This window comes from Ornithodoros turicata, chromosome 6, assembly GCF_037126465.1.
Source record: "Ornithodoros turicata isolate Travis chromosome 6, ASM3712646v1, whole genome shotgun sequence".
In the NCBI taxonomy this organism is placed as follows: domain Eukaryota; kingdom Metazoa; phylum Arthropoda; class Arachnida; order Ixodida; family Argasidae; genus Ornithodoros; species Ornithodoros turicata.
Window position 1 is genome coordinate 5,298,589 of NC_088206.1, and position 72,089 is coordinate 5,370,677.

The window sequence follows — 72,089 nt, forward strand, 5'->3', positions numbered from 1 at the left end:
TTTGCAGTTGCACTAATAGAGATATCGTTCTCCGTGAATGATACTACTCTAACTTTGGCGCTACGGAGTTCCTGCTTCACCAGGAGCGATGTCAGCGTTATTTTTCTATCATGACCCACAGCTGTGTATACCACGCTGCATATGCAAGACTTTAGCAGTTATCGTCTGCGCACAGCTATCCTCATGTGATACTTTTTGTCATTGCAGGTGAGTGATCCCCCGTTCTTGTGCTCGCGGACGCTGTGATCAAGGAACGCCGCACTCGAAGACGTCATGTGACCACGCCAGACGTCATTTCACCACTTCAGTGCAAAATCCACGAAGCTGTTGTACATAGTGGCAGGAACAGGCTGGCCCTAGGGCATCCAGTTTCTCTTGCAACCTTAGCACCAACAAACAGGTCATACACTATAAGAGCGAAAAAAACAACAAAAAAACATGTAAGCATGTATAAGCAGCAGAGCTGCAACCACGGACGCTTTGCCGCTTATCAACGCATGGTGGAATGTCATCTTGTTATCGCCGCGTCTTGTGCTGCACGCCGGTCCGGCCATAAATTGTTCTAGCTTCATGGGGGCAGGAGCATGTCCTCCTCTCCGCGCATCTTTGCGACTGATTTGGTGCGCCGTTGAATACCCGTGACTTTGAAACCTCAATTTCGGGACTTTTTTGGGGCAGTTCCATTTACAATATCGAGCGGATTTTTTGTTGGATCTGACTAAGTTCGCTACGAGCTCTCTAATTCTGTAAAAAAACAAAAAACAAAAAAAACAAAACACACGTTAGGTTGACTTGGGAAATTTTAGAGTTCAATTAAAAAGATCAATTTCTTTTAATTAAAATCAAATGAAAATATTTTTGCAAGGTGACAAATTTAGTATATTCATAAATGGACGAGCCCCTAGTGCCTATTGTGCAATCAACGCGTATCGTCCGCTTTTGTAAGAACATTTTTTTCGAAATACAGCGTTCCCAAACAAACGCCGACTGCAGCGTTTATTCTCCATTGATCCAGTAATACCTTCCGAACCGTCGCTTCTAGGCTCAAACACGTAGCAGGCCCGGACGAACAGCCCTCCGAAGGAACGAAGCGATGCTACAATAATGATTTCATGGGGCGGCGTTCATGCTTGGGAGTGGGATGTGATGTGATGGTACCAAACACACAGAACGGTTCGCTTCTTCGATGCGGGTCAATGGAGGTACTTCCGATACAGGAACCTTTCCTATATCGTCGCTAATCAACGTGCCGTGCGCACACTGTTCGTTTATTTTGCCGTCATCATAAATTAGGCGCCTATCGGTCAGACCGAGCTGCTCTGGAAGCTGTTGTCCGGCGTTTACTGGGACATGATTTGGCTTGGATGTTGCTTGGATACGACGTGGTAACCCGGCCTTGTTTTTTTGACGTCAAGTTGGAATGAGTTGGCAGCTGATGGTGACTTTAGCTGAGTTTTTGTTTGCGTTTATGTATTTTCTTCCTGTGGTATATTGTGCACGGAATGTAATGTGGAACGATCTCGCGGTGATTGTAATGTCAGCACCGGCCGTTGCTTATATTTGCACGGTATTCCTCGGATGCCGTGTTTCTGGTGCGTCGGTAATAATTGGCTAAGAGATAAACTGATGTTCTGAGGCTGGAACAACATAGAAGGGACAGATACAAACAAAGCCTCAAATTGCCTAAGAAATCAACGACGAAAGTCACTGAAAAGGTTAGCCCGCTGTAGGGATCGAACCCACATCTTCTGGATTGCCGGTCCAGGGCTCTACCAATCCAGAAGATGTGGGTTCGATCCCTACAGCTGGCTAAAATTTCAGTGACTTTCATCTTTCATCGTTAATAATTGGCTCTTCGTCAATGTGACAATTTCTTTATATACGCTATATGAACGACATTATGAGTGTGGCGGATTTATTGCGTTATTCACTTTCAATGTTGTTTCTAACCTCGATGGCTGAGTCAAGAAAAGAACGAGTGAATTTCAACCTCAAACTAAATCGACCGAGTTGAAGCGGTTAGGAAGTTAAGCGCTTCTAAATCATAAAGGTATCAGCGTGAAGAGTGCCCTAACACGACGAGGAATTCGGATTCAGTGTTAGGTTAAGGCAAAATGTCAACGGCCCTGTTACAGTGAGATAATATGGACTATGGCAAAGTTTGATGCTCGGTAATGTTACTTTTTGCGAGCGTACTATAGAAACCATGGGTACCTTCTACACGTATACGTACACTCTTAAAAATGAACTTCACCACATAGCACGCTCCTAGCCAACCATCATCCCGAATGACAACGTTCTCGCCCTTGATTTGTTGAAAACGGGAGGAGGAGCCTATTTTGTGCAGTGCATAATGGGCACAAAATAGGCTCCTCCTCCCGTTTTCCACAAATCAGGGGCGAGAACGTTGTCATTCGGGATGATGGTTGGCTAGGAGCGTGCTATGTGGTGAAGTTCATTTCTAAGAGTGTAGGGTTCCTCGTTTTCGGGTTTTATGATTTTTAAAATTCGGGAGGGAAAAATCTGATGGCTATTTACGCACGAGAATTCAGGGAGAAATCGGGCGATACGACCTCCGTTTCATGTGTCACCGGGGAATTTTCGGGTGAAACGAAAGGCATGTGAAACAAGCCACTGCTGTGACACTGGGGGGGCGAGAAGCAAGAATCTTTATATTTCCGCTCGGAACTGGGGCACACCGCAGTATTTAAACACTTGCCCGAGCTCCACAAGAGCTCTTCTTTGACTTCTGCAGGAGGGGATCATAAATTACGAACAAATATTACGATATTACGATGCTGATACAGGAACATGCACTCGTGTATAGGAACATACTTTTTAAATGGGTCCAAATTATATTATACCCACGCTTTATTTTTGACTCGACGCTCTTGGAAATGAACTTCACCGCATAGCACGCTCCTAGCCAACCATTACTGTTGTTTACATACTTGTTTTTTTTTAAAGGAGTAGCAAGCCGGCACTTGCCTGGGTGACATCTCCTTTTGTGTGAATAAACATATACCCCCCCCCCCCCCAACCATCATCTCGAATGATATCGTTATCTGTCCTGGGCTTCGCTTGCACGCGTTACGAGTTAACGCGGGGCGGGGCACTCGTCGAGAAGGGCACGTGATAAAACACGTGCACGGCTGCTCTTCGCGCGATACGTGAAGGGCGTGGTGTACGTCACGCGCAATGTGTCACGTCCCCATCTTTTTTAATTTCTCGCTCGCCCTTTTGAATTTCCCGCCACTCGTTAGCTCGTACCGACCGTACCGACGACGAAGCGATCACAATCGACGATTTGTTGAAAGGCGTATGCCTTTTTTGTGACAATTAGGAACAGCATATGCGTCATAAAAAAGGCGTACACCTCCCGTTTTCCACAAATCGGGGCACATAACGATATCACTCAGATGATGGTTGACTAGGAGCGTGCTATGCGGTGAAGTTCATTTTTAAGAGTGTACCAGTAGAAACACTCAAAGGAAGAACGAAAAAAAAAAATCTTAAGAATTTAAAGGAGTTAAAAGTATCAAAATAGATTGTAGACACCCCTGTCCGTCTTTCTTTCTCTGTCCCCCCCCCCCCCCCACCCACTAGCCCACAGACAAACCAAACCTGAACTAAGCTCACTTGACCTACCCTAAACTACACTCTTAAAAATGAACTTCACCGCATAGCACGCTCCTAGCCAATCATAATCTCGAATGATATCGTTATCTGCCCTGATTTGTTGAAAACGGTAGGCGTACGCCTTTTTTGTGACAATTATGAACAGCATAAGTGTCACAAAAAAGGCGGACGCCTCCCGTTTTCAACAAATCAGGGCAGATAACGATATCATTCGAGATTATGGTTGGCTAGGAGCGTGCTATGCGGTGAAGTTCATTTTTAAGAGTGTAAGCCAACGCTTCTCCGCTTCTCCGCAAGATGGCGACCTTCACTTCTGTTCGGTTACGCTTGGCAACGCTGTGTGTTTGCTGCAGCAGAAGCGCTAACTATGCTGTTGCACAAATGCATAAAAAAGAAAAAAGAAAAAGATCAGAGGCCACGCAAGTATACAATTCTTCTTCGGAAAGATAGTCACGAGCGTAAGAAACCTTACGCCTTGTCGCGCAGGCGTTTTGTCATGAACTGGACAATCTTCGTCCGCTTGTCGCGAGACATTGCTTACTTTAACGGAAAACCTTTCATAGTCCTCGAAGTCATGCTGAAAGGATTTAGAGCAAAATCGAGAAAAGAAAAAAAAAAGAAAAAAAGTATGTGCGCAAAATGTCCTTTAAGAAAGGACTACATCCGTGAGCACAGTATAAGGAACCCTGCCCATCGGCAGGAGAGAGACTGAAAGCTTCCGAGCGGGTGTTTTCGCTTCTCTGGAAAATCTTTTCGCAATCAGACTTCCGTCCGAAGGAGCTTAGAGGAGCGACGCGGAGCTCTCAGCATTTTCGTTCTGTTGAAAAAGAAGCAGTGAATCATTCCTCTTTACTTCACAGAGGCTTTCAATATCCGCAAAGTTAAGCACGCTCTTCCCGCGGAATGCTGGTGGAGTACCGAAATAGGACTGTGATCCTGCTGATAGTTAGGTTGATGATATATACGATGTTCGAGGAACATTCGTCGTGAGCCATTAATCTCGCAAATGATCAGGGCCAAAACTTTTTTAAATAACTACAGTGCAGCTCCGAAGTAATTTTCTCTTGAGACGACCGATTCGCAGAACGCACACAGGCGCCTCTATTTAAAAAAAAAATAAGAGGAGATGGAATCTTCGCAGACGCTTAATTATTTACAGTGCATGCCGTGATCGCATCAAGATAAAACGACTCCTTTGTTTTGCAATAGAAATTGAAGTACACACTTTATCGGTTACTTTGAGTGGTCGTTGAGTTCTACTATCACCATTATGGCTTTCCAGTACAAGGTTGTCCTCCACTGTATTATTATCCTCGTCCAGTAATCTATCGAAGCCTCATCATTTTCACATTCTCACGAAGAAAGACCTCCGGCGAAATTCGAATCCATCGTGTGTACTCATCCTTTTATTCCCTTCGTACTCTTTTACTCTTCCGCTCTTTTACTCTCCCTGATTTTTCTTTACAGTTTCTCCGACACTAAATATTAATGCCATGAACAGAGCCCCGAGGGCTTCAATGATGTAGTCCAAGTACGACGCAATATGCTTTGTTATCTCAACGACCTCCCGACATTCGGAAGGCATTGCAGCGACTCCGCTTTTTTCCCCCCCTTTATCATCGAACACCCCCTTTGTATTCTCGCTTTTGTGACCCTGCATTGATAGCATAGAGCATTGATAGTCTCTTTCTATGTTTGTTTATTACGCTTTACTTTATATCTGAGATTCTCCTTTTACAAGAATTTCTTCCTGGAGATATCCTCCCCTGTATAGTTAATCATGCGACGATTGCCATATTCCTATCACGTTTCTTACCGTCTTCCATACGGAATAGTGCGAGTAGGTTGCTCTTACGTGTTCGGAAAGGGTTTTAGTGAGCCGTAAATTATGTATAACCTCCCTGCTGTTTAGTTTTCGACTCATGCGCCAACCTAAAGAATTTCGCCCATCCCAACCAACCCTCTCCTTCCGGTTCGTCTTATTCTTCACTGCTGCTGCTTTTGCGTTGTGAAAGAACGCTAAAAGCGATAAAACCCCGGTGCAGGGGACACAGAGAGACAAAAACAGACGAAGCACTGGAAGCACTTTTTTGTCTCTCTGTGTCCACTGCACCGGGGTTTTATCGCTTTTAGGATGTACCCCCAAACAGCCCGGTTTTTATCGCTTTTTAAAGAACGCTACAGAATGACAGACAACCACACGGAGATGACACCGTTCTATACAGGTTGTTTCACCTAAAATGATAAAAAAAAAATTCAAACTGGCTACGTACTCGCCGGAGGATTGTCGGACTTTAGGCAATTACCTTCTGGAAAGTTTTGCTACCATTGAGGAAGGCTTTGGACAATTTTTTTAATTGCGGGAAATTTATTTATTTTTCAGTTGAACTTTAAAAATTGCCAAGCCAACCTCACTTTTTTTTAACAGAAATATGAAGTCCTCCACGGATAACCCCACACACCCAATCGAAGCTATGCGCAGTATCGCAACAGAAATAAAATTCTAAAAAAATTAGTAAAAATTAGGCTTCCGGGAGTCCGCGGATACGGGAGTCCGCGCTTCGCAGACGGGAGCAGTGCTGACGGACGCATTGAAACGTAACAGTGCGGACCTGGCTTTAGAAGTCTGCCCAAGACGCACATTCCCCCAGAGCGTTAGTCGTGACGGTGCCCACCTCTGAAGGCCGTCAACGACGAACTCTTTCACTAACAGCACCACCAAATAAACTGCCACGGCGACTAAGCTTAACGACATAACGGAATTTAGAAACTTATAATTTCATCAGACACGTTAACTCGTCTTCGTCACTCGATGGCGATAGACGATTTTACAAAGATGTGCGCGCCACCAAGCGAGCAGCGCAAAGCAGCATGGGAACTTTGAGGGACACTGCTCCGTCGTCTGCTTCGGTTATGGTTTAACCCGCCTGAAGCACACCAGGAATGTTGTTGTTCATCATCTACCTCCGCCTCCGGTCGTCTCGTACTACTCTAAGGCGCTATAAATTCCCATGAGCCCTTGCGTGCCACAGGTGGCGCTTGCTTTTCTAAAATGGGCTATTGATGTTCTGAGGCTTGAACACATAGAAAGGACGAATACATAATAATGGTAATGGCACTGTGATGATGCACGTAAGGTTTGTCATACATACAAAGCCTCAAGTGCCTAAGAAATTCGTCCTCGTCTTTCGCATTGTATACATTGCACGTAGTACTATACATCTTGATGCGGTGAAACAAGGTTCATAGGATGCCAGTGCAATACAGAATTGCACTTTGCCATGGGTCCCTCACGTTTCTGTAAATAACTAAATGGCTAAAATAACGTTCACATAAACCCCTCCACACTCTAACGAAGCAGCCATTCACTCCGGCCGTAGAAGCCCGTACGGAACCTTTCTTCCCTCCGGGCTGTTGACCCACAATTCGCACGAACCTTTAAACACGTCAAACCTAACCCTTTAAATACCATGCCAATGATGAGGACGGTGCCCAGAAGAAGAACAGTCTCTGTTCGAAATATCGGCGGCTTCTGTCCTGAGGCAACTCCCTTCCTACATGGCTGATGAGACTTGTGCAGCTGTTCACCCACGCATCACTCTGTTTGTATGCCACAGCAGATATGTTTGTCCTCGTTACATACAATGTGGCCAACGCGATAGTCACGTAACAATCTATTTTCTTTTCTGTCTTTTGTTGCGCAAGCCAGAAAGGAAAATAAACTACGCTAATATTGTCAGCGCTATACCTTGTCGGCAGCTGGAGGAATTCGTAACTTCTTCATAACTTCGTAACTGAATAAATTTCGCTTCCGCGTGGAAGAATGAATTGGAATCCGAGAATGCGAACGACGGATGCTGTTACATAACGTGCCTTGGGGAAATGCAGTTTGGGGCTTCTTTAAATAGATAGCTGCATATAGGACCCACTAACGTCGACAGCTGCGTCCCGTCCGTCCATAACAATTGTGGCGAGAGAAGAATCTCGAGGATCGGAAGATGGCCCTGTAAAGAAATAACATTTCAGTGCGTTTGACACAATGCTCAAAGATGCAGCCAGTTCCGTTTTATTGTTTTTTTTATTTATTCCGTTGTCATCTCCCGTGTACGGTTGTGAATCTCTCTAATCGTGACACTTTTTTTTTTTCTGTCTCTCTTCAAGCCCTATAGTACCATCGGCAAGAAAAGGAAGGACATTTCTGTCAACGTCATGTTCCCGTTTTATTTATCTGCTTAGCGCATTGCTCACAAGGCTATGAGTATGGGCATAGACGTTGGCAGCGAACCAGACAGAAATCAATCAGCCATTCAGGTTTTCTGTAGACGTTTGCAACAGAACCGTTATTTTACCTCCACCCCATGCCCTGTCGGGCACGTTTGCGAATGTTTGCCAGTAATTTATCTTTTGTTTTTAGTATTGTTGTATTTTTAGCGCTTCCGTCCCCTCAACACCCTATGTACCCCTACAGGGAGCACCCCGCAGGGGGGTGGCTTCCAATCGCGTTACTGGATAAACTGTTAAACTCCTAAAACACTGCTGGTTGATGATTCTGTGTTGCTTCAGCATAATATAACGTGCAAATTAAGATGCGAAATGCTTCAGATTGTCCCCGTAAACAAGAGTTGTTCCAAAATCGCTGCCTTTGGACGCGACTGGGCAGGGATGCAGGCAGTTAACCAAATCGTATATCTATATAGCAAAGAGCACGGAAGGTTGCAGAAGCTCACTTACTCACTCAGTGAGGCCTAATGCTTGTATCAACGAACCTAGTCCCGAAATGGACTAAATAACTTTCTCTTAAAGTTTAGCAATTACTACTACCTTAGTAGTTAATACCAGTCAATATAAATACAGTGAACCCTCGTTAATATGACCCCCGATAATCGGACATACGCGCTTTACGACCATATACTCCTGGGGAACAATTTAGTGAAACCTCTGCAAATATCCCCCGTTAATAGGACAATTCCGCATTATGACCAAAATTTTTGGGAACGACCATGGTCATAATAACGAGGGTTCACTGTATGCATATGTGCAACAGCGCGTTTCTGTACAAGCGTTTCTCCAGGTATAGTTAATGCGGGTGAGCAAAAGTTATCCAAAAATATCCTAATTCGCAGTAGCCTGAGCAGAGCATTCAATAGACAAATCTGGTTCAATCGATCCAGTGCTTTTAAACCTTAGTGTGACCTTACGTGTAAATCAACTCCGATTACCTTAGTGCGGTTCACCCGCGAGTGCTCGGTCCCTAAATAGTGCACGGCGAAACTTTCCTTATCCACCATCACCAGGCTGCTTGCCGAACGCGGTAAGACTTTTACCATCTCCATATATAATCCCGAATAATCCTTGCAAATCCCACGGTGTCACTTAGTCCTGCCGTCCCAGCTGTTTATACACTGTTTTATCCGTGAGGGTGAAGGGCCGCTAATCCCGTTGCTGAAAACGGCGTCGACAATTGCAACAACGATCTTGCGCGCAGAAAAATCACACACTTGTCATCGCAGCCCCTATTACAGTAGGGTATGTAAGTTTTAACTGTTTGGAAAACGTTAAAGTACTTGCCCTTTAGAACGTGTCCATATTTTAAGCCTGCCAACGAAGGATTTCCTTGAAAGATGTGCCTTCGAGGCACAAAAATTTGTGCGCTGTCCCGGTTGGGTACTTGAGTACCTGGTGGGGAAAGTACCACAAATTTCATATTTAAGTAGAAAGCATACAATTGGAAATGTCATTGAAGGTCTAAAAAATGTACTTAAAAGTAGTACTTGGCTGTTCAAGTTACTCCCAGTCGCTGTCTGTCGCTAGACATCGCCTGACGAGCCTGTTGTAAGCCGGGAGTACCCACTTCCGCCGATAGGTTGTAGAGGAGATGTTGTTCCGCTCGCATGAGTCCTGATCGGCGATAGAACCGGATGTATTGGGGAGCTTCTCAACTGGAGACTTCACTCCAGGAGGTTGCCGACGTAACTCACTCAGAGTATTTATACACCGGGCCGTCCCGCTTACGCAACAGGACATTTTGACAGCTTTCTCGTCTACATCAAACCAAAGATGCGCTAGTACATACGTAACGCATAATAATCAAAGAAATCGCGACTGCACTTCTAATCATGGTACCAGAGCTTTAAAGGGATCGGGCTCCAGAAATTTATAGCTGCTTGCATAAGGGACAAGGACAACACCACGTCCCTTCAGATGACGCACCCCGAAAGTCGCTGGAGAGGCGTGTTAGCTTAGCTCAATTGGTAGAGCCCTGGACCGGTAATCCAGAAGATGTGGGTTCGATCCCTACAGACTGGCTAACCTTTTCAGTGACTTTCATCTTTCACCACGCAGTAGTCAGTTTTCTTTTTTACTTCCTTTAGAGAGGCAGTAAAGTGCAAAAGATTCATCCTCACAGAATAAAAGATGCCGTGCAGTTACCTCGTCAGCAACGCACAAGGAACGTCGTCTGCGAAGAAAATCACAATTTGCAGCTTCTCTACGTCCTTCATGGCAACGCGTGGATTCATGCGGGATTAATGAATTCATTAAACGTATGCATCCCGTTCCGTTTGAGCGAAGACAAACGGAATTCGTCTTGCGTGCGAACTGGCAGCTGAACTTCCATCTGTGTTACAGCTATTCAAATATTTCCTGCTGATGTGTGCATTATCGAACGGGAGCATCGTCCGTTGATGTAATTTCCCGTTCCAGTCTGCAGTAATTCTGTAATACTTTTCGCCCTCCGTCAGTTTCAATTACCGAAGACAAGAGAGGAGGTAATTTGGTAACGAAGGGAACCGGGAATGAATAAAGTACAAGCGAGAAACAGGATGGGAAGAAAGGCTAGGTTCAGCAGTACCGCCGCAGAAGATGAATGGGTACAGAAAAAGTATGTGGGGGATCAAACGTAATAATTCACAACCAAGCTTATTACGATGGCTTTGATTAAACTATTCTGCCGTGTGAGTGAGACAACGATTAAAGCACCTGCAGAAGTGGTTTCACATATTACTTAGTTGGTCACTAGCGTTGTGCAGCTCAAACTTAATACAGCAGCGCTAGAAAGAGCAAGAAAACCTTACATTCATTGCAACTCTAATCTCAAAGCAACTATTCGCGACTCCAGCGAACTATAGGTGGCGCGCGCCGAACCTGGACTCGAGGGTTGACACTTCCACCACTAGGTGGCTACGGCTTCGCTGGAGTCGCGAATACCACGGCCGTGACATTATGGGGATAGCCAATCGCGAGGCACGATCTTCACTGAGAGTTTGACTGTTCACAATTAAAAAAAAAAAGCATTTCGTTTTCAGGGCCATGCACTATCCCTTTCATCTATAACTCATTTGGCACAAATGCATTTTGTGCAAGACACAGAACGTTTACCAACTTACCACTACCTTGTGACAGTGTGTCTCCGCTCGTGAGAGGAGGAAAAGTGTACAGAAACCACGTGATGAAGCGTCCGTCCAATCACAGGGCAGCAGGAAAGGGGTTCCTCGCAGGTCTCGCTTCAAGCAGCCCTTCACAGGAAAGTCGACATGCATCTCACGTTGGGCCGTTATCCCCTTATTTGGGAGAAAGACCAATAAGCTCACTTTCCGGCCACGCGATGAAAGAGGGAAACTGCAGAGCTGCGCAGACAGTTGACCCACTTGCGTAGCGTAGGAAGGGAGTTGCCTCAGGACAGAAGCCGCCGATATTTCGAACAGAGACTGTTCTTCTTCCTTTCTGCAGGTACGAGTAGCACCGTATATTTTGTCCAGCATTTTGACACGATACAACCTGCTGTGGTGCTCATGCGTTCTGTGTTGCTGTCAATGATGTGCAACTTCACCAGACATTGGGAGAGATTCTGTCGCTAGGCATTTTCTGTAGATCTTCATTGGATGACGTGGAATCACAGGCGTAGGTATACTTATTTTGGCTTGACAGTGGTCTTTCACGATGTGCATTCGTTGTCAAAGGAATGCGATAAGAGGGCTTCGAATAAGTCGAAACTTGAAAGAAAGCAACGGTGGGCGCACCCTGTTTCATGTCTAAGCGAATCAATGCAAAATCAATCAATGCACGTAATGTAATCAATCAATGCACGCGAAGGTGGTGCCACACCGCGACACGTTTGAAGAGGAATGCCTTCTTATGATCCCCTTTTTCACCACGATACATTCCATTCACAATTGTCTCGATCCACATTTGTGTACACTCTTAAAAAACGGGTGTACTTTAACTCCTTTTTTTTTGCCACATATATAACACCCTTTTGGAGAGTACAATTACGCTCAAAAGGGTGTCTCCTCACTCCCTCAAGGGAGTAGCATAACACCTTTCTCCCTACTGGAGAGTAATATTACTCCCCGGCAGGGAGAAGGTGTTATGCTACTCCCTTGAGGGAGTGAGGAGACACCCTTTTGAGCGTAATTGTACTCTCCAAAAGGGTGTTATATATGTGGCAAGGAAAGGAGTTAAAGTACACCCTTTTTTTTAAGAGTGTAGTCAGTAGAACGCGATGGTTTTCTAACGCATGGTTTTCTAACGCATGGTTTTCTAACGCATGGTTTTCTAACGCATGGTTTTCTAACGAAGCTGCACTCTAAGGAAAAAGGGTGTGAAAAGGTAGTAACCTCTATAGTTACCACCTAGGTCAACATAGCGTCTGATAAAGGGTGTAAGAGGGTGGTAAAAGAAATTATCATATATCTAAATTGCACTACAAAAAGACATTTGCACCCCTCGCTCACCGAATCAGAAGCGATAACCCTCTATCATTCGTGGTAATGGTTGGCGGACAACGTGCTATGCGGTGAAGTTCTGTTTTGAGAGTGAGGTAGCAGTTAGAACTTTGCATCCTTTTAAGCACAACATACACTCTTAAAAAAAAGAGTGTACCTTAACTCATTTCCTTGCCACATACGTATATAACACCCTTTTGGAGAGTACAATTACGCTCAAAGAGGTGTCTCCTCACTCCCTCAAGGGAGTAGCATAACACCTTCTGCCTGCCGGGGAGTACCGTAATTTCACGCGTATAAGCCGCACCGCAGATAAGCCGCAGGACGCGTTTTTTGGGACTTTTTGAAAATTTTCTGGCAGATAAGCCGCACCCGCAGATAAGCCGCGGGCAATATGAGACGACTGATTTGTGCGACAAAGGAGACCATAGAGAAGGCCATAAACCCTGTGGTCCATACTCCGAGATCGGCACAGTGTACAACAGAGGTCAGTTCTGGAGTTCTACCAAGGTCGGATTGTGCCCTTGTCGGGTGTCTTTCGTGGGCTGATGGGTCAGTGATCTTCCAGAAGACGTGAATCACTGTCACCACTTTCCTTAAAGCTGCTTGGGGGAATGCACCAGGAAGATCAATCAACTCGAATGTGGACCCGTCCTTGTTACGCACTGTTCGTGCATCGGCAGGCCAGTGCTGTTCCAGAGACACTGACCCTTTCCAGAGACCCTTTCGTTAAAATCGACGTATGGGGAAAATACCAGGAAAAAATAGTCATCAGATAAGCCGCACCGGTGGATAAGCCGCAGGGCGCCCGTGAGAAAAAAAATCGTGCATAAGCCGCGGCTAATACGCGTGAAAATACGGTAATATTACTCTCCAGTAGGGAGAAAGGTGTTATGCTACTCCCTTGAAGGAGTGAGGAGACACCCTTTTGAGCGTAATTGTACTCTCCAAAAGGGTGTTGTGGCAAAAAAAGGAGTTAGAATACACATTTTTTTAAAGAGTGTACGTGATAACTATTACCTCCTAAAAGGTGTAAATGCTCCACCCTTCTTTCTAAGGGTGTAGACGCGCGTCTGCCGCATCCATGCAAAACACCGGTTGCGTCACAGCAGTCACACAAACGTTTGTATAGGAAGCCTCTAGAACGTACGACATAGCTAGCCCCTATACGCGAAAGCCGACAAATCTATGCCGCTCTAAATCACCGAAAGAGCCATGTTGGCGACCTCCCCTATAGTCGGGCTTTCGTGGGCAATTCGAGAGAGCTTCATTGCCCTCGTACGTTGCACGAGCGGTAAGCCTAAATCGCTTGCTTAGAAGGAACGGCAGCCGTGGAGTCATTGACCAATAGTGGTGGCCGATGCGACACGTACGAAAGCAATAAAGGGCTTCTGTGTTTGCGGAGCCTGGCTCGTAAAAATGACACTGGTAAGCGCACTGCACGGCATACTGTGCTTTACTCTGCGGGGCACAACAATGCGGTGGGTTACTTTGGTGCTCGGCGGGTGGGTGGACGTGACATAAGGGACCACCGTGTTGTTGTATTCGTCACGCGAACACGGAGACAATGCGCTGTGCGTGGGCGAATGGAACACGAACGATTGGATAGAGCGACTTTTGATCTTGTGCTGAAGCTCGTTGCAGACTGAGATATAGGACGTCTCAGTATGGTCAGTGATTAAGCGGAACTTGGAAGCTATCTGTGCTTATATACGTCAGGTAGGATGTTTTCATCCAAGATTAATATAAATCTGCAGCTACATCTACATGCACATTTATTATCTTGTCCATTGAAGCGTACTTCGAATAGCCAGGTTGATTAAACGCATAGTCTGCATAGAAGATAATCAACGATGCAGAAGGTATTTTAACTATATGTAACTGAAACTATACCTCAAAGCCCTGCGTTCGCTACGGGTTCCGAAAACAGGACAAGCCAATTGGCACTGCTTCTTTCCGCTTATTGATATCACGTGGCTGATCTTGGATTTTACGACAGGGAGGTTTAGTAGATGCACTCTTAGAAATGAGGTGGTGGTTGTGGTTGTGATAGGGCTTGCCGTCGTCGGCCTCTCAGAGGTGGGCAACGACACGACTGACGCCCTGGGGAAATGTGCGTCCTGGGCCGACTACTCAGGGAACTGTGCCGACCTATATGTCGGCACAGTACCCTCTCCCGCCATTCTTAGAAATGAACTTCACCACATAGCATGCTCCTAGCCAACCATCATCCCGAATGACAACGTTCTCGCCCCTGATTTTTTGAAAACGGGAGGCGGAGCCTATTCTGTGCCGTGCATAATGGGACAAAATAGGCTCCGCCTCCCGTTTTCAACAAATTAGGGGCGAGAACGTTGTCATTCGGGATGATGGTTGGCTAGGAGCGTGCTATGTGGTGAAGTTCATTTTTAAGAGTGTCGGCACGTCTTCACGATAAAATAGCTCCGATAACATGATAAGCCATTCGCCTTATTCCTTGGAAGTGGCTGACATGACGTTGCTGATCTTTGATTCGACAACTTCATTTATCGTATCGTTTCCGTAGTGTGCTACCCGTCTACTAAAGCTCCCTATAATGTCCTCCATGGCATCGTTTTCGTAGAGTGCACCCGATCGTTATTCTATTCCCTCTTTTTGCTCGCTCTATCAATCCAATAATCCCAGAGGGCGCCTGAGAGGCAAATGTCCATCAGATGAAATGGAAGGTCGGCGCTATTTATCCTTTATTCGAGTGACCTTTTCCTTGTCATCTTCCCACTTTCCTCTCGAGTAGCTGTTCTTCTTGTCGGACGAAAGGAGCGTCGAGGATTGTGTTCAGTGCCAACGTTATACACATACTCTGTTCGTGATGCTACACCCCGAGCAGAACACTGTAGTGAAAGTGCATAGGGGTAGAGGTCCAATTACAAGATAGAGGGTAAAGTTTGCAGAAACCACGTGATGAAGTGTCTGTCCAATCACAAGGCAAGAATACGGGGATATTCGTGGACCGGCGTGGGTCCACGGAAAGAACCGCTCGCGCCTCAACCTTGAAACGGTACCCCCTTACTTCGCTTTTTGTTTCGCAAAGAAACCCCATAATATAACAATAATAATAAAAAGAACGCGCGACAGAATCTCTACAACTTTTCCGTCGCCACCTCGGCCCTTAAACCAGTATTTGAAAAGTTAGCTAAATAGTATTATCTAATTAATTAATTAGGCAGAAAGAAACTGGCGACTACATATATGCGACCGCTAACAACAATCAGTTGGTTTCACTCACGTTGAGCGCTCCGTCATTCTTCTTTTAATCTTCGCACGTGTTGGTTGGGAGGCCTTCTGCATATCGGAAACGTGTTCCTGAAACGACATCCATGCCTTGATGAACCATCAATATTACGCGTTACGTTCGTAGATCGGCTACTAAGACTTACACCCGAGAGGTTTCACTGAGAATTATAAATGTCCGCCTGGGATGTTGGGGCTAAAATGACGCTTAACGGTCGTTTCTATCATCCGAAAACGATTTTTCATTTCAATCCCCGATGACAGAAGAGGCGCCCTCCGCGGTATGGTATATTTCAAACTTTCGGAGATGCCGTTTGAAAATTTTGATCTCTTATTTTTCCTTCTCTATAGACGGAAAGCGTGAAATAGATGAAATAAAAGAACGAATGAACATAAAATGATTGATCGATTGATTGAAAAAAAAAAGAAAAAAGAAGAATGCAGTAGCGTAGAATTTGGGTGAAATTTATTCAGATGGAGTCGCGTAACACATTGTGATGTGTAAAAAGGGTGGGGCGTTCGATAGCGAATTTGAGGAGAGAGGGAGAGAGAGAGAGAGAGAGAGGGAGGAGGAGGAGGGTGCGACAGTGATATGGAGGCAAGAAACGCTATCTGAATTTCGAAACCTTACACTCTTAAAAAATGAACTTCACCACATAGCACGCTCCTAGCCAACTATCACCTCGAATGATATCGTTATCAGCCCTGATTTGTTGAAAACGGGAGGCGTACGCCTTTTTTGTGACACTTATGCTGTTCATAATTGTCACAAAAAAGGCGTACGCCTCCCGTTTTCAACAAATCAGGTCAGATAACGATATCATTCGAGACGATGGCTGGCTAGCAGCGTGCTATGCGGTGAAGTTCATTTTTAAGAGCGTAGTGTCATTGTGACCATTGACCACCGTATCAAAAATACCACGCGAAATAGCAGCGTAGTTTGGCTGTTATTCGGCAGAATACATGATAAGAGCGGACGGCGGCTGTTGAGAGTATTCCGGAAATCCCTCTCTGGAAAAATCTGAAAACGTCACTCGCTAAGAATCAATGAAGGCGCGACCTTGAGAAATTGAACTCCGACCAGGCTCCCGTGGCATGCTGGTTAGGATGACTGCTTTCCACGCCGAGACTCGGAGGTGAGGCTGGTTCGAATCCCCGCACAGACTGTGATTTTTCGGGTAGACTTTCCAGACGAATGTGGCACACTTCTAACGAAGTCGGCCCAGGACGCATACTAACCCCCTGTCCCCCACTCCTTCCTGCTGTCCTCTCTGCATCTGTCCATGTCTGTACGTAGCTGATAGCCACAGTTGCTTCACACAGGCGCTAACACGGAATTAAAAAAAAAAATAACGCCGCGGCTGTGCGGGCATCACGTAGAGGTACTAATAATGTTCTGATACAATTATCGCGAGCAGTATATTATCAGCTTATCAGTAGGTGTTCAGCTCTGGCTATGAGACAGCTCTTTTCGTTGTCACTAAAACAAAGTTTTTGTTGTTGCTGTGCTGGTACGGGAGCCAGGTGTAGACATTCCGACAATGAGTTCGCAGAATAAGGACAGTAACAGTAATACACAATAAACTTAGGAGCAACAACAATAAAAAAAAAGTATTTTATTTGGCGAGACAACAGTGAAGGACGCGCCACGCTGGTCACTTCGCCAATTACGCGAAAAGCTCCCGCTGAGGATAGTACACAACCTCAGCACACATTCATCCGTCAATATCCCTTTCCTTTCCTTGAGCACTTTTCTTTAAACAAGCACATATTCCCCCTTTCCCCCCTAGTTTCCTTCTGCTTTAAGGATAGTTCCCGCCTGGGAGAAATCTACATAATCTTCTCATAACCTGCGCAGCCACCAAAATAATATGAATCTTAGATATTACAAAAAAAAAAAAAAAAAAGAAAAGGAAACACAGCCGTACCTGCTGGTTACAGACGTGTTCCATGGGCGTTCAAAGCACGTAGCTATCTATCGGCGGCGAAAAATTCATTCATTTGCATAAATCGTCTCTTTGTCGACATATATGCCTGATGTTTTTTTATCTTTGAATACAAAAAGGAAACGTCCTAATGGTATGCGTGGAACGGAAGAATTCTCGTCGCAAGAACTCGGTCCTCTCAATTCTTTCTTTGTACTTTTTCCTACCTCCTCTTCGTCGGCATCGTCGTGTAGAGACGGCGATTGTCGTTTGAGTCATTGGTTGGGGGGTAGGACTTTTCAGTGTGCCTCTCTCGACTTGATAATACCGTACCGCAGGTATAGATTTTCGCTGGCGTTGCAGATTAGTACAAAAGTTGCGAATGTTTAGAAAAAGTGATCATGCGGACCTGGTCTCTCTTTTTTTCTCTTCTCTCCCTTAAGAAGATTGGCAGGATGTATTGATTGAATGTATATTTCACCTTCTTTCAATTAATTTGTTATACCTCAGAACTAGATTACGAACGCATGATCTGTACACTCTTAAAAATGAACTTCACCGCATAGCACACTCCTAGCCAACCATAATCTCGAATGATATCGTTATCTGCCCTGATTTGTTGAAAACGGTAGGCGTACGCCTTTTCTGTGACAATTATGAACAGCATAAGTGTCACAAAAAAGGCGTACGCCTCCATTTTCAACAAATCAGGGCAGATAACGATATCATTCGAGATTATGGATGGCTAGGAGCGTGCTATGCGGTGAAGTTCATTTTTAAGAGTGTAGTATCGTATGCTATTACTGTAACACCATCGTATTATGTTATCGTACCATTATTCTTACCGATATGCGTACCACGTGTACAGTTTTATTGTTATTTCTCAAGCATCCTTGGTTTCTCTGCGTTCTCTCCTGTCTTGAATTTTCACTTCTTTCTTTTTCTTCTTCTCTTCTTTTACTTCTTTTCTGTGCTTCTTCCCACCATGGAGGTCGAGGAGATCATTTCATGCAGAGGACTGACTTGAATGCGACAGCTGAAGCTTTGCGGTGCATTGTACGGCACAGTAAATTCATTCCGTCACCACTGTGTCGCATCAGTTATGTAAATGAGGGTAAAAGCGCTCTTACACAGTAATTTTTTTTACGTCTTTCTGTGTTTAAAAGGGGGTGCTTTCGTCAATAAGCACCTTATTGTTATACCGCAGTTTCAGCTGAAAGGTACAATAACAATAATAATAATAATGTGTTGGAAAACGTGTTAGCAAAACACCCAGCCGAAACAATGCTTTCAATGGAATGCACCCAATTAAATAATGGCAGTTGAAGAAAAAGGTTACGCCGCAAAAGGAATACACCCCCATGAAATGCTGTTTTCTGTTGAATATGTCCTTTGAAATTTATTTTATTTATTTCGAATACTGTTAGTCCCAAGTGGGACCGTTACAGGGGGGTTCAACACTACCACAATCACCAGTCATAACACTAATCATAAACAAAAGAACTAACAAACCAGATAATCTCATCGAGGAACCACAATACATAATAGCGCTAACATTAGCATAACATTATATTAAATCAGTATTGCTCAAGGCTTCAATGAAGACAGATTCATTTTGCTAACGGACTTTGCTAAAAACTATAAAACGGGCTGCCAACCTTTGAACTTTTTCTATTTGGGCCGTAAGATTCTTTTTATATGGGTCCCATACTATACTACCATATTCCAACAATGGGGTTACTTGTAGACCTTTCAGTAGAGCGTTTACGAGATACCCTTTGATACCCCCAGCGCAAAGATGTGTGCCGTAAAAGCTGTAAAAAAATTCTTGTGTACCGCACTCTTCGGGAACACGGTGGATTTTTAGCGCGGCCGGGACGCAGAAAGCGGATAGTGGTGTTGTTTATTGACCGTTGAGAGAGAGGGGTGAGAAGCCGGTTTCCCGAAGCCACTATACTTCCGATCTGTCGCTCGATTAAGCGTCGAGGGACCTTATAGTAATTAGGCGCCGGTCAGAGGTTATCTACTCGTTTCTATGTTTTATCCATTCATTTTCGGGGTCAGCGTTCTGCGCACTTCACTTGTTCATTTCTGTTTTTTTTTTTTTCGCTAACAAAGGTGAGGAAACGTGTTAAACGATTTTTCTCACTGGTTTTGTTAGTTGCTTGAACGAGTGCTCGCTTGTTTCCTGCGATGCATTTTGTAATGGGAATGTTGACCTGCGCTTGGAAACAGGGTGTCGGGTGCGCTGCTTTCGAAATGTACTTGTTGCATAAGGCTTAACCGTTGATATGCGGTTTGTGCAACCTATACAGATTGACTTGTGGAGTCATACAGTTCCGTCGAACGTGGTGAACAATCGTGGTGTAGTACAATCGAAGGGACCGCGGGTTAGGTCCCCGCCCGGGTCAGATCTTTTCGACGACTTCCATATCTACAGGGTTAGTCTACCAAACGTTACACATTCCAGTCGCATCGTAAAAATAGAAGACGGGGGTTTAGCCTACCCCAAGCTTTGAAGACTGGTAGCCATTTGTCCGAAGTTTTATTGGAATTTTTTGTAAGCACTGTGGTCATGTAGAAAGAAAATTAAAAATCAAGCAAAATCTCGTCCCATGCATTTTCAATGGCCTATCTCACGCAAACATCGCCATTTTTTCTTGTGTCTGTTTCACGTTCACATCACCTCACACAGGCGGCGCTGCCTACAACGATGTCACGTGTCCATTCTGACGTTATGCACCAATCCTCTTCTTCTGTATGTTGGCGCCACCTGTGTGTGGTGAAATGAAATTGAAGCGCACGCAGGAGAAAATGGTGGCTCTTGAGTGAGATAGGTCATAGAAAATGCATAGAGTGAGATTTTGCTTGGTTTTTAATTTTTCTTCTACAAGACCATAACGGTCACAAAAAATTCCAACAAAACTTCATACAAATGGCTATCAGTCTGCGAAGTTTGGGGTTGGCTAAACCCAGTCTTCTATTTTTACGATGCAATCGAAATGTGTAACGTTTGCTAGACTAACCCTGTTGGTCTCGTCTGTGGCCTTTCACGAAAAGCCTCGAATATCAGCTTGTGTTTTGTCAAGTGGGTGCTTTCATAACTGGTCGCATAGAGAGCCGTTACGCAACAGCAGCGAAAATAACGCCTAGTTCGTCAACATACCTCTGGAGCAACATCTGGCGTTGACATTATGCAGGCTGCGGCCATCGCGAATCCACCGGCAGGCAATAAACAATAACCGCCGTATATTGCGCAATGGTTTCGGACTCACGTTCTAGGGCAGTGGCTGTCAAACTGTTACGTGCCACCTAATCACGATTCATAAACATTACGCTGTATAGTGCAACGACGTGAAGTTTATGCGGAATGTAGGAATTATTTGCAGTGCTGAGGAGTAAATTTCAGGGCCAGGGGTTTCAAATGGGGAGTAATTGCAATTTAGGCTTCTATGGCTTCTTTTTCTAGGGGTGTACCTGGACATCGAAACGAGTGTAAGCATGCCTCTTGGCGATTTAATATGGCTTTACGTCAGTGAAGTTGTTGTTTACACCGCTTTCCTTTCTTCTGCTCCGTGCAACTCGATTCTAAAGAGCCCAAGGAGTATTATGAAGTCGTCGTTCACAGTGTTTAGCTGCTCCATACAATATCGTCACGGCCTTCGCAGACATTTGAATGAAAATGAATGTCAAATTTATTGTATTTTAGAGGTGAACTTTCTCTCGACTCGCTGCATGCCGGAATAGGAAATTTCTAACTCTGCGGGCCACTCAAAATTATCGTATGTACGCGAAGTTCGGCAAAAACTATACACCACATACGACTAAAACTCACGAGGAATTATCTGAATGCGTAGAATGGCATCGTTCAAAAAGGAGAGAGAGTACGATTCCGCAATAGGAAGGAGTACTTCGACACGACCCCGATAGAGGCGGTTTACCCTCCAGTACTTCACTAGCTATTGAGAAATCAACAAAGCGTTGTCCACCAACTAATAATGACACGAGGCACTCATTAGATTAGTTTACGTTTCGTTATTGACAGCAACCAATAACATAAAAAAATCTAAAATGCACGCAAAGTAGAACTAGTCCGACGCCTCTCGGTGAGCTGTTATTATGGTGTGGTTATCAGGCAATTGACGCCGTTGAGAATTACAGCATTTACGATAACACTGAAATTCTGCAGCCCTATGAACCAGTCTGAGACGTGCTGCATCATAGTACCTTGCACACATGCGCACTTGCGCCCAGACCTTGAGCGCATTGAAACACTTCAGAAAACTCTGGCATGTTGAGCAGAGGCAGCGTGCATTGTTGACGAGGTGTTAGAGGTCGCGGGTAGGGGTCAGATCTGCAACTCAGAAGGCAGAAACGCTTGAAGAAGACGCGGTGTGCTTCCGTTGTCATCAGCGGCGAAGACTTTGACCATCTTCTGCGAGTGCGGAGTATATCGTACACCAATCTTACACCCCTGGTCCATGCAAAGATTGCTTCAGCCGCCCTCATTTTATATGTACTAATTGGAGCCATTCTTTCGTACATGTTCATCAGGCATTGGAAAGATTGGTCGAACTTCTCCTTCGTGTCCGAGGACCACCAAGACGCTCCTGCCGAAGGGCCGATGACTCTCGACAGTTCTACGGCCATCAAGATTCCGACAGTTGAGGCGTCGAAGTACTCTGGGATCTCTGCGTGAGAGTAAAGTACGGGAGGTACTCTGTAGACCGTAGGGACGATGACAGATGATAGTGGCTCGTAATATGACAGCGGGCCGTCCAGCAGGAGGTTGTCTAAGAGGACGTGTTCAGCGTCCGGAGGAAATTCGAGCAGCATTGTATGCTCTTCAGCTAATAGTGTGATATAGCCGTCTACAAAGAACTCGCCTAATATTAAATCAGTGTAGTTAGAGCCAACGTCAATACTGGATGCAGTAGGTAAGGGAGTTAACGTGACATCCTTCACTTTCCTCAAAGCCGTTAGTTGTGTTGTCCAGTCCATCCAGCTCAAGTGGCGAAGACTGGCCACTACATCAGACACGTCCTCGTAGATGTCGATGATGGTCGCGCTGCTGTTATGCGCTGCCGACATTGTGGAGAATAGGTAGGACCAGCTGTGAACGAGCACTTTTTGACTGGCCTCCATACAGGTATGGATGGTGTCAGACCTCGAGAAGCGGCGTCGGTAGTCGAGGTAAAGAACCTCAGCAAGCGACTGAAGGTAGAGGTAAACAATTTTCAGCTTGGTATCCGTCTTCATGCTCACGTCTTCTAGCAGCTGAAAAGCTCGGCGAGTAGCGTTGAACCCTCGCGTAATTATCTTGGCTTGCGGTGCTACGTTATGTCGTGCAGGGAGGACATCGTTCACTGTCTTCAGCCACGTCTCCTCCGTGATTTCTTTCGTCAGTTCTCTCACGTCCGCGAAATCAACCTCTATCACTGCCTCGTCACTTTCGAACAGCACTCGAACCTCGTCGTCCAGGGACATCGCTTTCTGCCGATACTCCGTGGCAGAAAATTTATCGGCTGACGCATCGTGCAAGACCGACATGACATAGTTGTCCACGTTGCGGTCGCTTTTGTGGCCACTCAACTTTTCCTGGATCGAACGCGTTCGTGTTATTAACAATCTGAAGTCCGCTTTTTGCCTAACCAGTCGAACCCCGAACACGGAGTCAACGCCTCGTTCAAGGGACACGCGAATTAAGGCTGATAGTACTGAAGAATAAGGAGTGCTCAAGAAGTCTTCTAGCTTCCCGAAGTGCCGCGCAAAAGTCGCGTAAGGCGGCTCCGACAGTTTCGAAGGAGACATCATAAAGTCGTAGCAGGATTTGTAAAGCCCATAAAATACGTGCGTACCATACCGATCCGGTGAAACGGTTTTCGTTTCGATAAGAGTTTGGTTCATTTTCTTCAGCAGTGCCGAGCGCGCGTCCTGTAGGAACCCGTCATTGATGTCGCGCTCTTCGCTGGTCCAGGAACTGCAGACATGGCCGAAGAAGTCTAGGCAGGGGTCGATGCGGTTGTCGGTGATGTTATCGAGGTAGGCCGTGGCATCGTGACAGGCCTCGGTGACGCAGCTGCCGATCATTTTGCTCTTGGTAGGTGGCGCTCGAACGTAGAGAATGTAGAGAATGATGCCTATGCTGGTAATTAGGAGGACGGAAAATAAAACTGTGAACCCGCTGCGCACGCGAGGAAGGTTTTCGTCAGGTGTGACCTCGATCTCACGATAGGTTGTTTCACCGACTGGAAGAGAAGTAGAGTGGGTTATTATATTATATGTTGCAACGTGGTAGAACGTGCGTGCCTAGTGTGTGCACCCCTTGACGGGCTTATCTACTTATCTATGATAACGAAATTAGTTGAATATGTACGCTGCAGCGAACACATTTTTCACCGGAACGCTGGCCAAGGGCATCGTGTGTGGCATTTAATATAAGGCCTCTTGGATATTTAATATAAGGACTATTGATACGTGAGAATAAAAGGTTCAGGGCTTATCAATGTCTGCGCAAGTAATTTTTTCGGATGCGTGGAACATATTTCGGACAACTTTTACTTCGGTCTAACCTAGACCAGAATGCTGGGCTTTCCACTTTGACCACTATCGCTGAATCACATTAGCTGCCATCTGCTTTGCGTTATATGCCCGAACGGGCGTTCCGGTCAGATCTTATTAGATAAATTCAGATTGCGAACCCAATCCTCCGATGCTTATCGTCGTATACTACTTCATCTATACCAGATGCGTGGAAGGAAAGGTCGGTTATCAGCGGGTTCTGGTAAAAGCTTGTCCTTAATAGTCTTCGTAGAGCCGATCTGCTTTGTTAGCCGGTTAAATTTGCAGCATAGAAGTGCAAAGTCGTCTCGCTCCCTTACGATTGCACTACACACCGCGTAATAGACGTCCTTCAGAAAGCGTCAAATACTTCTAGGATTCGTAGAAGGACTGTTCTCAAAATGAGACTTACAACGGACGCTGGACTTTCTCCTTTCTTGAGGTGCGGAGGGATTCCGGATGATCCTCGTGGTGGTACCGTCATAGAACTCGCCTTCGGTCATTCTCTCAGAGCGTAAGGTATCGAGCAATGGTTGCTCTGCCACGCTTACTTTAACATCCGCTTCCTTCTTCGCATGAATGGCGGTTCTGTACAGGAATTCATAGCATATGTTAAACAGTGATAAATATCTGATAAAGTCCTCTAAGGAGAAAGACTCTGCAAAGTGAGGTGAACATATCTTCTTTGTGTGAAACTTCTATCGTTAAAATAAGCCGAGTGATCCCGACGGAAATTGAAGTTCTGAGGCTCGAACACAGAGAAAGGACAACGCACAACCCGCAAGTGCCTAAGAGTCGCCCCGAGTGGTCCCGGTACGGAACTACATCCCATTTGTTTTCCACGAACATACTTTCTAGATCCCGCTCACGCCTACCTGGCATTCCCGACGCTGCCCCGTAGCGATGATTTAGCCGGCATTTTGGATGGGTTATTGGGTGGTGCCAAGGATCCTGCTGCTGCGGTATGGGGAGAAGATGGTTCCTGTTGTTGCGGTGTAGGTTTCTCTTGCGAAGAGGTGCGTGTGGGAGGGCGCGACGAAGGGGTGTCATCGCCATCACGGTCGCTGATGCCAGCTTCTTTCGCGGTGGTACCGTGGAGGCCCTCGACGCCCGCAGTTGCTGCAGGAAGATTAATGTTTTTGACAATCACAATGAGCTTCAACGACTATACGAACATGATCCCATTTCGTTGTTTAGTCGGCTATTTCTGGTTGCGGCCTGACGTACCTCCCTCTGTTGGCTTGACGGTGGGCTCTGGAACTTTTTCCTGCGTCCGAGGGTTCTTCTTCCTGTGTTTCTTAGGCTTAAGAGGTTTCACGACATTCGGAGGGTCATTCACGGTCGGGAAAGCGGGATTCCTGGCGTCGGCCATCCTTGTAACGTTGCGCGAGCGAGAACATGAAGTCGGACGCCTTCAACTTTTTCTTTATGACCGCGGGTCATGGCGCGCGTGTCACGTGCAGACGAGCAGACAAAAGTATGCAATGTTTGATACGCACACCGCGGAAACTGTACTGCTAACAACGAATGGTCTTGGAGACTGCAATTACGTACTACGATATTGACCCCACTATTAATCTCTATCCGTTTCCAGCGTGGAATGGGTGTCACGCGGCCGCATGTGCTTGCAGCGGGAGTTAGGTGGCCTATGGGTTCCACATATGAAGACCAACTGTCTCGCCCTTGGTCTTAAAGGTATTTTTGATGCGCTCATGGAGCCGTGCCACCCTGCCCATGATCTGTTACAGTTCCTCCTGGGTCCTGATGTCAGGTTTTTTTCGGCTTTTTCGCTGAGTAGGCCTCGGTCTGAGTTTGCCGCACCCCACCTCAGGGAGTATGCCTCCTCCATGCGGCGCCTGCGCGAGTCCTACCCAGGTGAACGCATTTCTACCTGGACTGTGAAGCGACTGTACAAATCTCTCTTGGAGCTTCTTCCCATGCCTCCGCCGGCTGTGGGCCTTGGTGTGCCCCGGCAGGTTGCATGGCGTCTTGTCACCGCGGGCTGGTTCGACGCACGTCGGGCTAGCCTGCAATGGCGCTTGGCACACGGCGTTTTACCGCTTCGGGACCGTCTGGCTCGGTACGGAGTCACCACTCCTTTCTGTCCATTCTGTGCTTGTCACGAAACTGCGGAACACGCGTTTCATCAGTGCCTTGTGCCCGATACTCTATGGCACAAAGTTGAAGTCCTGTTCGGTGTGTCACGCATTCGGTGGGCTGTCATTCAAACGCTCTTTCAGCCTCCCGTCCCGCATCGCGATAGGAAACAGTTCCTCCTTCTGGCAGTTGAAATTAACTACCAGGTGTGGATTTCTCGCTGCATTGCAGCACAGGGTGGCCGCATCCGTAGTGTAGCAGAAGTGCTAAATCTTGTTCGAGCAGGGGTTCGTCGCGCTCTTCGTAGAGAGAGAGAGCTGTGCTGGGAGCTGTGCACTTTGCAAGACGGTGGCAGACATCTTCGGTCCTCTTTGAAGATGATAGAGGTACGTATGTGCTTCACTTTTAGGTGGCCAAGTACAGTGTGCCGTTGTCACGTTCGCAGCTTTCCGCGAGTCTTCGTTCGTTGCATGGTGACGTCCAGCACACATATTAATCTAGAGATCATATTGCTCTAGAGTTGGCATCTACGTAGCCTTAGTTTAGTCCGTGTGAAACGTTAGAGGGAGCCAGTCTGTGTGGCTGGTCTTCCGCTCTGATGCCAATACAGAGGCGTGGTAGTCGCCTCGATGCCAATACACAGCGTGGTGCTCCGTGCCAATATTCCGCAAAATTTCTTCAAACAGTGGCAGTGCAAAGGCTTTAGGGTGGTGGACGGGATCGTCAAGTTCCATTTCAGTGAGTAATACGTTTCCCGAGCATTTGAAAGCTTTCCAGGGGAGGGAATTGCTAAGATATGCGGGGTAGTTTAAATGTGAAGCACAGTGGTGTTGGCACTCCACGAGAGTATACGATGGGATGCTGCACTTCAGTGCGATAGCAATGTGGCAGTGTTTTAGAACTTGTCTCAGTTGTTGTCTCAAGGATAGAAATAGGCAAGATACGAATAACAAGTGGGGTAACAAGCGGGATAAATGGTTAGGGAAAGTTTAGGAAGGTGAGTACACAATCTTCTTTGGCTCATCTCATAGAGTCAACAATACAATACATATATATATATATATATAGGTAGTTATCTTGGTAGTTGCTTGTTGTTTCCGGGCAGATTCTCCCCCTACATCTTGCTTGATGACAATACACACCCGTCGTACACGCAGAGCGGAAGGAACTAGCATTGCTGATTTCGGAAATCAACTTCCAAACTTGGATTCACCGGTGCCGGCTGGCCTTTGGTGACCCAGATGTTAGGAGCATGGCCATTTTTCAGGCAGTGAGAGCCGAGCTGCGTGCACGTATCCTCCGTGAGCAGTCATTATTTGGGTCTGTTGAGTGCTGTCGCCGCTGGCTTACAGAGACACGGCTCTTTGATCATGATCGAGGTGAGTGGCGTACCAAGTTCCAGTAAGCCCACTAGGACTGTACTGCCCCCCCCCGGAGATTGTTCGCGGGGTATGGCACGTACAAAAAGCATGTCATCTGGTATGTAAGGTAGGGTTTGTGCAAAAGGGGCTACATCCATAGGTGGTAGGTGGTGGACTAGGTAGGGCTACTTGGAATGCTCGAAGCCTCCGGCGGCTGTTGACTATGTTTCGTCTTGTCGAAGCATGAACTCGCCCGTATGGTGATAGTTTTGTGGCAACTTGGTCGCGAGTTTCATCGGCCAGTCGCTTAGACAGGTTTCATGTGCCGCAGTCATTGACGACGTGTGTGAAAGAGTGCAGTGTCTTGATTTATTCGTATTCAGCTACCCACATCACTGACCACTACCCAACACTCTTAACCCTCGACACTACAAGTGCACGGAGACGCAGCATAAGAACATGGCGTCTCGCCCCCTTCCCTTCTCTACGATCCTTGTCGTGGTGTCTGACGTCTCCGACCGCGTGGGGCTCTACCTAGCCAATCAAAGCTCGACAAGAGTTTCGAATGCTGGGACTGGCTTTTATTGCTCGACAAATAATGGGAAGAATGCTGGGTTAGAACTGCAGGCTTGTGCCCGTTACTCGAAAAAGTAATTGATTACCGTTACCGTTACTTGTACGGGAAAAGTAACAGATTACCGTTACCAATTACTGGACTCCAAATGTAATTGAGTAACGAGTAGAAAAGTAACGCGCTACTCCGGTCGTTAATCTGCATTCACACAAATTATACTCGTCTTTGTGTGCCTCAGACGGAGGGGGGGGGGGGGGAGAAAGACATCGTTCAACAGCGGAACGACTGAAATAACACGAAAAACAAAAATGTGCAGGACATGTAGATCTGTACGTCTACCGTATTTATCGGCTGGGGAGACGTTGACCCGATTGTGGAAGAGCATTGCGTGGAATCTTTCCATGACTCACTACACCTCCAAAGCTACCACAATGGTACCACCACACTGGTGTAGTAAGAGATTAGGGAGAGAGACCCTGAAATTCGATAACCTTATTACAATGACCTCCGCTTGGTATAGTAGAACGGTCCAAAAAAGGCTCACTGCACGAGGGTCTTGACTTGGGGCAGAACCCCTGAAAGATGAGTTAATCTCTACCGGAAAAGTAATCAATTACTGAGTAATCGATTACTCAGAAAACTAATTGATTACTCAAAAATTACTTTGACAGTAAAGTAACCGATTACACGAAAAGTTACTCATAAAAGTAATTGATTACAGATAACGCAATTACTAGTAACACGTTACGCACAAGACTGGTTAGAAGAATCCTGCAGACCTGGGGGAAGCGACGTGCACGAGACAGGACACGTGACCTGAATTACCTCTTCGCCAGAGATACGTATTTTCTGAAGTGACGGTCTCGCGGGCAGCCAACTCTCCCTTGGCTCGTTTCACGTAGCTTCACACTTCCCTATGCAGCAGTGCACAAGTATACGTGTCCGCGGCATGCATTTTGATCGCCATAGTAATGGGATGTCCAGAAGTAATTGTCATATCTCAACACGCAAGGGGATAAAGGAGGTGCAGATGCTGTCTGGCCTAATCAAGCACAACTCGAATAACGTTATCGCTACATCTGCAGTGTGTGTGTGTGCTATACCAGCATGCCCGCAGTCACAGCAGCCTGTAGGTGGTCATCTCTACCATACTCAATACGCTATGTCAGCATTTCCCTTGGACTAGGCTACCGTGTGTGTAACGTTGTAGATGTGCTGGAATTATTGGTTCAGTTAGACCACTCCCAACCTCCTTTTCATTTGAGCAGCTTTCTGGTGACGCCCAAAATATAGTTATGAACAAGATCAAAGTGAAAATTAAAAGAACGAAGGAAAAAGAACGGAAATAAGAAAAAAAACTGCTCGAGTAGTTCAGTTATTCAATTATGGGAATATATTTCGTTATGTTCAAAGTGAATCGGGTTGAAAAGAAGACTGCTGAAATATAGAACTCCTACCGTTCAACATGGGCACGGTAATTTAAACGGGGTCACTCAACTGAAGAGCTAGGAGATATAATTAATAAATTTTCTACCTTGGGAGGGAGTACAAGTGGGCTCAGTATGCGCCGTAGGATCTTCAGCATCGCAGGAATAATGTAAATTGCATTTTAAATTGCACACTTTATTGGATGCAGCGAATGCAGCGCTCACAGAACAATTCAATTGGCAATCAAGCTGAAGACAACCCTGCAGAATCGTCTCATATCGCTTTCAGTTGATTAAGAATTTCGACCGAATGTTAACTGCTCGAATAGGATTCGAGAGATAAGTCACGCAAAATAAACGTTTTATTGGAAATAAATTAATGCACAGCGATTCTTCCAGCTGTACAACCCACACAGTGTAGCTCCTTTATTCAGCTCCCCTGGGAAAGAAACTTCATTTCTAAGAAGAAATAGATTACAATTGAAGTGTGGAAGATAAATATTTTAAAAGCGATAAAACCCCAGTGCAGGGGATACAAAAGGACGACACACATACTAAGCACTCTTACACACGAAGTACTTTTAAAATGTACCACCAAAAAACCCGGTTTTTATCGCTTTTGAAGATAAATATCCAGCAGCAGGACATATTGAAAAGACAAGAAGTACAAAGAATGAAGCATATTAAGGCAAGCGTGAAGAGTAGCACTTCATCGGATGAAGTGCAAACTCTGCATAAAGGCTCCTTACTTATTACGACTTTTAAAATACTTCATTATTCGTAGTTTCACTAAATGCAGTTCGTGAAAAATGAACCTCCATATATCCACTCACATTCTATTTCTGCTGCCTAGAAACCTCTATTCCACTTCATATCTCGACGACGACTTATTAAGCGAGCACGTACAATTTCTCCTTCGACATACAGCTCGATCGGCAGAAAACTTCGAAAGTCTTCCAGCTCGAATAATTAAACTCGAGTGCATGTTCGAAGGACATATTCAAGAAAAGTAAAACTGAAATGTATAAAATGTAAATGGTTTTCGTGACAAACTTTCGCGGTGGTTTTCATGTCTTCCTTCTCGCCTCTTGCCAAAAGAAGGGAAAGAAGGCGGTCATTTATCAATTCACGATGGTTCGCACAGGAGGAGGAGGAGGAGGAGGAGTGTCGTTGGGAGGAACCCGAGAGGTCTGCCTGCCTGATTAGGCGGCATGTTTCTCGGGAAGGGAAAGGTGGTGGAGAGGAGGAGAGGAAAGGGTGAAGTGGAAGACCGAGCGGAATCCGCTCGGGGGGAGGATAGCTGCGTCCATGGGCCGACTTCAGGGAAACTGTGCCGGCATACGCCTATTACACATCTGAGGGAAACCCAGGAAAAACCCCAGACGGCACAGCCGGCCCGCGGATTCGAACCGCGGACCTCCCAGTCTCCAAGCGCACGCGTTACCGCTGCGCCACCGGAGCTGGTCATGGTTCGCACACGACGTTTATTTCGCAGCATTGAAGATTCGGAAGAAAAAAAATGTCGTACTGTCCAGTCAGACGACACCACAATTCCTTCCCCACTTCCTTACCTCCCACTTTCCCACTACTGTCGCCTGTTAACTGTGCACGTTTGTATACTACTCGTAGCTACAGCTGCTTCGCTGTGCTAAAGCTAGAGAGAAAAGGAAGTTAAACAATTGCTCTTGATGGAAAGGCATCAGCAGTAGGATGCGAGAACTTCGGGATTCGGACTACTTGAGTAGTATACTGCACGCCACGTGTGTATTCGTGTGAAGGGTGTTTTTACAGGATACCCTTCTCTGCAGCGCGGAACATACAGCACAGAAGATGTGGTCCATAGGACGAGACATTTACACCTAAATGATGTCAACGATCACTGTACACGGAAGAGTTGTTTAGACAGTCCTGCATTGGCGAACGGACAGTCGGATTTAGTTATTCCATTTACGGCAGTGCGATCCTTCTACTTTTGCGCATTTCCTAATAGATTTCTTGGATGCGGAGCTATTGTTGGGGAAGCGGACTAAACGTATCGAGAGCATACATCAGCAAAACTCTCTAATTGAGCATGAACATGCTCACTCATACATACGGAGAGTTAAAGTGAGCGGTAACGGAAGGCTTCGGATTATTGCCCACGCTACGCAGATCAACTGCACGAGGACCCCGAAGTGGATCCTCTTCCCGCCACCATCTGATCCACCGCAATCCACTCATAAAGTCCTTATCGATAACCTGAACAGTTACAGTGGCAGCGTAAGACCACGGGCGAAGGCCAGTCTCGTGGCAAAAGCGCCTACAACTGCTACAGGGACGAGAGGGTGGTAGTTTCTACGAAAATGTCCAAACTGCTTACTTTGGCAAAAAATCGCACTCATTTGCATGTTCTCCCATGTTTAATGTGGCGGATGAGCTGAACAGGAAGTGTGTGAGCATGAGTGAGTAGTGAGTCACAAGTGACGACCACTTATCGAGATATCAGTCGAGGCATTGCTGTAGTCCCGTCTTCAATGTACTCCTTCCTTCCCGGACATTCCGGGCATCCTTTCATACAAGCTCCGACCCCGAACGTTTTACGTTCATTAATCTGGTAATGTCTCTCTGCGATGGAACGATTTCTGCCACACCAACGGCTGTCGAGAGTAGCAACCATTCTCCCACTCCCCTTATACTGCACCGTACATGCAGTGAGAGCCGGGGTATGAGTCAAGTGTACCGGAAAGAGGCGTCGGGGCAGGCATCGTTGCGTATGCGAGTAACTGGAGGGAAAAGATATCGGATAAAAGAATCGTTCCTCTACACTAATCAATGTGCCCTGGGGACATCGTCATTTTTTTTTACTCGTTCTCAGAAAGTGGGAGTTTGTCGGCCTAGTAGTTCGAGAGGGTGTTATTACAGGAACGGCTCTGATCTGTTTATTGTTGTTCTAACGAACTTTTCCGCCGTGATGTTTTCTCGTTTTTGCTTGTTTGAGGAATTCCAAGCACGCTCTTTCTTTCTTTCAGAGTAATGGGTCCCCAATGGTGTGTGCACTGTCTTTGTTTATGTTTATCTATCAAGAATAATAACTTTCTTGATGATGATATTTTGTCTATCCGATCTCGCTGCGCCTGATGAAATATGCAATTTAATGCGGAACCATCCTGACATGAGCTGTCTTCCGCTGTTGACATTTGCGCATTTCGCAATGCGCATTTCGAATGCAGTGTTTTTTTTTGGTGTGCGAGTAATAATACGTTATCGATCTCGATCGATATTGTTTTCGTTGGGAACGGTACCACGACCACTGGAGCTTGAGTGAAGGATTGCTCATACATTTCTCGTTTACAGCTGTTTTCTTACAAAAAAAAAAAAAAAAGAAATTCATTGTATGAATACAGAGTAAGCTACCTGGAGATTCTGGCAACGTTATTACTCTCTGTCGCTGAACTGTAATATCAGGAACGCTACAGTAAGTGCGTGGCATCTGTCACTGCAATTTTGTGTTCATTGGTCTGGTCTAAGTAAACCAATTGAGATCGAGCATTTATCTGCTGAATGTCAAGCTGTTCTTTGAGAGCTACAAAGCTCACGATCGTTCCACTGCCTGCGTTAAGGGGATCCATCACAATCCATCACGTCCGTTCGTTTTCGAATTTTGTCGATTGAGTGCAATTGCGTTGGAAGTTTGGAAGGCGCTCTGCTCGAAAACGCCTTCGTGATCGGGACGTACGAATTGCAGATGAAGGAAAGGAAATGATGCTAAGAAGGATGCGTCATCTGTCCTTAATCCTGGTGATAACTTGATAACGTAGTGCTGAAGTAATAAATCTTCATGAAATGGCTACTTTATTTTCGATTTTAACGTGACAGGGACTTGTTAATTGTCAGCCTCCGAAATTCTACCAGTAAAATTATCAATGGATTGTTTTGAACAGGTTCTCGGATATATCGCTGGTCAATTTGATTACAAAAAACAAAAAAAAAAACAAAAAAAAAAAACCCCGGAAAAACAGCGGCATGCCATCCGCTTGATAGTGATCTGGTCCAATATGCCACCGACAACTCGTCTTGCGTACTCAATACCTACGTAAAACGCCCTTTACAAGGTCTTACTCACCGTGTACTGATAATGAAGCACTGCATTGAACGAAGATTAACATTTCAATTTCTCCTCTTTTTTTCCCTTACAAACAAACATTTCGTGCCTGTAAAGCGTGCTTTGACTGCAAAGCCGACAGGTACCGTAGTGATGAGCGCTTTACAGGAGTACTTTGCGATGACGGTAGTCATTTATTAGATTTATCTGACGGGTAGCATTATCTGATATTATTATTTGCTGACATTAATACAGCCGTCGGAAAGAGGCGGCTGCATCACACTTTTACCCGCGCGCACATCAAATCGTTCAATTTCGATCCCCAAACCACTCTCTTAAAAATGAACTTCACCGCATAGCACTCTCCTAGCCAACCATAATCTCGAATGATATCGTTATCTGCCCTCATTTGTTGAAAACAGGAGGCGTACGCCTTTTTTGTGACAATTATGAACAGCATAAGTGTCACAAAAAAGGCGTACGCCTCCTGTTTTCAACAAATCAGGGCAGATAACAATATCATTCGAGATTATGGTTGGCTAGGAGCGTGCTATGCGGTGAAACTCATTTTTAAGAGTGCAGGAAGTCGCACGGGTATCGCCGCAGATAAGCGGAGATAGAACCGCATCTGCGCATTCCATCATCAGCACAGAAAAAAGAAAAAAAGAAAAGAAAGATATATTATGCCGATTCGTACGGGGCATGTTGCCGTGCACTGCTACCGAGGCTGTCTTTCGATGTACCTACGCTTTTTTCGTCGTCAAACTAGACAAAGCCCAAGACGAAGCCCAAACAAAGGCCTTTCACAATCTTCCTCAATAAGCAGACGGCTTATAGTTGAACGTACAAATGATCAAGATAAGAATGCCGTGTTTAAGAAATAGTCATAGCTGTGAACACGACACGAATCCTTATCCGTTCAAAAAAAGGACAGTTACTCGAGTCCTAAAGCTTTGTGTCAACCTATTTCGGAAAATTGGCATTGACGTCCCCTCGTAATATTATGATAAGTCCCTCCTGCGTAACTAAATTGCTCTTGGACGACAAATGAAATTATCGTGTGTTGTCGTGGCAAAAAAAAAAAAAAAGATGAAAAAAGAAGAAAAAAAAAGAAAAAAAAAAAACAAATCAAAATAAGAAAGAAGAACTGAAAAAAGAAAAAAAAAAGATGGTACGTTTTTGTTTTATGGGAGTCAATATAGAGCCGTAAACTGCCTATCATATCATGCAGGGGTGTGTGGTGCATATGACTCCCTTTATTTCTCGGCTGCATCGGTCTTTCGGAGGACGGAGCTTGGTCACCTAGAAAACGTTGCGCAATTCCTGGTAACGAGAGTAAGAAAAGAAAAGCGTAAAGAGAGAGAGAGAGAGAGAGAGAGAGAGAGAGAGAGAGGGGGGATCACGTTTTTCTCTTCTGTAGTGGACTGAGGAGGAGGAAGACTATGAAGACGACGAAGACGATAAAGAGGAACGTGAGATGATGGATAAACGAATATGTTCTCTGTGAACGTCTCTGTGAGTCTAGATAGACTACTACATCTACATGGAAAGGAGGCCGACGAAGCGAGAAGAACACACGCGCATGTTCTTTTTTTTTTCTTTTTTATTGTAAGCCTCAGATGTGAGATTCAGAGCCTTCATGAGTGTGGGTTGTAGGTGAGGTCACTTGACGTGCGTGATGTCTTATAAATTGTTTGAGGAAGACATTAAGAGAAGGAGACATAATTATTGAGCTGCTCGTTCCCAAATGGTGCTGTCTGTGTTTGAAGCAGGAAATCATAGGCGCACTTAACGTCTATAAGAAAACAAAACGTCAAACTTTTTTTTTAAAGCTTAGCACTGGTATTCAGCTACTGCATTTTTTCGATAACCAAGCAGAAGACACGAATCAGGGGAAAGCTAAACTATTGTCGGGAACCACCGAGAAGTTTTTCTTTGTTTGGTTTCGAGCACATTTCTCATTGATTTAACCTGTGCAGTCCTCGGACACGTTAGGCTAAATGTAAAGCTGGCTTCTTCGCACTACTTTTCTGCGTAGCCGAGAAACCCTAATGCAAGGGATAGATGTATGTAGAAGCAAAAACGGAAGATGGGGATACTTCGGCCCCCGCAATAACATTTTACAACTCCTGCGAAGCTTTTTATAACGCGACACGCGCATTTATTGTACTAGTATTTTTCCTCGCATACATTAAATCGTCTAGCACAACATTCAACAAAAGGAAGAAGTGTTCGATAAGAGAAACAGAGATGGAGCTGTCGGAAAAGCACGCACTTTGAAAGCAGACGACATTTCTGCCTGAATAAAAAGGCCATTCTTTGTGCCACCGCCGAAAGAAAGCGTTCGGGTGGAAGAATGTGGGAACTTTATTATCGGGCATAACTTGTAAAGTGAAGAATCCGCAAATGCCTTCCATCGATTTTCCGGGGGACGAGAAGGTTTACTGCCTTTTTCGCTACAGGCGAGTCTATGTGCGCGTAGTTTAAATATAAAAAAAATACAGATCTCATGCTAGAGGGCGCCTGATGTGTTTTTAGCCTCAAATAGCACTTCGGAAGACGACACTTAACGCATATGTTAGACTTTAAAAGGCTTCATGTTCGATAATCTAGGTTCGATTTTGTTTGTTTGCTTCAGGTGACGATGTAGGATACATGCATATTCTTAAGCATATTTGGTGTCCGACGTCTTCGAGTAAAACCCGATTCCCAGATATTTGTCCTGCTAGTTTTAAACTTAGCAAATTAATTGCAAGAAAGGTAAGAAAAATAGACGCATGCACAAAACCATTGTGAAAACGCGATAAGTGATGATGATATCTATGATGATTTCTATGCTCTTCGTGAAGGTGTGCGACCCCAAGGAGAGCTATGGCGTCTAGCAACAATGTCACTCACGCCAATCGCTGTCGTCTGCTACTGCATCATGCTCTGCCGGACGCCCGTTATCAAACCGCATGGTTTAACGTTTAACACTTTGCGTTTTTGTCGTCGCTAAGCGTTCGTACGCCCCGCTTGCTCCGGGCGATTTATTGGTTGTGCTGGGCGTATGTCTTCTGTAAAGTTGGGGCAGGGCTTCTTGCTCACTGTTGAGTGTGCGCGTATATTTCAGGTAGTGAACCGTAACGAGCGTCAGGGGCTATTGTTTAGCAGTTATGCAAGGGTTTTTACTACACAGTGAGTCATATCTTTACGGCGTAAAGATCTACGAAAATTGAGCACCCCAGCAATTACTCTATACACCATAGAAATCATAAGCAGAGGCTAGAAGAAAAGCTGGGAGAGGGAGTGATGGGGGAGGGGAGAGAGAATGATGGGGGAGAGCAGAGGAGTTGTATGGGGGCAAGACCCTCTCCCAATGTCCAAGTCAGGGAGGCGCCATGATCGATATTTTGGATTCAGCCAGATTTGCCACAGCCTTTTCAAGTGTGAAGACCAGGTGCGTTCGCCGCAATGGTATGCAACAATCCAATGGTATCCGCAATGGTATCCAATCCAATGCAAGTCGCTTCCGCTGCGCTCCGTGTGCCATACCGTGTGCGAAGTGCGTTTGTTTTGTCTGTCATCACACGTGCGCTTGGGTTCTCTAGGGACCGAGCATTGGACGGTTTAAACCTTGTGCTGCAACATGAAAGAAACGGCGCACGGAACTCGGAGACATCGTTCGTAAGACGCTAGGCCTACCGTATCCATCATGGCGGCTACCATGTTGAGATGCCCCCCCATTCTATGTCCTGGTTTGTAGTTCTTACGAGAATTCTTCTGCTATATACACTTAGAACTGGGCGGAAGTAAATGGCGTCAGGAAGAATAGTTGAGACTCCCTACGTAGGGATGTCGCTCAAGTCTCTGGGACCTGAGGGGCCAGACAGGATTTCCAGAGTGCTGCTCGCAAGTTCATACGCTTCCCTTTGTTATGATTTGGAGAACATTGCAGTCCCTGAAGGTGATACGAAAGCATAGTGAATCATGATAAGCGTATTAGTGTAATTAGGACGGAGGAGTAAGGCTTTCCCCAAGAAGTGGCTTAGGCTTCCGAAGTGCCGTTCGAATGTAATGTGAGGTATCTGGGACACTTCAGAGATCCCTCAAACTTGCCTGCACCATAGATCCATCCGGCTTTCTTCACTGACGACACATTACTGAATTAGATGTACAATAGGAATCGATTACGTTTCATTCGTATTGTAGGTTCGCACGGTTCGTGCGCAATAGCGCATTATTGACAAATATCTCAACCTATGAGGTCATTAAACAATGTGACACCAGAATCAAAACGTTCACGGCAGCAATACAGCAGCCGTCCCATGAATCAAAGAAAAGAGGAAACCAAGCCTCGACAATTCAGTATAGACTAATGTGTTGCTTTCCATCTTCAAGGCACAGTCACGTTGTATCATGGTATTTTGCAAACATGAACACTAGCACCCTGTCCTTGAGCACACCGAAACGCTTCCAAAAACTCTGGCATATTCTGTACAGGCAGCATGCATTGTTGACGAGGTGTTAGAGGTTGTGGACGAGGGTCGGACTTGCAGCTCAGAAGGCAGAAGCGTCTGAAAAAGACCCTTTGGGCTTCTGTCGTTTCCCACGTGGACGACTTCAGCTCTCTGCTACGGCTTCTAAGGACATCGTACACTATTCTCAGACTCCTGCTCCAAGCAAAGATACCTTCAGCCAGCGACATTTTATCCATGTAAGGTGGAGACGCCATTCTTTCATGCATCTTTACGAGACATTGCAGAGAACGGTTGAAATGCGATTTGGTGTAAGCCGACCACCACGGAAACCCTACGGAGGGTCCGATGACTCTTGAGATTTCTCTGGCCATCAAGACTCCGAGCGTCGGGAAGTCGAAGTACTGCGGTTCCCCCGCGTTGGTGTAAAGTATGGGTGGTATTCTATAGGCAGCTGGGACGATAACAGATGACAGGGGCTCATAGTATGAGAGCGTACCGTCCAGCTGAAGCTTGTTCAAGAGGGCATGCTCAGCAGTTGGAGGAAACCTGTGAAGTATGGCTTGCTCGTTTCTCAGTAAGGCAATGTAGTTCTCTATGACAGATCCGTTTAGGGTTAGGGCTGCGTAATTGGTGTCGATGCCGGTACTGGACCTAGCTGGCAAGCCAATTAACTTGATGTTTTTCACGGCACTCTTGGCCAGTAGTTGTGTCTCGCTGTCCATCCAGGTCAAGTAGTCCGGGTCCACCACAGATTGGGAGATGCTTGCGTACATCGTGTCTATTGTAGATGTGATGTTATTTGCTTCCGACGCCGAAGAAAACAGAAGTGACCACGTGTGTGTCAGCACTTTCTGACTGGTCTCCAAACAAGTGCGGATTGTGTCTGACTTCACGAAATGACGGCGGTAGTCAAGGTAAAGAACTTCAGCCAGTAGTTGAAGGTAAAGATAGACCATCTTAAGTTTGTCGTCCTGTTCCTTGCTACTGTCATCCAGGAGACAAAAGACTTGCCGCGTTGCGTTGAATCCTCGCGTCTTGATCCTGCTTTCCGGTCCCAGTTTCTGTCCTGGCGGCAGGACGTCGTTAACCGTCCTCAACCAAGTCTCTGCTGTGACTTCTTTCACTAGTAGTTCTACATCTCTAAACTGTGTCTCCCGCACAGCTCCTTCGTCTGATGCGAATACTGATTGAATTGCATCATCCAGGGACATCAGTTTCCGGTGGTACTCTTTCACGGGAAACGAGGCAGCTGAGATGTTCTGCAGTGCATCCAGGAGATAACCTTCCATTCTGGGATCTCTGTCAGCACTCAGTTTGTGTTGGACAGAACGTGTCCTGCTTATTAACAGTTCAGGGTGCACAGTACTTTCAACCATACTAACTCCGAATACAGAGTCGACACCATGCTTAAGAGATAAGCGTATTAGTGTAATTAGGACAGAGGAGTAAGGCTTTTCCAAGAAGTGTCTTAGGCTTCCGAAGTGTCGCTCGAACGTAGCGTGGGGTAACTCGGACACTGCCGAGCGAGACGTCATGAAGTCGTAGCAGGACTTATAAAAGGAGTAAAATATATGCGTGCCGTGCCGATCCGGTGGAACCGTTCCGGTTTCGACGAGCGTCTGGTTCACTTTCTTCAGCACTGCAAGGCGAACGTCTTGCAAGAACCCGACATTCTTGTCGGCGTCTTGGTTGGCCCAGGCACTGCAAACATAACCGAAGAAATCACGGCAAGGATCAATACGAGCGTCGGTAACGTTATCGAGGTAGGCTGTGGAGTCGTGACAGGCCTTGGAGACGCAGTGTTGAGCCGCTTTGCTTCTGGGTGATGCTGGTTTGAGCATGGACAAGAGGTAGGAAAGGAGGAGCAGAAGAGCGCCACCGATCACGAGGAACGAGATGATGTTGGTGATGTTCTTGGGTGTCTTAGAAATGTCATCCTCGTAGGTAGCCTCATACTCCCGGTAGGTTGCTTGACCGACTGCAAAGCGTTAAGACGGCGTATTGGTGACGTCAAGGTTGAAAGAGTTGTTCTAAAGATATACCGAATCATTGTGGAGAAGGAAGACGAGAAACCAGAGGATGCGAGGTGAATATTGATGGTTTGACAGGACTGTTAATGAATTCGTTGTTTTTGTTTTCTTCGGTGAAAGGCTTTTGTTTGAAAGGTTTTTGTTTCGTTTTGTTGAAAGGCGTGAGGGCACGCATAAATGCCTTCCACGGTTTGCTACCAAGATGTTACCCCGGATATTATCTGTACATTTATATAATTTAAATACGAAATAATAAATAATTATGCAAAATTCTAACTAAAATTAAATTAAGATAAATTTAAACAATAAATAATTAAGATACTCTAAATATATAATCAAAATAACTAACTTGTATCGTATAGTATAACTTTGGCAGCTATTTACAGTACGTCAGTTAAACAGAGCAACTACATTTGAACATTAAACAGGTGCCTCAAACGAGCTCTAGCTAGCGCGATGCTCTACAAAGTGAGACTTACATCGAACACTGGAGTGTCGCCGGTTTCCTGGCCTACTGACTCCTGGAGGATCTGAAGGGCACCATAACGTTCCAGTTGATGCAGGGCCGAAAAGCATCCCTTCTGTAAATAACTGCGTGTGTGACAGGTCGGGCAATGGTTCATGCACCAACTTTGCTTCCACAACAGCTCCTCGTTTGCGCTGAATGAATCTCCTGCGTACGAAAGTCATAGCCGCGCTAAAGGAGCAGTGAAAAACCCTTCCACTGCTCGGTTTCTGCGACGGATTGTGCAACGAATAGAAATCGTCCTCGCGCAAGAACGATCATTTTAGCGGACCTCTAGCGCGCGAGAGAGGTGCTCGATCTGCGCGCCCTCTAGAAACCCTTTTCAATGAAGCCCGTTAGTGAATATAATGACGTTGACGTCATTGCGTGGCGTTAGTGGCTCTTGACAGGTTGCTTGAGGAATGAAGCACGGTTTCGAACAACGCTAACTGTCATGTCAGTGTTGTTTCTGATGTTTTAACGTTATGCTCAGCGTTGCCGGAATTATTTCCTATCAATGATGAGATGCAATCGACGGAATAGCTCCGAACTCCTACTGACGACACGATGGGTCATCATGTTCAGCGTGACATCGGAACTACCGCCCACACGTGAGTGATGCTATATATGCACTCAGCCGTGCCGCTGCTAATTGATTAATTATACATACCTGGTGTGGAAAAGGCTGTCCCGTCTCTTTCTTGGAAGCGTCCCTGGTGATACTGCCGCTGTGATATGTTGAGAAGATGGTTCCTTTTTCTCGTGGTCTGAGAAAGGACCTGGAGGGTGGAATGACGTGGAACCATCATTGTGAGAGAGGCGGTCTTCTCTCGTAGTCGCGTTCTGGTCCGTAGCTACAAGGATGAGGAATAGTTCCATTGCTTCATCTCTCTTCACCTATGCATCCGAGAACTACTGGTTGAATATTAGTCTTTGGTCAACTGAACTGGTCAACACACGAAACATGAAACGCGTTCATGGTCTGTGTACAGGTTCCGTTCTACAGTTCGTGTAAGCATTTATTGCGAGGATACCAGCACCATCTAGGCTGCAGAACGTATTGGTCGCTGCTCTGCATCTTATACGTGTGCTGGTAACTCTTTATGCTATAGCAATCCAGGGGGCATAAATACTGAATAAAGTCTGATTTAAGGTCAGATAAAGTCTAGATAACGCCAACGTGCAGCCTATATAACGCTTGCTCTATGTTCGCTTGTCTTGCTAACTATCTGTCAATGCTCACTTTCTGTTGGTATCTTTGTCGTGGAAGCCTTCCGAACATTTTTCTGCAGCTGTGGCTTTTTCTTCGTGGCTTTCTTGGTCTTTGAAGACCTCAGGTGTTTGGAAGATTCCCCGAGCTGGCCATTCATGGCTGTTGTTGTTCTTCTTCTACTTCTTCTTCCTCAATGTTCTTCTTATCCTGTTTTGCGAGTATGGGCGCTCGTGCGCGAAGGACGTAAGCCCACGTGGTGACACGTCTTACCGCGTAAGCGTAATGGGGTGTACTGAAATAAAATAATAATAATAATTGGAAATGGACTAAAATAAATTAATAATAATTCGGAGTAGATTTACACGTGCGTTTACGTGTCAGCCTATTTCTGTGGCGACACGCTGCACGTGCCGCGGGGTAGGACTGCGGATAATTTGGACCCCCTGGGGTCGATCCACGACCTGCTAGGTGATAACTACTATGTCATAATCGGCAAACCCTGTGAGGAGCCCGTCCGCACGATTCGCTAGGAGCGCTACTCATTGGCCCGCGAGATCTACATCATGATTGGACAATGGAAATTCGAATTTCGAACGCGCAGAAGCGGACATACGACTACCGTAGCAGACGACAGCAACAGCTCCTATGAAGACGCGGAGAATGATGATGATGATAACTAACATTATAAAGAAGCATCTCTCGTGGGACATCCACCGCTTGTACAAAAATAATAAGGCAAGCTGAAGTACAAAGTACATACAAAGTATTGTAGAAATTGAGGAAGCAATAACCGAGCCGATCAGTAGCGCCACCGCTAGCCTCCTAATGCGGCGCTGGGAAGGAGTGCATATGACATGATCGCTATAATCGTGTGCACCGTGTGTCGGAAATAAATTCGAATTTGTATACCCACGCATGTTACCAATGGCTGTGTTCGTTTATTCAACTCGCGTGACCCGATAGTCGGAGTCGGAGTAGGAGTCGGAGTAGGAGTCGGAGTAGGAGTCGGAGTAGGAGTCGGAGTAGGAGTCGGAGTAGGAGTCGGAGTAGGAGTCGGAGTAGGAGTCGGAGTAGGAGTCGGAGTAGGAGTCGGAGTAGGAGTAGGAGTAGGAGTAGGAGTAGGAGTAGGAGTTGGAGTTGGAGTTGGAGTTGGAGTTGGAGTTGGAGTTGGAGTCGTGACGTGTGAGTGCCGTCGTACGTCATCGACTCCAGCGACTCGGATCGAGATGAGAGTCGCTGGGAGCCGACTCTCGAGCACCTCTAGTGTTGATTTCTCGAATTTTCGAACGGGAGTTTCTGTCAGGGCGATGACGTCACGAGAGCCTCACCAGGGCATTTTCGCCCAGCAAGAGTCGACTCTCTCGGCTCTCGAGTTGCTCGAGTTCAATAAACGAACACAACCAATATGTACCATGCACGTATACTTCCTTCAGGTGTCTGCAACATCATCAGACACTCTCCAGAAACGGTGCTTCTTACGTACACTGACAGTGTTGCCCGGAGCTCATTTATCTTCCTAGGAGCTAATGGTAATTGGTATGGGTGGCAGAGCCTGTTCAGTTTCTCTTCAATCTTTAGTTTCTTCCTTGGGCCTTTTTATCCTTTTTTTCCTGTTCGCGTCACATATTTCCCACATGGAAAGGCTACATGTTTCCTTCACGTGATATATTCTTTTTAATACGTCGTATACACGGACGCCAAGCTTTGCACGTACGCCTTTTAAAGCGCGAAACCTAAGATATATCACAGCCGTCAATTCGTTATGAGATCACACACTTTACATATTCATGCGACTAACAGAAGGTTTATGGCTAAATTCCATCATCGTTTGGGCGTGCTCGGGGGCGTAAATTCAACGGACTCGGGCCTCCACTTCGCAGTCAACGCATTTGTCATCGTTAGTGAGCCATGTTTTCTATGAGCTTTCTTTGGGACCAACAAATGTTGATGACCCGAATTCCTCTGGAAAGCGTTACTACATATAAGCATTTCGAATTTTTGGTCATATTTTTGCGCTTTGTTATGCGACTCAAGGGGAATTTATCGCCCTCGCGGGAAAAATAGTTTAAAAAGCTACTAATAATTGCAGTCACTAACATGAATAACGAAACTGACTTGCAGATACAATTACGCTGCATAAACAGCAACTAGTTAAATGACCGCTGAAAGTAATCTGTATTAATTATAGCGAGAAGCATGCCCATCTTAAGGGAAAGTAATTAGTTACTATAACTATTTGCTGAGTAAAGTGACTGGTTACAGTTTAAAGTTACTATTTAAAGGAACAGTGATAGTTGCAGCTAGTAGTCGTTTTATTGGTAACTATTTACTTAAGGATAATCTACTGAACGAGAAATGCGCAAAGGTACAGCTCCCACCAACCTTAATAGTAACACTGGAAAAAAGTTAATCTCATTTCCGAGCGTGGGAACAGCAGCCCTGGGGGGCACTGGGGGAATGTTAAGTGAACAAAATCCTTGCGTTAACCTAACACAATAATTTTGTTCAATTTTGTTCAATTAAGTTCAATTAAAATTTGTTCAATTAAGTTCAATTAAAATTTGTTCAATTTTGTTCAATTAAGTTCAATTAAAATTTGTTCAATTAAGTTCAATTAAAATTTGTTCAATTAAGTTCAATTAAAATTTGTTCAATTAAGTTCAATTAAAATTTGTTCAATTTTGTTCAATTAAAATTTGTTCAATTAAGTTCAATTAAAATTTGTTCAATTTTGTTCAATTAAGTTCAATTAAGATTTCCTCGCGGCTCCAAAGGTTGCTGTAATCGCGCTCGGGAACGAGACCATATTTTTTGCCCCCGTGTTATTATTAAGGCTGACGGGAACCGTACTTTACTCAGGCCCCTGTAGATGACCGAAAGTATACGAGTATATATTTTATTGCACAGAGACGCGAGTCCACAACCATGAAATGACACTCTGATTAACGGTTAGTGAGAGCTGTCAAGCGCAGCCTCCGCGTAATTTAATGTTTTGTCGAAAGGCTGGTTTGGTAATGAGGTGCTTTTAGTCTCCGGTTACTATGCAGATGAAGAGACGGCAGACGCGTGGGGTTGGGCAGGGGTCGTGAGCCCATAACATTCTTTCTCTTCTTCTTGTCTCGTTTCTTTTTGCGCACAGTGAGGTGTAGTATAAAGGAGAGAAAAGACGCGAAAGACCGAGACGTTATCTCCGGTAATGATAGTAGCGCTGAACGGTAGCTTCCCCCCTACGCACGTAAGCAAAGCCGAAAAAACATACTTTACAGGAAAAAAAGAAAAAAAAAAAAAGAAAAAGAAGATGTAGTAAATGAAGGGAGAAGCGGGGAATCAAATTACGAATTGAATTAGGAAAGTTTGCAGAGTAAAGTACGAGACCTTCCTTACACGTCACGACTTGTCGGAAAATAGTAGACACTGGAGCTTTTTACATTTATTAATGGCTTTCGCATGGTGGCCCACGCTTCCTCAGGTACAAAATGAACGAAGCAGAAGTGCATGTATAGTTAGTTACTTCGCTAGTAAATTAGTAGAATAAAGTAGACCTTGGAGTTTTGAGCAATTGCAATGAGCACGTGGGTACAGGAAAGGAGGAGATGGTGACAGGAACAAATAACGTAAAAAATGAAACGAAAATAACAATGTTTTGACCCCGCTAAACCGTTAAAAGCGGTCGTCACACTCGACTGCTACAAAAGCGCCAAATTGAATATTACTCGGCATCGTGCCTCTTCAGAGTTAATTTATTGGAACTGGTGTCCGGAAATTGATTTCAAGAAAAGATGATCCCGTATTCATTGTGGCGAACTGACAATGGTATTTGCTAGACAGGTTGAGGGGGCGGAGCAATATACGCTTTACGGAAAAACGTAACCTTTCGATTTCTTTCCAGATGTGATATAATGAAATAATTTGAAGAAGGTTTAGAGGTACGATTTAATCGAAATGATGTCGGGAGGACCTAGTTTTCCTTAGTGGTTTCCTTTGCGAGCGTGGTTTCTCACTGGGGATATTCTTTAGTGGGGCATGTACGGCATGTGCATGTGCCACGGTCACAAAGAGTGGGAGAGAAGATTCAGTGCATACATGGAACTTTTTAATACCGGAGCGCAACGAAAGAAAACTCAAATGGGTCCAGGATGAATAATTTTTTTAGCTTTCCCAACCAGATCACGAAATAAAAATGGAAGTAAGTGTGCCGCGGCACTTGAGACTAATAATAATAATAATAATAATAATAATAATAATAATAATAATAATAATAATAATAATAATAGTGATATTTATTTCCACGATATTGTGGGGGAGTCAGGGACAAAAAGTATGAATGGATATCAATGAATATCACTCAATGAATGTCAATGAATAATAAACGGTATTGAGCAGAAAATCTAGAGATATACATATACCCGGTATTGAAGGGAGTAAACTTTGTCATCAGTGCAGCGATTTCTAAGAATTCGAAGAATTGGTCTAAGAATTCGAAGGAAAGAAACAAAGACATTTACTACTAAACAACACAGACGAAAATTGAAATAAAACTGGAACGTCTCAGTGAGCTTCATGCTCAATGTCATCTTGCACTCGTTGACTCGGGTAATAACTAACGTCGACTCTGTGCTCCATTGGTGTCTGCACCCCAGAGCACATCTTCCAAGGAGGCTTTCAACATTTTGTTTGTTTGTGTGTATGCGTGTGTGTGTATGTTTGGTGGGCTGGTTTTCCCCCTTTAGGGTTATTTTCGCCAATTTTCCCCTTCTTGTACACGTGCCCAGTTTTTCACAGTTTAGCGACGTGTATAGGCCTTACGAGTAGTATATTTTTGAATGAACTCGAATCGATAACGATAACGATAAACGATGCTTTATTGCAACTTCCAGATAACGAATACAATCAGGGGGAAGCCAAAAAGCAGCACGAGGCTGCTTGACAAGGGCATTACCCCTTTAATTTAATCGTCGCGACGGCATCCAGCGAATGAAATATGGAACGCTATTTTAAAACTAACCTTTAAACTACCTAATCTTTAAATACAACCTTTAAAACTAGCACAACCATGACAAAATACTACAATGTGTGCAGTTCGGTATGTACAATACTGCACAATACTACACAATACAATATGCACAACACAATACAATATACACAATTGTGTATAAAATAACAAGAAATTGAGCTCCTACCCGAAATATCAAATTAAATAATCAACGATCTTAAAGAAGAAAAGGAGAGGTCATTGATATATACCTTCTGCGTATGAAAACTATTCAAACCGTAGGGAAGGGTATAAGACAGGGACTGATGGCCGTAGTTGGTCCTAAACCAGGGTATTGTCCATTTGTCACAGTGACGAGTACGTTGTGATAAGTGTCGTAACGCAAACAAGGATAACATATAATTATTATTTTGTCGTGTGGCAACTAGAATCTATCAGAACTATCAAAATATAGCCAAAGAAGAAAGAAACTGCAGATGAAGCCAGTTCAACAAGGTCACAGAAACTACAACAAAGGGGGTACGGCCAATGTATGAGGTGACACGTTCACGCCAAATATGGCGACCTTATACTCAGGAAGGGTAAGGGTAAGAAATGTAATTGAAACGTGGCCACTCGTCTTGCAAACATGGTGATTGGCATGGGCGGCTTTCACATGTATCCTTTGTCTAGGTACGATAACCGGACCCAATGGAAGCACAGAAAGGGCGATATTGATAGTGTCAGTGCGCATTCACGGTGTCACGGCAGATTGTCGTACGACTTTGATTGCTGTTGCCCGAAAGACAGGAATGTGGTCGGCCGGAAATGACGCTTTCGGCTATTACGTAACAGGAAAGCTCGTTGGAGGACGACGTGAGTTAGCGTATAGAGGCGCTCGCGGGTGCGGTTATGTCCACGGAGCCACGTGGATATACCCTGGCGCAACGTCCTGGTTTGCTGGTGGAAATGGAACGTTTTGAAATCTGAAGTGTGGGTGCAAGCCCTGTCTCCTGTCTGCTCCTTTGAAAAGCTTCGCGCAGTATATGTTATATAGACACAGGCTAAACAAACCATACCCACGCGCAATGTCTTTTCAAAGAGACATTTGAAGTTAGAGCTGACGCTTTAGGATCCTTCAGAATGCGCCCATTAAAGTAGCACAGAAGTCATTTTTAACACCCAGTTTTCTTCCTATAAAACTGTTAAGTAGGCCAGTAAGGTGCACCATGCGAAGTAATTTACACCACAGCGTCATAATTATCTCAGAAATTGAATTTAAAATACGCCGCAAAAAGCCACCGTGCGCAACGGTGGTGAAGAGCAGCACCAGCCTGTGATCTGCCGGGAACCTCGCGCTGACGCTATAAGGAGAACGCTTGCCGATTGGCCTAGAGAAATGTCTGCTACTCCGCTGTCGTCTGCTACTCGGCTGTTCGGGGTTCTGATAAAGCCTTTCTCCTTGCTCGGTAATGCTTCGGCCGCTCCTTCTATCCCCAATTCTCCGGGAAAACTTCCAAAACAGGTTTACGGCGGCAAAGGGACAAGGCGCTGACCCCCACTGACCGGCAAACCAGAACGAGTCCCCTTATGCCGTCATCGGTGACGTGCCATCATACCTCCTCATCCTCGTTATAGCTGGAGTGGCGAGTTAAGGGTGAACGCGCGGAACTATGTTTATGTGAGTTTTTTTCTGGGAAACAAATTGCACACATCAAAACCTTTCGCGCTATTCGGCATAATGACACACACACTTTCATCAGATGTCTTAATCTGAAAATTTTTTTGGATGGCCTTCTGTACTCCTTTATTAAGGGATCGTCCTATAGCTTCAATTAAGCGAAGTCCTTTCATTTCCCTCTCATGTCGCGTCCCACTTGGGCTTTCCTCTTCAAATGCCGCCTTTCTGACTCATTAATAGCGACATTCGTTTGGGGATTTGGAAGCTCTAATTGGTATGCATTATTCGGTTGGGGTTGAATAGTATATCTGAATGAGCGAAGCCGCGTTCGATGACTGCACTGCATTCGGCGTATAATTTATATGAACGCATATCTCGACACGTTTCGGCTATCTAATATTTGTCAAACAATAGGCAGATCCTCACTTTAAATTACCAGCCCGGATTAAGTACCGGTTCCGATGGGCCTTGTGGAGGGCGGTTAGAGATTAGTGAATGGGAAGGGGATCACGTAACAAAGGTGGTTCGAGTAACTTGCGTAAACTAACGACTGGATTAAAAGCAATTGTTCTGTGGAGAGATGAGGCCGTAATGCGAAGCGATGGTTCAAAGCATTACTTAGCTGCTTACATAATGCATTTCTGCTGCTCCGTAGCTGTCATGTTTATAGGAGTTAGTCGCGTTCACGTCACTAACGTGTTTCAACTATGTATATATATATATATATTTATCTCTCGGAGACGCGATGAAATTATTATAAATTGTTTCAGGTCGCATTACGTTGACACGTTCACTCTTAAAAATGGACTACACCGCATAGCACGCTCCTAGCCTACCATTATCTCGAATGGTATCGTTATCTGACCTGATTCGCTGAAAACGCGGGGCGTACTCCTTTTTTGTGGCAGTTATGACCAGCATAACCCAAGCAGCAAGATGTACTGAAAGTCGGGTGCAATAGGGGTGGCCGGGTAGGTGGAAGTCCTTGAACAGACTCCTGAAACTAAAGAACACTGATAACACACATACCGTCCACCCCTATTGCACTCGACTTTCAGTACATTGTGCTGCTTGGGAAGTGTCACAAGAAAGGCGTACGCCTCCAGTTTTCAACAAATCCGGGCAGATAACGATATCATTCGAGATGATGATTGGCTAGGAGCATGCCATGCGGTGAAACTCATTTTTAAGAGTGTTGACTTACGCGTTACGTTGACAACGCGTTACGTTGACACGTTGTTACGTTGACATTGACTCTTGTGGACCCCTAAGGTACGACTGCACTGCCCACTGAGCTGTGTCATCTATGGAATCTATATGCTGTCTTCCATGCTGTGTCATCAAGTGTATATGTTCTTCGCGCACTTGCTTTCACCGTAGCAGCCCCACGGTGCTCCATCCAGGAGCCAATCATGCACTTAACCCCATTATTGAAAAGTTGTTTCACGCTCCGGAAGGCTTCCGATAGAACGGCCCCTTCAAGCAACCTCTCAAATTTGCTCTCATTACCTAACAAAGTTTGAAGTTAAACGATCCATCAATACTTTCAGCTCACGCATAAATGTAAGAATTTTCTTGTATTAAACCGGACAGCTCTCCTCCTCAAACGAGAGATTCGATGTTAATGGATGTACAGCCCTTTCATTGGTGGTATAAGTGTTTACCGGTTTGCGAAAACGAGGTTGGTCAGCCGTTGCTTCTTTTTGTGTCTTATTATTGCGGTCTCGTTATGTATTCCGAGTCTCGCGCAAGTGCGTGATAGTTTTTGCCGCGCTTTACACGGTGTTCTTTTCTGATTAGGGTTATTCTGATTTATGCCGAGCAAAGAAAAAAAATGCAAGCTGTCTATTAGTTTTTTTTTCGCTTTTACGAGCAAATTTTTTTTAAATAAAAAAATTAGAGCATCACATAACCCGCTTTTGCTGGTGGGTTGTACTGCGACGCGGACATTCTATCAGATACTCTCTAAGGGGGGCAAAGAGTAAATAAGAGTAAATGGAGTGCAAATATGACTTTTACACTCTTTTTGTACTCTTTTGCGCCCATTTTTACCCTGATCACTCCGCCTTACTGTTCCGATACTCTCTTTATATCCTGCTATGACTACTATGACGTTGCCATACCACGCTGAATACGCAGGCTCTCGTCCGTTGACTACTTTAAAATCGCGGCTTGTGAGCGATCGCCAATGTGTGTGCGTGCTAGTGAGCCATCCTTTGTCAGCCCAAGTCTCAGCGTCTGTACGCCCGTCCATATAACAGCTCTCAGTGTGTATATACGCCCAGAGCAACGTCAGGCACAGAACCTGAACGTTAAAGGGGCACTCTTCATCAATTAACAAGAAGCAGTAACAAAGTAATGCAAGTGAAAGACAGCAACATAATTTTACCCCGCATCAACGCCAAGTAATTTTTACTCCCTTGCGGGGGGGATATGCTTAATCGAATGAAAAAAAAAAAAAAAAGGAAATGTCAGCATGGCTAATGCCGGCTTGCTATTCAAAAAAAAGTATAGTAAACAAACTAAAAAAAAAGAAACAGTAAAAGAACGAAAGAAAAGGAAAAAGTAAGGGAAAGAAAGAGAAAGAGAAACAGTTTAATAGATATAGTTTTATTAGCTTGTCCATAAACAGCGCGGTTAGTGCAGTTTGACAGTTTACTGCACAACAGTTAGTGCAGCACAGGCACGACATGGCACAAGAAAGCCCAGTCAGAGGGCAGACGCAGGGCCCGGATCCGAGCCCTGTGCAGGGCTGTGGTGATGACCCTTGCGGGGTTAAGTTACATTCCTGGGCGACAGTGTCACACGCTTTCGAAAAAGCACAAAAAAACAAACAAAAAAAACAAAAAAACAGTGAACATTACGGTAAAAAGGACAAAGATTTTACACTGAATAAGAGTTGGGAATACTCTCTTTTTTCTTAGGGGGTACCGTGTGTAACTAGCAGGTGACTAATTACCTAGAACTAATTGACTTTCTAAGTAGGAGCTTTCTGACAAAGGTGAGATAGCAGAATCAGGGACAGGCATTATTTAAAGCCACCGTTTTTTTTTTTTTTTTTAATATCCCGTGCAAATGAGCCGAAACCAAGTGTGTCACGCGCTGCAGGAAGAACAAGGCCCCAATTCACAAAAGGAAGCAACAGCAGGGAGACCCCAGTCGGTCAGCACTCGCACTGCGTCCACCATTTTCGAAGCGTTGAAAGCAGTCATCAGCCAGCAATTACCGCGACGTATTTTGATGCTTTAAACTAGTTTCTATATGCGAATATTTCGGCAGTTTCCTTCGCATGACACGTATGACACTTCTATTTATAGCATAAGAGCGAATTAAGAAAGAAAGAAAAAAAATCCCGCCACCTGCAAGCACTTCAATTACTAAATTGTAAAATTTAGTGGAATAAATTTGTGAAATTGTGTGGAATTAAAGTTGTACAGCACGTAATGTTTCCGGTGATAATTAGAAGTACATAAAGTTTCGAAGGTGTCGGCAGTTTGATTTATTTTGAGACCAGTGACATTGGGATCGGGAGTTTCGTGACTGGGCATATCGAGGGGGCGGTAACGTCGGGCTTCGAACGGCACCCCCCCCCCCTCCCCCCAAGCTCCCCTAGGTGCCTCACTCATCTTCATTACATGTATTTGTTGTTGTCATTGTTTGTTGTTGTTGTTGCTCAGCGAGATCCTGCCTTATCATCCTATTGGCTGAGTTTCGTGTGTCAAGAACAACAGCCATGACCCACTCGGAAGGCCATGAGCAAGATTGATGGTGAACCCTCTCTTTATTATGTGGGGCCTCTCGAGGGATGCACACGGGAGAGACAGACGCTTTCTGTCAACGTACGTTTTATTTCTTTTTCTCTCATGTTATGCTATCGAAGGTCAACGGTTTCTTCCAATGTGATCCAACTAACTTTGCAACTGTCAAAGACATCTGCAGCAACTACTTCGGGCTCCTTTCTAAGGGACGAGGATAAGGGGATGGAAATGAATGGAACACTCGCGACGGCTTCCCTTTTTGGTGGCCCTGATTTTGCCGCCATCGTTATGTAAGCGGCGTTGTGCGATGCTGGCAGTCAGTGGTACCAAGGTGCGACTTACATGGAAATGTCTAGTGACTAACCTGGGGGTATAGAGGTCACTAAGTTCGATTTGTGCCGAAGTGCAGAAATGTCTGTTCCTGAACACATTTTCACGATCTACACGCTCATGAATGATGTACGAGTGCTAAGCAGCTAACTCCATACAAACAACAAAAGAAAGAAACGAACAAAGCATCTCAAGTACAAGGGTAATACTAATATACACGCCTAATGCAAACACAAAAAGTGATGTAATGGATGTAAGCCTTCTGAACGTTATACTATACGACTGTGCCGGCAAAAACGTTGAAGCTGAGAGCTTTCGTAACAGTTTTCACTTATTTTATTCGCAACGTAAGTGGGAGTTACTTAATGAGTATTAGTATTCATCAGCGGTGTTTATCCATACATACATAACGCGTCCGTATATTTTAGATTGTTATTAATTATTTCAGTTCATTATTAATTATTTTACATCGTCTTTCTCTAAGTAGTAGTCGTCTTACTGAGAATGAATTCTTTTTTGTTTGCGTGTTTGTTTTTCCCTGCAGCCTACCGCGAAGTCTTCTTTCCTCGACCTTTGCTATTTTGAGACGTCTGCGTTAAAAGTGACATAGATAACCACCATTAGTAACATAAATGTTACACCTGGTACCAGACATATTGACGCACCTAATACCGCAATAATCCGCGTGTGACATTGTTCCTAAAACCACGTTGGCGGCTTCAATATTCAAAGCCTCTGAGCCCGAGGACTTAGGGAAGTTCGCCGCAAACAATTGTTCCCCCCGGGGGCTTTGGATCCATTTTTCTATAACGAGCTCGGCTGAGTCTGAAGCTTGTCGTGTCAGCTTCGCGTAAATCCAATAAAGTGAATTGCGCGGTTCGTTAGCTTACTTTACCAACTTGTTGTTCTTCCTGTGTGCCTGTCACGTTGTGACGTGAATAACTTTTGTTTTTCACCCCCTAGCAGCAGCGATATAGTGGTTGTGCAAATAAGGTACTTGCCGCGAATCGAAGAGTCGTGGTACAATACGCATGGTAAAACAAAAGCCACCGACGCACCTGACATCAATGGGGGTAAACAGTAGTACGCCTGTCAGAAAGAGGAACCACGGTTATGCATGCGGTTGTGCAACCTTGGAAATCATGTGACCTTCTCGATACCCTCTGAAGTACCCGTGTGTCTCAGATACTGTCATGAGGGCAGGGTACATTGTACAGTGCATTGAGGGTCACCGATGTACTTGGTCTACGGACTTTTGAACTATGGTCTCATTAACTGGAATCACTCATTACTTGGCCCTTGTTTGTTTTTTGTTATGCTTATTGGACGTCTCGCATTTGTTTTGCTTTTTCTTTCTTTTCTATTTACGTGTACCAGAGTAGCCTGGACTCACTGGAGTCGGGACTCACATTTCCATGTTTTTCTATTTTCAATCAATCAATCAATCGATCAATCAATCGACCGTCGTGGAATAAGAGCATTATGAGCAACATCATCACTCATCATTTATCACCGTCATCCATTCATGTCATTTCTACTGTGCCCTTCGTATAGCAAAATGTCAACCAGGAGCAAAAATGTGACGCAAGTCATAGCTTTCTGCCATTAGGTTTGATCGCCAGTACTGATTTGTTTACGTACTGCAAATGTGTCCTTACTATGTGCATTACAAGCTTTTCTCGTAATGATAGGTTATGCTAAGACACGTCCCGCATTGCGCAACGTTATGCAATTTACTTTGCCTCGTCTCTTCGACTCAGTATTTTTTTTTTCTTCGCGATTCACTTCCTTCGCATTCTTGTCTAGCATCCTTAGTAATTTAAGTGCTTACAGGTGGCGGGATTTTTTTTTCTTTCTTTTCTCTTCTTTTTGTGTCGCGGACCCGTTCAATATGTACTCGTGCTGAATGCGAATTTGATTTGGGAATGGTTCAATGCGAAGTGATGATAAACAACAATCCTTAAGATATTCCCAAATGGATTTGCATTATCGACTGCATAGTTAACAGTTAATCCTACATATTGCGACCGGTTTGTCAAGCAGATTTCCATGTACTATTCACGTTGAAAGTCTTCTCCATTCCAGGAATTGACGTATAAGGGACCTTGGTGTAGGCTTTCGTCTTGCAGCTAATGCATGGTTTTCGTTTTGTATTTGCCTTACTGTACATCGTTTACGTATTTCCCATACCACACCACCGTCTTTTCTCCACATCCCGATAGGTCCCCCCCCCCCCTCATTCTCAGAGTTTTAAGTATGAATATTCGCCACCACCAGAGGCCTGTTTTCTCACCCGTTCTACTTTGTAACGTATATATTATCTTCGCCATCTTTCAACTGTCCCTTACAAAAATGCCAAATGAGTATGTATAGGGTGTCAAGTGTGTTTCTTTTGAGTAAATAGAAACTCTATAGAAAATCAAGGTGTAATTAGTTTTTTCAACAGAAAGTCAAAAGAATTTGTAATGAGTCCACGACACACGTATTTCTAATGATTCCAGTCAAAAGACTCTCTATTGAGTTTCAAATGAGAACAATACTGTCACTTGAAACTCAATAGAGAGTCTTTTGACTGGTATCATTAGAAATACGTGTGTGGTGGACTCATTAGAAATTCTGTTGACTTTTTGTTGAGAAAACTCATTACAGTTTGATTTTCTATAGAGTTGCTAGTTGCTCAAGGGAAATCTTTTACAGAAACCTCTGTTACAGAAACCTCTGTAGTCATCAGATTACGTGGTACAACAACAACTCGCGTGAGAAGAAAGTGGTCACTATCGCACTAGGAAATGCATACATCTCCTTACGATTGTATGCCACTCCTAGAGTGGAAAACCTCCCCACTTCATCATCACAATATATATGTTGTTGTTGTTGTATGCCCCCGTCATTCTGGTTTTAAATCCAGCCAGAAAGCGGTATAGGAACTAGCTATACTGTCGTATCACAACGTAGATAACGATCGTTCTATATAGTTTATGGATCTGTCCTATAGCACTGGTTCCTGGATATGGCCACGGTTTCTTTGTTCTCGGCTCCCCCCCCCTTTTTTTTTTATCTATACGTATATGGCGCCGGTGTGGTAAAAAAAAAAAGAAAGAACTTACGCCTTTCATTTCAGCAAAGAGCATGAACCATAAGAACGGTAATGACTTCACTGTCCGGACGTGGCGCCGATAATGCAATGACCCTGAAACGACATTAATTACGCCGATACCTGTAAGTTGATACATCGCGTACGACTCATTTATTGATCGTATAATTCGTTCTCCTATGACAGTGAATGATGACGCAATACAACGTGGAGTTGCGATTCAGTGTCAAACATGTGCAACCTCGCCCATTTAAATTGTAGCAGTTGACAAGGTTCCTTTCATCACAGATCACGTAAGATGTCATAAGGTGACACAAGGTGTCACAGACCACATAACGGTGGTGCTGTCCACCGTTATGACACTCTACTTACCACCGCCTATTGGACCATTTTCCCGAGATGTGGCGCCCTCTCGAATGACGTCTGCTACTGACTGAAAACAAATGCACGTGAGGGGTCGCCGCAGTTTCGTTTTCGAGTCTTTCGTTCGAGCGTCCCGAGTCTCTACGGTTTTTGAGTATCCATGTTAGGTTTCGAACCTGTGGTTTCTACTGCTTCTCTGTGTACGATGTTTAAATGCCAGTTTGATGTACGCTACATGACCCTGGATCCATCCATGCCAAACAGACTTGTGCCCGTTACTCGAAAAAAGTAATTGATTACCGTTACCGTTACTTCTGTGGAAAAGGTAATTGATTACCATTACCAATTACTCGACTTCAAATGTAATTGAGTAACGAGTAGAAAAGTAACGCGTTAGTTCGGTCGTTACTCTGCATTCACGCAAATTATAACCGCCTTTGTGTGCCTCAGAAAAAAAAAAAAAAAAAAAAAGATGAAAAGGATCAACAGCGGAACATCTGAAATAACAAGACAAACAAAAACACGTAGGACAAGGAGATCTGTACACCCGGGAAGACGTTGACCCGATTGTGGAAGAGCACTGCGTGGAACTTCCCCATGACTCACTAAACCTCCAAAGCTTCAGGTACCACCACACTGGCGTAGGAAGAGATTAGGGAGAGAGACGCTGAAATTCCAAAGCGTTATTACAATGACCTCCGCTTGCTATAGTGGTACAGCCCAACAAAGGCTGATGGCACCAGAGGCTTGACTTGGGGCAGAACATCTGAAAGATAAGATCTCTGCCGGAAAAGTAATCGATTACTCAGAAAAGTAATTGATTACTCGAAAAATTACTTTGACAGTAAAGTAACCGATTACTCGAAAAATTACACAAATAGGTAATTGATTACAAGTAACGCAATTACTAGTAACGCGTTACGCACAAGTCTGATGCCAAACCTATGCGACACTGTTTTGAAGAAGAAGAAGCTTATATCGCTTCTGTAGCGTTGTGCAGCCGTTCGTGGGCCATCCATTTGCCAGCGTGTTCGTTACAGTTCCTGGATCGTTTTACAGCATTTTTGATACCGAAACCCGGGAAGCGTAGCCGGACGGAAGCCCTCCAGGAAAGGGAAAATGGCAGTAGCGTCAGCGTAGTAATGGTTCAGGTATGGTGGTCCCGGCTGTTTTCAGCCAGAACGAGAGCCGCGCATGCGCATGGCTGTGCGTCCCGAGGAAAATGGCACAAACACAACACTTCGCAACCAAATGTATCTCGAGCTTGCGGTGTCACCGCAATCATTTACACGGACAGAACACAGTTGTGAAATATATCGTTTAAAAACGAATGGGGAATCATATAAACGACTTTGGAAATTTGAAAAAAAAAAAAAATCTGGCTTCGACCACCGAGCGTCGATGGAACTTCTTTCCCTTTCATGCTTTCTCTGGCCGGCCAACGCGTGATCGTGCATTAGTCATACCATTCCTACGCTGTTTCTTGACTCTCAGGGAAGCAGCTGACCGCTGGCTCTTTCCATCAGTGTATGAGTATTCTGATCCCGTATCTTCGTCTATTGTTTTGTTTCGGGAATGTAACACACACACAGGAAGACGACCGGCGTGCTATACTTCTCGTCCGATCCATGCAGAGTGACGTCAGAGCTGTGGTCTTGGGGAAGGGAAAAAGTTTGCGAACACCCCTCTCCACGTTCCTGTTTCGGTTTGATTGCTTTCTTATTTGACACATAATTCGTGGCATGACGAAGAAACAATGTTGATATATGGCAGGTATACGGTGGATGTTATGCACCAACTACGATGTGCAGCAATTTTTTTTTCTCCGATCGTGCAGTGCATGGCAAATTGGCGATGCATGGCAAGGTTGTGCAAAGTGATTGGCAGTCGAGATGCAGAATATTCTTGTTGTTGTTGTTGATGATGTTTAGGGACTATTCGGCACTAAATAGAACTTGGTGACACTGGGGACGAAATGGCCTTCCTCACCGTAACAACTTCCACTTATCTTACTCCTACACCCTTGGATACCACGGCACAGACAAAGCAACAGAGTCTTCCGCCAGAGCAAAAGAGCTCGATTATTAGTGTGGCCTCAATTCCAACAGTGAAACGATGAATGAGTGGAATTCCCTTGATATTTGGAGCAGCTGACATGCACATTACGTATATTTCAGATACGAGCATAAAAAAGATGATAAGAAAGGGAAAACAGGTCGTGTGACGTGATGTGATAAAGAACAAAATGGGGATGTCAGTTTCGACGAAGTCGAGCTGGCTACCCCAGTACACTTACACACAGAGTACAAACAAATGATGAGATCATGAAAAAAAAAAAGAACAAAGAGATGATGTCCGGAGAAGAACAGAGATGATAATGGAGTTCAACATGTAGAACAGGTCGTGTCATTGGACATCAATGCTCTAGAAAGAGCGACACAGAGCTGAAACAAAAGCAACATCACAGCTATATCTTACACATAGGGTTGGTGCCCAACGAAAACCGAATTCCGGTAGCGAAGAAGTGAACAGAATCTTCCAAGAACATGCACGTACAAGTAACAAGTGATATCCTGGTTGACAGTGGAGATTAGACACATATACGCTATGCACGATTGACATGATCTTTAGCTGGAACAAAAGCGGAGCGCAGAAGCTACACTCTAAGAAAAAAAGGAGTAAAACGGGGAGTAATTGCAGTTTCTACTCCCCTAGTGTGCAATTACTCCCCATTTTAGTCCTCTAACCCAACATTTAGTCCCGACATTTACTCCCCAGGACTGCAAATTGTCACTAAACTTCGCGAATGGTCTCCTGAATGCAACAGTCTACGTAAATATGTGCCCTTGGTCAATTTGAACGACATAAGGCTGTATAACTCAGACAACGTAGCAATTTTCCAGCGACACAGAGGAAGAAACAGTTAGGGCATCTTTCTTCGCAAATTGTGCCCTAGTATGGCGCAAGATTTTATATCGCTCGATATATCACGGTTGACGGTTTGCTTCAAAGTATTTTCATGCATGCGCACCAATTATGCAACTGGGACTCTTCCAACAGCGCGTGAAATGCGGTCTTCACTCTGTGACATTCATTTACTCCCGTGCATTTACTCCCGAAAGGGACTATTTTTTGTGGCAATGCAATTACTCCCCAAAAGGAGTAAAAGTACTCCTTTTTTTCTTAGAGTGTACATGACCACAAGGGTTCAGGTTCCGCCCATGACATCGACCGCCCGACTGCGGCAGAGAAACTCCTAAGACATCGGAAAGGCTGTAAAAACTAAAATGGCACGTATCGCAAGGAAACGTGCTATTGTCAGTGTCTCTCCGACAGGCTTCTCGTGTTAAAGCTTATGAAGGTCGCTCCACCGTTTATTATTATAATCTCCCTGAAGACCTAACAGTCTGACAATATACACACAGTTGACCGTTGCACACAAAAAGACATAATAGTTTTAGTTAGCTTTATAGTGTGATATGGCTATATAGTTTGATGACCTTGCGTGTCATATTGTAGTTACATATTTCAAAAAGTTCAGTCCCGCTTTTTTTTTTTTTTTGTGTGTGTGTGTTTATCTTTGACCCCAAGGCAGATTTCAGCGCGTTTTTGCGCTCCGCTCGGAAAATTGTCGCTACAGCCCCGTGGGAGACGCTGCACAACTATATAGGAAACCACAGGTGTAATCTCTCTCGTGCATAAACATCCCCCGCTTGCTCTGCGCCATACGACGTTTTGCCGCGTGCCAGACACAGCTGTCCCAAGCTGCAGATAGCGTTTGTGCTGCCACACGAATGGATTAGAGGTGCAGAGATGCATGCAGTGTGCTCAAACGTGTGACGTGACAAACTTACTTTTGCGGGAAAGGAAATCTTTCTCGAGTTTTCCTATCTAGTTCATCATAAGCCTTCCACATTTTCGTCGTCATTTTCCTGTGCTTGCTTTCGTTCTTCTCTTCTCTGTCCTCGTCGTTGTTCGGAGGAAACATATGGCAGTCACGTTCTCTTCGTTCTCTTCGTATAATATCCGTTTCGCCTATCGTGACGATGTTTCTCGCACGTATCTGTCTGTAGGAATGTGTGACCAATTCTTGCTTCGCCATAACTGAGCGTGATTCTCACATTTTTGTGTGTGTTTGTGTGTGAGTGGTGATTCGAGGTGCTTGTTGCATCTGGAATATACGCTAAGTGTGCTAGCGGCTATGTCGTCGACGGAGTAGCAAGCCGGAACTTGCCTGGCTGACATCTCCTTTTGTGTGAATAAACATATACGATCTTGGATGTGCTGTCCGTCTTCAGTCGTGTTTCCTAGCGTTGTTTCGTACGTTGAAGTGAAAAGTGCTCTGTCCCTTTTCCCATGCACGATATCCTATATATTGCTTCATGTATCACCGAGCCTGTTCTGTGTCTATTTATTGCGTTGCCTCTTCAAATAGTGTCCAGTCGAAACTTTTAGAGCGTTTATGCACGGACGGCACAAAATATCAAATTATAATGCATTTCAGCAATGGACATTTCAAGCGGGGTTTTGCATATCGTTCACAGCGCATCTCATGCTTTTGTCCTCTTGATCTGACCTCCCCGGCGCCTAAGTGACGAGTGCCTATAAGTGGAAGCCAGCGTATAAGTGGAAGGTCAGCGCCATTTATCCTTCCTTCGAGACTCCATTTTTCTTATTTTCTTCTTCACTCTTCCTATTTTTGCCCACGAGTAACGGTTGTTCGTGACGTACGCGAGGAGTGTCTAGTCTCATGTCTGTGCCTAGGACCTACCACACAGATAATCTCTCGGTATATAGAGTTGTGCACCGCTGAAATATTCGGAGGCACAAGTCCGGCAACCCCTACAACTAAGCCAGAGCCACCTAAGTACAGAAAAGGCCTAGTCTCAGTCCTTCGCTACGTCGACGTGTGAAGTCAGGATGTCGTCTGCTTCGGCCAATCACCGCAGGCGATTTTAAACAGCTTTTTTGTGACATCTTTTTTGTGACAACGGCTTTTTTGTGACTGCCAGTGGTGCGGCTGGTGGCGACTGGTTTCTGTAGCTATATGGCCGCCGAATGCAAAGCTGTGATTGGCGGACGTCTCACTGAGCACGTCACGTCCTTTTAAGCGATCAGGCTTTCTTTATCTCTAGGTGGCGTTAGGCTTAGGACACGTCTCCCACTCCTGCCTGCTATCCTCTCAATATACCCCCGGTAGCTATAGTTGCGTCGCGGTGCCAACGCCGATTTTTTTTTTCACGTTCATGGAAGCTGTCCTAAAAGAGCTCTTCGAAACGACGCCTCGCTTATCAATAATTTCTCCCATTCCTACATCCCTGAATAAAAACGGACTATCTATACCGAGAGTTTCGCGTGAATTATAAATGTCCGCCTGGGATGCTGGGCATCAAATGATGTCTCATGGTCGTTTTGTATCGTTTAAAAACGATTTTTCATCGACACCCCCTCATATTGCAGCGGAGGCGACCCATCTTTATCAGTCTCGTAGCTTTGATGTCCTCGTCGTGAGGCCATAAATAATGCCTCTGTTTGCGAGGAAGGTCTCCAGTTTTCTTTCGTTCATTTTCTCCCTCCCTCTGGCGGAAAGAAACGAAAATAGTAGGCGAACTATCGGCTAGGTTAGGGGGTAGATACAGAAAAAGGAGTGGAGGTCAAATGTTGTTATAATCTGAACTATACACATCCCACATGCTATACGGCCTTGATGTATCAGCGTAATAAACTCTTTGATACGTTCCTGAACCTACTACTTTGAACCTACCACTTACTACTCATTGAAGCACTGTATTGTCGTGTGTGTTTGTAGCGCTCTTATCCGTACCGAACCCGTATACACACTGTAAACTTTTTCACACCTTTAAAGGTGTGCGCTATGCACATTCAACCTGGTTGCGTAACATTGCATCTCCAGGATGATATTTTACAAAATTTGGAAAGCATTACTAAAGATCAAGTGTCAGTGCAAATCTTGCTTTCATTATGTCTTGGATATCGTAGGTACGAGCTAATGCATATATGCATCGCTATCGATAATCGAGCACGCGCAAGTGTCTACAATACTGTTGAACAATGTTGAGATGTTGCAAGACTGAATTTTTGGAGGACAGACAACACTCGAGTAAAGAAAATTTGTGCGAAACCGTGCTCCATTATGATGTTACCACAATTACACCTAAAAAGGCGTGCGCCACGCACGTTGTTACACCTTTAAAGGTGTGAAAAGATTTAGAGTGTACTACGTCACTGGAGCAAATACGGTGACTACATGAACGCATCAATGAAGTACGCGTAAAAACTGTATTAAAAAATACATAAAAAATGTGCCATTTGTTCTGCGAATCCGGTGAAGGCAAATGGAGGGAGCAACACCAGATTGGGACGTCTTCCTATCTTCAGGGTTGAAGTCAGCACAGGATCCACGATTCCTCGTATATAGGCAGCATGCAGCGTGCAGCATGACGGAAGGGGAGGTCTTCGATATTCCCGGAAATCCCCGATTTCGAAATTCACGTTCTCGAAAAAAGCAAAATCAAGGAGACTGCTCGATTAATTGCTTCGTAACATGATATATTGTGTTTAAAAACACGACATATCACTATTTAACTACTCAAATTCGCGGGTTTTGGATGTCTGTTCAAATGGTTTCAGCGAACGAAAGCCACATTTAGCAGCCGTTAGGCTTAGCAGGACGGACACGACGGAGCAGCATCAGGGGCGGATGGAGACCCTCGGTTTGGGAGGAAGGGGGGCGAGGGGGGAGGGAAATCCAATGTATAAACTGACGTTCCGGGGGGGGGGGGCAATCGCCCAACCGCCCCTCCCCCATCTCCGACCCATCCACTGAGCAGCATGTTTGGTTAGATTATTAATGAAGTTAGTCCAAGTTCGGTGTTTGCATTTGGTATGTTTAGGTTAGTCTAAGTTCGCCGTCGGCAGTTACCCGCGCGCGACTGCGCATTTTATAATCGGATAACATTCATTTACGGTAGTTTATTTTGTAACGGGGGATTTCGATCACTTTATTTCGAGGTACACCCTGCCGCAAGGGCGCACGCACGTGTTCAGTGGGCGAGAGGTCGGATGCGCAATAGTAAGATGATTGATTGATTATAAAAAGATGATCGAGAGTTTGGAATAAGCATTATGAACTACTAGCAACTAGCTTTTAAAGCGAGAGCTTTATAAGGTTAGACCCGACCGTAGATTTATATAGCGTCACGCGATCGTGCAAAACAATAAAAAAAGGAACATGAAAAGGAACGGTTTCAGGATGCACTAAAAGTTTTCTCACAACAAATTCATAGCATTTCGAAAAGCAGCGATGGTCCTATATACACCACGTTTAAAACGCATTTGGCATAATGGCTAGAGGTGCAGCCATTTTTTCTTTGAGGACAATTGCAAGCAGAAGATTTTGCACGTTATTGTTATGGTAATGAGGCATACTGGCAAGAATACCTAATTGCAATGAGAAAGAGAGGCACAGGGAACAGAAGAGAAACACCCGACCAGCAAAACACGTCACGAAAGAGTCCCCAGGTTCTCTTTTCCCTATACTTTCCTGCGTCTTTATTACGGTACTTGGTGCGAAAAAATCTCCATAATCTTCTCATGAACTGCCCCCTCCCAGAAAAAAAAAAAGAACAAAAAAAAAAAAGAAATGTAGGGACAATGAATTACGACGAACAAAAGAAAAAGGATTCGTACCTGTAGTTACAGAAGATTTCGATGGGCATTCAAAGCACGCACGCGCACAGCGGAATAAAACAAAAATCCATTCCTCCGAATAAATACGCGCTTTTTGGACTGATGCTCGATGCTTTATCTTTGACTAGAAGAAATAAATGTCCTAATGGTATTTGCACAACGAAAGAATGTTATACACTGTAAACTGAAAAACACCCTTATGGGTGTAAATCGCTTGTCCTATAATTGACTCCTCTTTTTACACCGTATGGTCTGGAACACCCTTTTTAGAGGGCGTATCCCGTGTAAAACGCCCTTTGAAAGGGTGATTTTCCTTGAACATGACGTCTTTTGCACCCTTTATACATCTTTTTAGGAGGGTGTTTAACGATCTTACACCCTCCTAAAAGGGTGTTTAAAGGGTGCAAAAGAGGACATTTTCAAAGAAAAGCGCCCTTAACCAGGGGTGATTTACACGGAATACACCCTCTAAAAAGGGTATTCCAGACCATGTACGGTGTAAAAAGAGGTGTCAGTTATAGGACAAGCCATTTACACCCATAAGGGTGTTTTCCAGTTTACAGTGTATGTTCCACGTCTCCAGAGCTCAGCCGTTTCTGTTTTCTTCTGTTTCTTTCAAAGACGCCGATCGTTGTCCGAGCGATTGACTGACGTGTGATTCGTCGCTTTCGCGATTCGTAATCGGTCTGTGCTGGTTATGATATTTAATTGTTCTTAATTTTTAGTTTATTTAGTTCCCAATGCTGCTGGCTCTTTCTGAAGTTGTATGTTGTAGGGACAAGGAAAAAACAGAAGAATAATGTGGCGCACAAAGCTATCTGGATTCCCGCAAGTTCTCCATTCAAACGGATGCATAGTTTTATTATTACGATTATTTTTTATAAAGTCTACGGATGAGGTCGGGGTACATATTACATAGGGGAAGTCATTCCAACCCGAAATTATTCTTGGCAGGATTAAGATCTTAATTAATCTTTGAAGAATCTTCTTCAATGCTAATTTACAGGGATCGCGGAGATGCTAACTGTTGTTTATGATGAGCATTTTTCTCCGTGAAAAATTACTACCGAAATTTCAATACTTTTTAATATTATATGTTCCTTTTGTTGCTGTTACAAGTTTGTGTTAAGTTTGCGAAGGAAGGCGGAGGCAGTGATCACGACCAATATTACATCTGTTTGTCGCTTTTTGTTCCTTTCTCTTCTTGAGGACCGTGGTATAAAACTGGAACTCAACTGTAATCACTCTATACGTTAAGTGAGAGAGAGAACTAGACTAATGAACGTTTATTCAAACGTTGGATAGAGAAAGGGACGAAAATGAAAAACAAAACAAAACAAAACAAAACAAAAAGAACGTCCTGTTTCATCCTACGGGAGCGCAACATGTGCGAAGCGAGAACAATTTTTACACAGCCCACAAACGAGGAAATGTCCGACATTTCATTCACACTGAGCTCGCTTCACTTCTCGCTGGATATTTCCCTATCGTCGCTTTTCCTCCTTCCCTTCCCTTGGTTACGTTTCCCCCTCCCCCCTCTTTCCTTCTTTCTTCGTGTTATTATTCTCTTCTTTCCGCCGTCAAGATCAAGCGTCAATGAATTGAGTGAGTGGAGCTTGACGTTGCGTAAGACGGCGTATAATCAGTCCATTCTGTCACTCCCACGGCATCAGCGAAAGGTATGGCAGGGGCGTTTACCAAACAACCCTGGGACAGTGTAGACCTGTAGCGCGGATGGCAAAAAAGAAAAAAAAAAAAGAAGAAGAAAAGAAAACAGAGAAAATGAAAGAGAAAAGAAAAGGATAAGGACGTATAGTTTATCGATCGCTGCGAGAGGCGGAAAGGTCAGCGTTCCTGACACCGTTTCGGATCTGTCGCTTCATTGAGCACAGAAGCGGCTTAGTAGTCTGGCGCTGGTCAAGAGACCCCAGATTATCCTTCACGTCTCCTCCTCTCTTGGTTTCCCTTTCTCTTTTTCTTTAGCGGTGCTCAGAGTAGTTGAATTTGTGTTTCGGGGCTTACTTTGTGCCAACTTACTTAAGTGCTTACTTTGTACTACTTTGCTACTTTGTGCTTAGCCTCAAGCACCACAGTGTTGAAACAGGGTAGTTGGTATCTGGTACATATGTATAGAAAAGCGTAAGCAGCAAAAGACCGGACGACAGAGAGCAACCAGCACGACCAGCTAACTGCCACTGTCCCTTTTAAGATATCGTATCTCGGACGGAAGCAGATCCAAAGACGGACTGCTTACACAGGCATCCATCCCGAGTTCTTTAATTAGATAAGCCTTTTGAATTTTCTGAACAGTATTTTGATACTTTTTACGCATAACTCTTTCTCCTTGCAGGTGAGATGTTCCTCCATTCTTACGATTGCAGATGTGCTGCTGTAATCAGAACAGTCGGACGGTCGAAGGAAATGCAGGTGAGATCATGGGACTCCATTCGAATTAATTGCAGTACTTCGCATATAGGGCAACAAGGTATAAATAACATGAACCCCTGACTTGAATGAGACAAGCACTAGTTTTTAATGCCTATAGCTAGCAGGAGTCAGCTTCATCCATATTGCTCGAAAACGTGTAGACGTTGTGGACGTTCCAGTCCATTAGAGGAGATGTGAACTTGCAAGATATTTGAAAGATCATGGTCAACGAAGTGAACGCTTAAGCTCTCTCAACCACGTATCAGACAAAACAGAAAACAAAATGGCAACACTTAAGAGTTAGAGGAAATACACGTACAAGTGTATACTGTAGAACGCCTGCGTGAATATAACGCGGGAATACAGGGTGTTACCCTATAAAAGTCTACCCGCGTCGGCATGCCGTGCTCGCCAATTACTCAATGCAGGCGGTACAATGTGTTGTCTACGTATAAACCTCATAAGGACATTCGTCCATGGCAAATATCGAAGTGATTGAGCACCGTTACGCAAAGTTATAGCGCAAAACGTGAGGTTCCGGTAGGCAAAACAGTCAAGATGGCGCCTCTCAGTAAGCAGACGACATCACTTTTGGGTGTCGTCTGCCGAGTACGTCGGCATTTTTCGTACCTCACGTTGCTTACTTCTGAGCAAAATACGACAGTTACACGAAAGCGAAATGAAAACTGCAGTTCCATCCGGCTGGCAGGATATGCGACACGTCATCGTCTGGGGAGCAGCATGGCAAGTGCTCTTCTCAACGCCGCCATCTTGATTGTTTTGACTACGGGAATTTCACGTTTTGAGTTATAACTTCGTGTTGCGGCGCTTAATCACTTCGAAATTCACCAAGATTAAATGTCCTTATGAGCTTTATATGAAGATCGCACAATGTGCCACCTGCATTGAGTAATTGGCGAGTACGGCATGGGGGCACGGGTAGACTTTTATAGGGTAACACCCTGTATATTACTAGTTCTAAAGTGGGCCTCGTAATCCGAAACAATTCTCAGGGACAACGGCACGAAACATTCGAAAAGCAATCGCTATGAATGGTAACGTACACCGCCGATAGTACAGACTGAGAACTTTCCAGCGGAAATTTGGGTTAGCCGAAAGTATGCATTTTACGGCATCGTTCTTTAGTCTCTCTGACAAACTGTTCGGACATTCCGGGGAACCTCCCAGAACCACAGGTGCATTAGGTAACATTTTCCCCCAAGAACCAGCACGCGAATGGGACCATCTTCCTTCGCTCGCGTGCGGTCGCTCAAAGCAGACTTCGTTCACGGACAACATGACCGTGCTTTATACCGTCTGTGTACCTATCCTACATAATGACAACACATAGAAATAATTCAAATAACTCAGAAATGTCTACATGTGAGTCCTGGCGTCGGCGCACTTTTCCTGGGTTATGTGAATTTCATTGCTTCTTGGGCGTTGGAAGCTTACGTGTTTGTGCCGTCCATGTTTGGTAGCCTGCCTCGGCTACTTCTCGTTGTTGACAACACACAGTTCCCCTGCGAGCCCCTGTGGTGTTATTTATTTTATTCTTCTTTCATTTTTCTTTCATTTATTTTCTTTCTTTGCGGAATAGCAAGCCTTGATCTTCCACTTTGATGCCAATACACCCACTAGTTCCTCTGCTCATTCAACGAGCCAACAACACAATAGAAATACGTCAAAAAGAGAGCAGAAATATTGTTGAAACGCCACGTGGTCAACCATTGCGTCATTGTCCCATCTTCCAGCTTTCAATTTAAGTGAACAAAGAGAAATTCCTACTGGCATGCTGCAATGCCGCACTGGACGTCAACGACAAGACGCGACATCGCCACGGAAGCACAGACACGGCGTGTGCTTGTCTGCCCTTGGTCTTGCTCGTCATGTTCATGCGGTACAGCTCGGATTCTCTCCTTTTTCCCCCCAATTTAGCTTTCGCTTTCATCCACCAGCTGTGTCCACTGTTATTCTTTCTCTAGCTTTCACATTTAACACTACGCGAAAGCTAAACGCAGGAAGCTATCCTATTTTAGGGAAGTTTTGTTGACGGTTTCCTTTCTTCCACGCTCTCGTGTTGATCTATTGTGTAATAGGCCGTTTCAGCTTCCCCAAAAAAGGGAAGCGCTTTTGAATTAAAGCCGCTGGAACAGCTCGCCACGGCCAGAAAGGTGACGCCTTTATTGCTGCGGGTACGGAGATAACTTTTTGGCCTTCTTGTATCTGCAGCCTTTATAGCTCCCGCGCGGAGCATCCCGGCGGGAGAAAGGATGAAGGGGTTTTACAAGAGTGCTCTTAGCTGACCGTGAGCTGTATTTAAAAGACACGGTCACACTGATGTAGCTGCTATGCAGACAGTCAAGCGGGCGAGAATGCTGGAAGCATGGCACGACTTGTGGGATAAGGAAAGAGAAAGGAACGAAGATGGGAGCATCAGTGGCACACCGGACTTGGTGGATCTGTTTGTAACGTGCAGCTCACTTCTGAAGAGGATGTCCGTTGGAAGCCGGGATAAGACGCCATTAATGTCGTAGCAAAGTGACGAAGAAGAAGAAGAAGGAGCGGAAGAAGAAGTACAAGAGGAGGAAGAAAAGAAGAGGAGGAAGACGAAGATGATGGAGATGATGATGAAGGTGATGAAGTTGAAGCTGAAGATGATGAAGATCATGAGGCTGATGATGAAGATTAAGAAGAAGACGATGAAGATTAAGAAGAAGCCGATGAAGCTGAAGAAGAAGATGAAAGAAGATGAAAGAAGCTGATGAAGCAGATGGAGAAGATCACGATGAAGAAGAAGATGATGATAATGATGATGGGGAGCTTTATGGCGCATGGGCGAGGCTATGACCATGATGCGCGAAGCCAGCAACGTGGCGCTGATAGTTCGACACAAGCTGAAGGGAGAATGTGGGAGTTATATTTCACTGTGAGTTACGTACGTGTACGCAGCCATGCTCTGGCGATTTTATAGGAGACGAACAAGAAAAACAAAATGCACGTTCAACATTCGCTTTCGACTTACTTTATAGGCAAACTTAAACAAGTGCTTCCAGAGCCGTGTGTTGGAGACTTTGTCGCGCGTCAAAGAACCCCTAGGTGGTCGAACCTATTAGCAGTCCTGTCACGTGCAGCAAGACGTTTTTGTTGCCACGCAAATAACACCCGTTCTATACCACGAGCAAAAAATTCGCTTCTATCCCCTTTCCCGTTCTACGAAACCACGACGCCGTAAACACCCGCGTTAATTGCAAACCTGCCCCGCGTTCTTGAGCGTTACGAAATACTTGCTTTCACGAGAAAATACTTTATACTTCCTTTAATATCACTCGGATGGATACGAACTTGGATGCTGTGCTTAATTGCACTTTTAATTGCTGGGTTCATCTCGATGGGATAACAGGATAGCTCGGGAAACACGATGGGGGGGGGGGTCGCATTCCTTCATTAGTGGCACTCGCGACTGGGCTGCGTGTACCTGCGTAGTTTTAGCTTAGCGGCGACGTCCGGTTTTTTTACGATACTTCCCGCTTTAATGGTTTTCGTTTACGTTAACAAGAAAGACGGCAACGGCGGCGAAATTAACTCAAGTTTGATATCAGAGACTAGTACTAGTAGCGTGTTTTGTAAGTTTTGCTGCTGTAATCGTGGGCCGCTTCGAGATTTATAGAAAATTTGTCTTAATTTTCGGCAAGAAATTCAAAATATCTGTTTTAATGAGACCTTTTTTCAAACGTGAATTTGAATTAGTTAGAGTTCGAAAAGGAAAATATGGAGAAAGTGGCTCCTACAAAAAAAAAACGGGAGTCGGCTACTCCAAAACACTTGAAAATAAAAATCAGTAAGGCGAGAAAGTCAGAGGCGCTGCAATGTCCACGAGGAGTGTCATTAAAGCAGCTATCGCACGCTGTCTAAGATCCCTTGGCCACATTTTCAGGCCGCACATTTCAGTACAACTTAGTACGAACAGTTTGTTTATTAGTAGCTAATATTTTAATCGATTACTGGATATAATTACTTGAGTCAAACTCCGTTTTCTATAAATATTTGCTTGTTCCTTATCGGGGCGAGTACCGCACATGTTGTCATATCGGGTAATGTCGCGTGTCATTTGAATGTCAACATAACTGTCAATATCACTTCCAGTCGGCTCATTTGCAAGGATTCCGCTTAGTGTATAAGCATACTTTCTGCGTCACTGGTCTGGCGGTAGTAAAGTATTGATCGTAAAAACTAGTCGCACGAGAAATAGTCGATAAAAAACATCATCATCATCGTGAACAGCCTTTCCTTAATTGGAACATGCGAGTGGACGTTGTAAGACATTAATTATCGTGTTTTCCTCCCCTAGTCTCAACGACTACATTATCTGTTAGACTTCAGTTATCGGTTGAGACTTCGTCAGCGTCAATTTAGGAGCCCGACAGTTCATATTAGATAGACGCCAGTCCATTTCCTATTAGCCTCTTCATGTTCGAAAGGAACTTTCTTTCAGGATTGCCTCTAATTTAGAGTCTGTGTGTCAACAGAACGAGGAGGCAGGCGTCTTAATGAACACATTGAATGGCCCGACGAGTTCCCAAACAGAGAGCGAAAAAAACAAGAAAGCAAACAACCTTGCTGTCTTTCCATTTATAGATTGAAGCAAAGGCCTCAGGTCGCGAACCAATAGACCTTTTTATTGCCAACTGTAGGATGGATAGCAAGCGCCACCTGTGGCACGCGAGGACTCATGGGAACTTCGAGCGCCTTAGAGCATTACGAGACGGCCAGGGACGGAGGTATAAGAAGAACAACAACAACATTTCCGCTGAACGCCGCCGCAGTGTCAGCTGGGGTAAACCATACTTTCGTTTAAGGTTGTTAATGGCTACGTTGAGTGCCCGGATCTTCTCTCTACTGTACACTCTTAAAAATGAACTTCACCACATAGCACTCTCCTTGCCAACCATCATCCCATATGACAACGTTCTCGCCCCTGATTTGTTGAAAACGGGAGGAGGAGCCTTTTTTGTGCCGTGCATAATGGGCACAAAATAGGCTCCTCCTTCCGTTTTCAGCAAATCAGGGGCGAGAACGTTGTCATTCGGGATGATGGTTGGCTAGGAGCGTGCTATGTGGTGAAGTTCATTTCTATGAGTGTACGATTCCACTCAGGCCTTGGCTGTTAGTGGGCACTCGTTAAATAAACAAATACTCAAAGCAGACGATGGAGCAGTGTCCTCAAAGTTCCCATGCGGCTTTGCGCCGCGCTGTTGGTGGCGCGCGCATCTTTGTAAAATTGTCTATTTCTCTGTGAGACTAGGTATTGACAGTATAGACTTAGTAAAGGCTCGAAGGGATGGCTCCTATACGGTTTACTATCCTTTCAATTTAGGTTTTCGTTGTACCTTATTTTTTAACCTTATTGTATCTGGTGCAGTAGGAAGACTGTCACGCGGGCGCCCCTCAATGATCATTCAACGCAACGGAGATTGAACATGCGTGCAGCGCCACCATGTGTGTAACATGTCAACCTGTCAGCGGACATTGGATGCAATGCTCTTTAAGAAGTTGGCACATCACCCGCGTGGTGCTGTCGGTGCGTGCATGTTCAATGGCCTTTGGTTTCAATTATAATTGAAGATTACCCGTGCGGTGACAGGGGAATTACTTTGAGGATTGACCATAGATACACGCAGAAAAAGAAATGGAGACATAGGCCGCGCCAGTTGGAGCAGAAGGTTACGAATCTTGGGTAACACGTACGTTTGTATTTTTTATTTGCATTATTCTTGTGAGTGATCCCAAGGTTGCGGGTTCAAACCCTGCAGAGGACGGTGGCAACTTGGTGGCAGAGTACAGGGGTTGCTTTGACACGCCGTTTTCCGCGAGGGACGTTAAATTCG

General features: G+C 44.9%; 2 protein-coding genes across 2 annotated transcripts; both read right to left on the minus strand.

The window, feature by feature from the left end:
• Positions 1-21,656: 21,656 nt before the first annotated feature.
• Positions 21,657-25,526, minus strand: LOC135397585 (uncharacterized). Its single transcript, XM_064629191.1, has 4 exons — positions 25,346-25,526; positions 24,994-25,237; positions 24,531-24,706; positions 21,657-23,805 (listed from the first exon to the last, which is right to left on the minus strand). Exons 1-4 carry the CDS (start codon positions 25,488-25,490, stop codon positions 21,776-21,778), a joined length of 2,595 nt encoding a protein of 864 aa, XP_064485261.1. The 5' UTR covers positions 25,491-25,526; the 3' UTR covers positions 21,657-21,775.
• Positions 25,527-37,819: 12,293 nt separating this feature from the next.
• On the minus strand, positions 37,820-42,143 carry LOC135397586 (uncharacterized). The gene is made up of 4 exons (XM_064629192.1): positions 41,897-42,143; positions 41,324-41,507; positions 40,628-40,821; positions 37,820-40,096 (listed from the first exon to the last, which is right to left on the minus strand). The coding sequence occupies exons 1-4, from the start codon at positions 42,021-42,023 to the stop codon at positions 38,055-38,057; spliced, it is 2,547 nt and encodes an 848-aa protein (XP_064485262.1). The 5' UTR covers positions 42,024-42,143; the 3' UTR covers positions 37,820-38,054.
• Positions 42,144-72,089: the final 29,946 nt, after the last annotated feature.

Excerpts from the sequence above, each read along its gene's own strand:
- LOC135397585 (XM_064629191.1), bottom strand. The coding sequence starts at position 25,490 with ATGGCCGACGCCAGGAATCCCGCTTTCCCGACCGTGAATGACCCTCCG. Across the intron at positions 25,238-25,345 it reads CGTCAAGCCAACAGAGGGAG|CAACTGCGGGCGTCGAGGGC; the intron begins GTACGTCAGGCC and ends ATCTTCCTGCAG. Across the intron at positions 23,806-24,530 it reads GAGAAAGTCCAGCGTCCGTT|TCGGTGAAACAACCTATCGT; the intron begins GTAAGTCTCATT and ends CTTCTCTTCCAG.
- LOC135397586 (XM_064629192.1), bottom strand. The coding sequence starts at position 42,023 with ATGAATGGCCAGCTCGGGGAATCTTCCAAACACCTGAGGTCTTCAAAG. Across the intron at positions 40,822-41,323 it reads GACAGCCTTTTCCACACCAG|GAGATTCATTCAGCGCAAAC; the intron begins GTATGTATAATT and ends TTTCGTACGCAG. Across the intron at positions 40,097-40,627 it reads GCGACACTCCAGTGTTCGAT|TCGGTCAAGCAACCTACCGG; the intron begins GTAAGTCTCACT and ends AACGCTTTGCAG.